General features: G+C 33.4%; 4 protein-coding genes and 1 pseudogene across 5 annotated transcripts; 4 read left to right on the plus strand and 1 right to left on the minus strand.

The window, feature by feature from the left end:
• Positions 1-6,204: 6,204 nt before the first annotated feature.
• Positions 6,205-20,576, plus strand: LOC128206867 (uncharacterized). 2 transcript variants are annotated; one of them, XM_052909567.1, is made up of 2 exons: positions 6,205-6,620; positions 19,737-20,576. In XM_052909567.1, exons 1-2 carry the CDS (start codon positions 6,239-6,241, stop codon positions 20,147-20,149), a joined length of 795 nt encoding a protein of 264 aa, XP_052765527.1. In that variant the 5' UTR covers positions 6,205-6,238; the 3' UTR covers positions 20,150-20,576. The 2 variants fall into 2 exon arrangements, with proteins under 2 accessions (XP_052765527.1, XP_052765528.1); XM_052909568.1 differs by lacking the exon at positions 6,205-6,620 and adding an exon at positions 16,744-17,137.
• A 5,842-nt stretch (positions 20,577-26,418) lies between these two features.
• Positions 26,419-31,717, plus strand: LOC128204364 (complement C1q-like protein 4). Its single transcript, XM_052905780.1, has 2 exons — positions 26,419-26,521; positions 31,302-31,717. Exons 1-2 carry the CDS (start codon positions 26,419-26,421, stop codon positions 31,715-31,717), a joined length of 519 nt encoding a protein of 172 aa, XP_052761740.1.
• Positions 31,718-44,838: 13,121 nt separating this feature from the next.
• LOC128204365 (heavy metal-binding protein HIP-like) lies at positions 44,839-50,842 on the plus strand. Its single transcript, XM_052905781.1, has 2 exons — positions 44,839-45,220; positions 50,427-50,842. The coding sequence occupies exons 1-2, from the start codon at positions 44,839-44,841 to the stop codon at positions 50,840-50,842; spliced, it is 798 nt and encodes a 265-aa protein (XP_052761741.1).
• A 3,904-nt stretch (positions 50,843-54,746) lies between these two features.
• On the minus strand, positions 54,747-55,799 carry LOC128204366 (uncharacterized; annotated as a pseudogene).
• An 8,308-nt stretch (positions 55,800-64,107) lies between these two features.
• Positions 64,108-65,843, plus strand: LOC128204367 (uncharacterized). Its single transcript, XM_052905783.1, has 2 exons — positions 64,108-64,489; positions 65,428-65,843. Exons 1-2 carry the CDS (start codon positions 64,108-64,110, stop codon positions 65,841-65,843), a joined length of 798 nt encoding a protein of 265 aa, XP_052761743.1.
• The last annotated feature ends 2,041 nt before the right edge of the window (positions 65,844-67,884 follow it).

Genomic DNA, 67,884 nt, shown 5'->3' on the forward strand with positions numbered 1-67,884 from the left:
GACTACGAAGACGCTTGCGACGATGGCGATGATGATGATGATGATGATAATGATGGTGATGGTGATGATGGTGGTGGTGGTGATGGTAGTGGTGTTGGTGTTGATGATGATGAAGATGATGATGATGATTATGACGATGATGATGATTATGATGATGGTTGTGGTGGTGGTGATGATGGTGGTGGTGGTGCTGGTGCTGGTGCTTCTGCTGCTGTTGTTGCTGCTGCTACTGCTGCTGCTGTTGCTGCTGCTGCTGCTGCTGCTGCTGCTGCTGCTGCTGATGATGATGATGATGATGATGATGATGATGATGATGATGATGATGATGATGATGATGATGATGATGATGATGATGATGATGATGATGATGATGACGATGGTGATGATGATGATGATTATGTTATTAGGACCACCAAGAATAGTTACGCCGGAACAAGCAGGATAAGGACTTTACAAATACATCGTCAATATAATATGGCAACACTTTCGAAAAATACATACATACTTTTTTTTCAAGCTCAAACACCCGTTGCACATTTAACGTTATGTTTTGGCACATGGTATGGTATGGTGATGCACAAACAGCGAAGAGTTATTGATACAACTCATCATTATTTGCATATATATATATTGTAAGTTAAATCTAACAAGCGTGTGGGTATTGTCACAGCCAAGATATTTATGTTTCATGTCAATACCTTGAACTAAATTGTACTAAGTAAGAGACACCGTGAAAGCAATCATTATTTACCTTACTCCACCACATTTACAATACAGAGTGATGAGCCTGGTTACACACATTAAAAACTAACCACCGACCACCTATGCACATGCGAATATCTTAAATATTTTCGAGTTAGAGCAAGCGATAAAGTTTTGCAAGACGACGTGGCTAAGTCTATGACAATGCTGTGACCTTTTAAAAAAACAACTTTTGTATTACCTTGCAAGCGCAGCACCGATCATCAACTCAGTTTAAGCATTGCAGTAAAATCATGACAAATGTTTAACATTTTTCTATCGTTTTTACAAACTTGTTTATATTAATGTTTAAGTTATAAACTTATACAAACCCATATTAATCGACTGAGAATTAATTCAAAATGAAAATGTGCAATTTTATACAACGCGTGTAACTTTTTTAAATACTTTTCAAGTTGTTTTTAAAGTATTTATTTATTTATTATTATGATGAGTTACAAAGAATGCTATTCAATTACATAAATCCAGTTACGCGTAGTCTTGTAGCGATAGAGAAAATGTCTTATCAAAACTACTGACCAACATTATTTATTTCATTAATTTGATACTTTTTCCAGTTGTTTTCCTGTCGACAGTTTGTCATTTTAAGGGTATTGTTCACGTTTGAAACTTCAGACTCGAAAATAAAATGTGAACATTTGAGAAAAATGATTTTGTAATAAAAACATCATAAAAAGTACACATTAGAGCTATGTTGTTAATGACATAAATATTATTTTTTGCAAGATTTCGAAGGAAATGACAAATTTTAGGCTTTTATATATATAATTATTTTGATATCGACAGCTTACAGTTCCTGTGTGTTCCCCATTAGAAGAAAAAATGTTATAAATCTCCACCAGAAGGCAAGCAGTTGTTGATACATCCAGCACTCGTTTACATGTAGCCTGGAAGTTATATGCACTTACCACGAATAGCTCCAAACAATCAACAAAATTGACATGCATTTAATGCTTCAACAAGAGCCGCCACTGTATGCCAATATTCCCTGCCGATTGTAGAATATTATCTCCCTTGCAGTGTATCTCCTTTGTTGTTTGACAGACGAAAGCAGTTGAAAATAGGCAATAGTTATCTTTATAGAGTGCTCCTCTCCTCATTAAGATGTATATGTAATTGAAATTTGAAATCATTACCTCGTATGGTAATTGTTTTTAGACGCGTGATGCTCGGACAAAAAACATAAGTATGAAAATTGAAAAGGGCAATAACTCAAACGGTATCGCAGGCTGAACGGTTACGCAGTACTGCACCCACTGAATCAGACCTACCTAATTATGACGTTTCATGTTTATACCTTTAAGACTTTGGGAGTATTGCCTTATAAAAATTAAGTATGAATATCAATTTGCTTTAAAATTATGCTTTACATCTTTATTAAAATAACATTAAAATTATCAAAGTGATAGTAATCCAATCTAGTACTTTTACACATGATTATATTTAGGTCCGCCTCTCTGTGTCATGCCGCCAATACAAAGGACCACAATGGAAATAAGGGCTTGCCCTTTTTTGTGTTATCCTTGGTGTTGGTGTGTATGTCATAGTTTTCTCGTATGTGATATAGTATTTAATAATGCTCATTATTTTATCCTATGTTATGTTGTTAACTATGTATATGCTTCCTATGCCGAAATAAATCTAATCTAATCTAATCTAGCTACAAATTAATTTTCTTGACCACTGTATATACATATTACAAGATAATTACCAACTGAATATGCTATTTTACATACTTTAAAATCCAAAATATGAAAGTTTACAGGCACATGTTTTGTTTTGACATGAGTATCTTTCCCAGGCTTGCAAGAAAGTAAATAAATACAGGACGTAATAGGATGGCAAACTTCTTTTTAATCTTTTATCTTACCGCGATATAGCAACAAAGGGATTATTTTGTTCAAAGTTTCTTCAACTTACCTACAGAAAAAACATGATGATTACAAATATCAATACATTAATGTGAAATCTGCCAAATTTTAATTTATAATTTTATCAAACTTAAAAAAATAATCTAAAAATATTTGTAATATATATATGAAACTATTTTTAATTTAAAACTGATCGTATGGTTATATTTTTCGAAAGAGTCAGATATACCACTACCTCTATTATCACTTCTACTACTACTGCTACCGCTACCGCTACCGCTACCACTACTACTACTACTACTACTACTACTACTACTACTACTACTACTACTACTACTACTACTACTACATGTACTACTACTACTACTACTACTACTACTACTACTACTACTACTACTACTACTACTACTACTACACTACTACTACTACTACTACTACTACTACTACTACTACTACTACTACTACTACTACTACTACTACTACACTACTACTTCTTCGGGCTCAGACCAATACTGCTAACCTCGGACAAATAACTCTGCCAATATGAAATCACCTAATTAAGAACATTATAACTACTACTACTACTACTACTACTACTACTACTACTACTACTACTACTACTACTACTACTACTACTACTACTTCTACTTCTAATACTATTATTACTACTACTACTACTACTACTGCTACCGCTACTGCTACCGCTACCGCTACCGCTGCCGCTGCCGCTGCCGCTGCCGCTGCCGCTGCCGCTGCCGCTGCCGCTACCGCTACCGCTACCGCTACTACTACTACTACTACTACTACTACTACTACTACTACTACTACTACTACTACTACTACTACTACTACTACTACTACTACTACTACTACTACTACTACTACTACTACTACTACTACTACTACTACACTACTACTACTACTACTACTACTACTACTACTACTACTACTACTACTACTACTACTACTACTACACTACTACTTCTTCGGGCTCAGACCAATACTGCTAACCTCGGACAAATAACTCTGCCAATATGAAATCACCTAATTAAGAACATTATAACTGCTCAATTGAGAAAATGGTTGTGTTACAGATATCGAATATTCCCTTAATCGCGCACTATATCGTTTCTTAAATACGTTATTGAATGTTTTCGGATGCGCGATGCACAATCTGTATTATCCAAATACAAGGTCATTAACTATAGTATTTGCAACGGCTGTCGTGTTAGGATTTTAAGACCTCTTAGAAATGTATGTTTTACGTTTGCAAAGATTTGTGTTCAAATATTTCATTTTATAATCTCGGCATTAATTCGATCAGTGATACGAAATCTGCAATGCATTGTTGGACGTGGTATTCAAATTAAATATTTTCAAAAGACATAGTTCAAGTTTATGACTGTTATGAGTTTAATTATATGTTGGATTTTCATTCACCATCCATGACATTTCGTAGTGTCGCTTAATTAATATATTCTTGTTTGATTTTCTAGATTTATAAACAAGTTAAAACGAGTTTAAGCAGCTTGAATGACATAATCAAGTCATATTATAAGATGAAAGGCTTCCTTCTCAACTATACCGTGATTATTTTATTGTGTGCTTATATATCACTTTTCTGGTTTTTAAGCATTGTTCCCAATGTAAATCTTTTGATTATGTTTAATTTTGTTTATCTCGAAAATGTTTTATTGAAATGCATATGGTTTAAACCAATAAAGATAGAAGCATGCCAATGTTAAGTTTATAAGTCAATAATACAATGACATCTACAGGAACAAGCCAAGTATCTTGAACGTCAACTATGAACCCTGTTTAGAGGCACAATGTCAAGGGCGACACGTACATACACCACGAACAGACCACACACTCATCGATATAGCTTAACCAAGACTATCACGAGACTAGTTTCTCTCTCTTTTTTAGAGTCGTCAGGCTTGTTTTCAAAATATTTTCACAGTTTTTGTTGGTTAAACCCAATGCGGAAACACTCATGGTGTATGTATGACAACGCTATCAGCCAATACATCCCAGAAGAAATATCTTCTTAGGTAAAAAACGGACATATCAGCTCTTTTAAACATCATAATTGCAACGTCAGACGTGTTCTGAATGTAGATCACGCATGTTGACGCTAAACAGAGGTGCTTTATCACTTTTTTATCATTTAATGGCATATCAACATTCTATTTGCTAGATATTTCATTCGGGATAAATGATAACCAGCCGCCCATCTGCAAATACCACATCGATCTGCGACAAGCCAAAATGGGTCGTATATTAAATACGACATAATTTTACCCACCAAATGACGTAATACTTTGATGTTAATTACAACATAACTGCTGTTTCCTTATATGATATGTGTACTAAAGGTAAAGGGTGTATGTTTAAAACATATAATTATTTTTTATTTTTAAAAATATCAAATAGGTTGCTCAAATTATAATATAAACGTATAGTATGAACTGAAACTGATTGCATTCAAGACATTACGATATTATTACCCATTTCTGCTTATCGCGGTTTCTATATATCTGTTTATACCAACATTGCAGACCTGCAACATGAAGTAATATTTTTATCTTGGATGGGGAATACTTATACAGTTTCTGGTATAAACTTTGCCACGCACATTGCAACTACCGTAATAATGCTTAAAGTAAATCTGAAATGGTAAGACGAAAGCCTGGTTTTAAAATTTACAGTTCACATCAGCATAAAACATCGTTTCGTTAATAACTTAAACCAACGATGCACTTGCGAAACCAAACATGGTTTAAAACTGATTCTACTTTTTTAAACAAAATATAAATCATCATATTCAATAACCACCTACATAATATAATTGGAGGCCATCGCCTTAGCTGTTTAGTTGATACAATACGAGTGCATGTTTAGAAACGTACGAATAAAGAGAGATTTTTAACTTTTCATCCAAAGCCTAGATTTTATGTTATCGTAAAAAATAAAAATAAATAACAAAGTGTTCATCATCCAGTTAACGAGTTATAATAAATCAATCCTTTTTAATGGTACTCGGTACTCATAAATCCGCTGGCAATACATATCGCAAAATGCGTTTGTCCTTAATCAACTCCAGTGTAATACGGCCTAATTCCAATCTGTTGACGTCACGTTTTAATAAGTGTCATTGTGAAATGTTCAAATGACGTCAGAAAACAAAACAGTGCGTCATTCAAATGACATTGATAATTAAATCATGTATCTTTAAATGACTAAAACCAGTACTGTATAAAATAAAACGGTTAATAGTATTGCGTTTTGATCCGCAATGTCGTTTCCGACTATAGTGGACTTTTGCAAATTTTGAATTCTAGTGCCTCGTGGAATAAGAATCTGCAAAATTCCACACCCTTCAAATACTACCACCCGAATCAATGCAAAGTTCTAATAACCCTTTGTATCTTTTCGTGTAATCACTTTACCTTGCAACATTTTGACTTCTATGAGGAAAATTTGAGAAAATACGGTATGCATTTAGTATCCTATAGCTGCACTTAAATATATTTAACGGTCATTTTCTCATTCGCGAACGTTCAGCAAACCTGTCAACTAACAGTAACATCTACTGAAAGAAAATGACTGCACTACTTCAGCTGTTGTTACTGGTCAGCGTGACCATGGCCTCCGAGCCATCGTGTCCAGCGTGCTCAAAATACGACTACGAAGAAAAAGTGCTAGAGAGGATGATTCGCATGGAGTTCGCTTTTGAGAATGTGTTAAAGGGAAACAGGGCTGTGAGCAAAACTGTTGAGGAAGATCTAACGCGGATCAAGGAAGAAAACGAACGTTTACACGCGACCGTTGATGTCCTGAAGGACCAACAGGAGCAAGCTGAACGAAGACTGGTTTCGCTCATGGAGGAAATTGAGATAAACCAGTCCAGCACACTGGAGAAGATAGTTTCCGATTCTAACACTACGTTAGAACAAACCATTGCCGCCTTCAATGATATAAAAGGTTTGTTCAGGTTTTAGCTTTTGTGCACTTTAAAAATGAAGTGGTGTGAGAACGTTTAAACTGAGAATGAAATAAGGTCGGATGAATACTCATGGAAATTATTTTATTCCGCTTTGATCATAACTATCCATTTAAACAGAAATGTTTCTTAGCTAACCTTATATCATTTTTCTTCACCCCATGTCGATTCATAAAAAAACATGGCTACAAGGGGCGCAGCTAGTTTTCACTTTCTGTCTATATGGGAAACTTCTCTTCAGAAATCAGTGGCACGTTTTAAAAAAAGAAAACACAAATGTTCCAAAATATTATTATTATTATTGATATTAATATTATTATTATTATTATTATTATTATTATTATTATGATGATTATTATTATTATTATTATTATCATTATTATTATTATTATTATTATTATTATTATTATTATTATTATTATTATTATTTTTATTTTTATAATTATTATTTTTATTTTTATAATTATTATTATTATTATTTTATTATTTTCATTTTTAAAAAAATAATAATGATAATTATAATAATAATCATAACTATTATTGTTATTATTATTATTATTATTATTATTATTATTATTATTTTAATTATTATTATTATTATTATTAGTAGTAATAGTAGTAGTAGTAGTAGTAGTAGTAGTAGTAGTAGTAGTAGTAGTAGTAGTAGTAGTAGTAGTAGTAGTAGTAGTAATATTATCGTTGTTATTATTTGAATTATTTTTAATCTTTTAATTTTTATTTTTATTAGTATTATTATTATTATACGGAAATATTATAGTTTTACTTGCGACATACGGACAGGCATCGTCCAGTTTTTTGTCTGATTATTAACTCTGCCCAATCTTATTCATTAATAAATAACTTCATATCATCTATTTATAACAAAAAATATTTTTATACAATTATTAGAGTATACCAATTAACACAGTTGTAGTAATTTAAAGTGTTGTTGTTATTGAGTGTTTATGAATGTCGCAAAAATGAGACCGTCACGTGACAGGAATGTATTTAACCTCAAACTATAAACGGTCGTAGCGCAAGGTAATGTGGGGATTGTTTCTATCTTAATGCCTTTCTGGAATTGCCGATTTAAATATGTTCGCTTTAGGCTAGAGACCACTCATTCACGTTGTTATTGCCTCCAATGTTAAAGGTATGATGTTTATTGGCGATATCTCCAATGACAGATTTAAAGGTAACCATCAAAACCATACATTTCCTGAGGAATTAGACTTCAACAATTTAAAAATCTAGATTTTATTATCGAAACATCATCTATCTAAAAACCTAGACCCTGGAATACCAACAGAAATACAAAATAAAGATATCGATGTGTAAGACCGTCCAAAGACGTTCGCTATATGTTTTCAATATATTAGCGTTTTATCAACATGACATTGGTATGATATCTGTCTTTAACAGTTTCAACTCTTTTGCAGGATGACATAGCAGGTTTATTTTATCAATAATACAGCAGGGTATTCTCGAAAGAAACCCTTAAATTTATTTGACATGAAACCTCAATATTAGGATTTACAAATCATTTTCGAATAAAAACCCTGTTTGATTTACAGTCCTTTTTTCAGATAAGGTGTTTTGTTCAGGTTTTTTATTATAGATGTTAAAATGCACGATTCTACACTCAATCAAACTATGATGTAGTTTGGACAAATGTGCCCCCATGCGCTTCCATTGTTCCACCTACCATTTAGAAATGACACCCGAGTTGGCGGGACTCTTTCCTTAAGGAAATGATCTCAAAATTGAAATGTACACATACGAACCCATAGCTTGCAACTTGGTAAGCTTTTAAATATATTATAGAAACAAATAAAGGCCTCTTTAGGATACTAGACACTCACTCTAAGCTTTTTTACGAATTCGTAAGTGGACAGATTTGGGCGATCGAGCGTGCTTCCATCTCTTTAACTTGACTTGTTAACTTTTGATAGTGTCAGACAATAATTAATTCCGTTTGAATTGTAAACAAAGTGGTTGTACCAAAGATGAAATATCATCAATAGTTCAAATCAAAGATACATTTTATTTGTTTTATTTTAAAAATATGACAGGGAATGAATATCTATTTTGCAGTAAATGAAAGTAACGCTATTGGTAATTGAATTATATAGATATAGTTATACTCAAATGAGTATATGTCATTAGCTTTTTAGTGTTTTTTCATAGAAGTAAGTTGACTCAATTTATACAAACTTAACACAAACAGTTTTCAACATTATATGGGGAGTGAGTTCTTATGATATAAACTGGTTTGATAATTATGACCTATCAACAAAATGAGAAGCGATATACTAATTAAACGCTATCAAACTAACGTCTTTAGATTGCCACGCTAATTTGTATCGTTTGATAAAACATAAAAAATCTCGCACTTCTATCAATTCGTTACAATAATGTCAAGTTTACGATAATAAAACCAACTTACTGAAACCCTTCTATTGATATTAATGAATATATAACCATTCATTTTTCAGACAAAATCGTTACTCCACTGGTGTTTTTTTCATGCCCGCTCTCCACTGACCAACACCCTGTCCACAGGTGAGATGATAGTGTACAAGACAGTGGAGATCAATCTTGGAAACGGCTACAGCTCCACAACGGGAAAGTTCACAGCTCCAGCACGGGGACTCTACTTGTTCCTCATGCACACATGTACGCCTCCAAATGCAAATGCTTATCTTCATATGATGAATGAAGGCTCAGTCGTCATGGGAAGTGCACGGTACAACGTTGGCCATTATACCTGTTCTAGCAGTCAGGTGTTTGTACAGCTTGATGCCGGGAAAACTGTCTGGGTACAATGTTCCTCTGGTTCAAAACTGTTTGAGAATTCTAATTATTGGACCTCTTTTGGTGGGGCTCTCATTCATAACTGACGTGCTTAGATCATTCTTCATAAAACGCCAAAAAGCAAAAAAAATACAATGAAAGTGGAAGTAAATTTTGTAGTGATAAATCAGTTTTAATATGATTATTACGTGAATTATTTTGTTATCATTAACCGTTAGTATTACTGGATATCGTCTGTGTAAAATGCCTTTATGCTTCATGTATGGCTTGTATGTCGCTTTTATTTTTAATAAATGTTTTCTTTATATGTTCCCAATTTTAATACAATGATGCTTTTTATTATGAAACTCTATGATCACACAGTTTTAAATCTTATTTAGAAATCATAGCTCTAACGACAAACTTTTGCTTCTTCTTTGATCTCCAAATTACTCATTCGACTGGCATTCAATGTTGGTCGTTTTGCAAATTGCAAAATCTTTTTAAGTATGCTATTTTCAAAAAGGCAATGACCATGGGTCGTATGCAATATAAAACGAAACCACTGATTTAGCTTTTTTAGTCGATTATGTATTGTTCAAATCCGTTTTTATAGGTGCTGAGAGTTATGGATTAATATTCCAACTGCTTCTACTACAACTAGAATAATGACTATTATTAGTTGTACTATTTCATTATTGTAGCTTTTTATTATTGCTTAATAGTTGACATATGCTTTATGATGGTCGTTGCAATGATGATCGTGATATTAATTATGCTGGTCGGCATTGTTGTTGTTGCTCCTGCTGCTGTTTATTCTGCTGCTGCTGCTGCTGCTGCTGATGATGATGATCCTTGCTTTAACTGGATTATAGTTCAACGTAGGTATACCAGCAAATATATTACCAACAATTCCAGAAACTTTCTAAACGCATCCTAAATATACATTTTCATTGACCATCACCCTAACTGGCCTAAACATTCCGTTATGTACGTCTCGCTACGCGTGTGTTGTAATTGACGATTGTAAGAAATTATCAGGGAAGCCGAGATATAATTAAGATTTACGAAAATAAAGCAAACCTTGGATACATATCTTCAATCTTTATACGAGTACTTATTGGTATTCCAGTAAGAATAAAACGGTTAGCAGAATTTCAATATGTCTTAACTAGTCCATAAAACATTTTAAACGCACCCTTTATATACATTATCCTATACACTTACCGCACTTGGCCTAAACATTCTGTTATGTACGTATCGCTTTGCTTTCGTTGTAACTGAAGATTGTGAAAAATGATAATAGCAGCCAATGTTGAATTAAGATAAAATAACATAAAGCATTTTTAGGACATATGTATTCAATATTTTTACTTATTGGTATTCTGGATTCCAGTTTATTATTAAACGGTAGGCGGAATCCGGTCTAAACATAAGCGGTATTCCGGATCACGGTAAAATAGAAAGAGAGGTATTCCGTATTCCAACTATGGAGGTTGATACCATCTTACACAACGTTATTAAATGTTGTTTATCTGAGAGGTCGTACCTCAACTTTGAAAATAGTTGTTTGAGCAGTCAATATGGCCAAACAATTTTGATCCCAACTATCAAAACAATCTACGAAAATCAAATGCCTGTATTTTAACTAAGATTTCAATATTACGCAGTTTTTTTTGAATACTTGAGGCTTAACTGGCTGGTGGTATGGAGTCGAAGCAGGAGGCATAGAGGCGTGCACATGGCGGCACGCTGGCCTGGCGGGCGAACTTGGTGACCTGGTGGATTAGAGGCCTAGAGGCGTGAAGTTTACGGCTGACGAATTTGCGGCTTGAAATTATTTCAGTAATATTTTGTTACATATACTGCAGTAGTAACATTAACATCTGCATTAAATAAAGTGTAAATAATGACATAACATTGTGACGTCTTCTTGCCGATCGCGTTTTGATAATTAACACATCTTCACCGATTTGAACTCCAATACTACAGACAATTCTTTTCGATTTTGGTTTTCATTGAACACAATACTAAGCACGGGGCTTTACCATGTACTCCAGGCACCCAGGTAGCATACAGTGGAAAATACCTTCCGCGAAATCGGCAAAAATAGTAAACTATTATAGTACGTTTGGCGATAGGCCGCCACCTTAAATGCTATATGACACAATGTGTCACTTTTTATTTATTCACAACATTTCTTTTGCACATAAAGACCCGTTCACAAACTTTATTATTAACAGGTGACTATTTCTACAAGAAGATAAATTAAAATATGTATAAGACCAAAACATTTGAATTAACATTTTTACGAAGAATATAATTATTTTGTGTTTACATTCGTGTAGGTATGATCAAAAAAGAAAAAGAAAGAAACAAAATAATAATGATTTTTTTAATTAATGTATGACTAGTGATCCAAAACAATATGTTATTTTTAATGTGTCTAAATTATATATCTTTTTTATATATCAGCGCCATTTCATTTTGTCGCTAAACGACATACCGTCATATATGAGGGTGAAAGACAATAAAGTCACTTGCTTCAAACGCTTGTTTTGTATCTACTGATGAAAGAATAATGCTGATATTGTAGAAAAAACAAACTTTAGCATATATGGTATAGTTTAGAGAACGTGGGCGCACGGCCAAAGCTATAAAACTGGATTATAAAGGAATGAACGCAAATGTACCATTAAAATGCGCTGGCAGGAATTATTGCAAAGAATACATTTTTAAGAAATAATTGGGTATTAGGTTTATGCTTTTATACCTCTACAATGGTCAAACAAATTATAAAAAACCTATAAAACAAGTTGGTATAACTAAGGGATAATATGTATGGCCAAGTGAACGACACACTAAAATAGACAGGACGAATGCACAGCGGAACAATATTTAGCTCGTATGCGAGTGTGTTAAAGTAAAGTGATTGGACGTATGACAAACCGACAAATATGCCGATTGACAGACGTATACATGTTACCGGATAGACGGACGAATGAACAACGGAACAGTATTTTACAAGTATACAAGTGTGTAAAAGTTTGGATGTACGCCCAAGTCACCCACTTACCGTCAAGAGAATGAACAGCGGAAAAGTATATCTCAGTATATCACAGTTTATCATCAGTGTGTAAAAGTCAAGCTTTTGGATGTATGACCAAAAAATTGACGGTCAGACAAATATACAGATGGGCAAACGGACGTATGAACAGCGGAACAGAATATAACACGTATATTAGTGTGTACAATCAGGCGATATAAAGTGCGGCAAAGTACTGACAGACTGACAAAAAACAGACGAATGGACAGACAAATTAACATCGGAACAACATTTCACTAGTCGCACTAACCTTTTTATAAGAAATGAAACGTTTTTGTGTTTTTATAACACACACGTTAAAGGAAGTATCAAACACAGATCATAAATATACTACCTTCATTTATTTGTTACAAACGTAAAATATATCGCTCTTATTTCTTAAATGATGACATGTTTACACAAAAAAAAATTCCCGAAAAATACAATTATACATTAAGTTTAAAAAAATCGCTACCCCACTAGTGTTATTCCACGTCCGCTCTACGCATACCAGCAGCCTGAAGTGACAGCGCTTACACGACAGTGGAGACCATCCAGGGCAATGGCAAAAGCTATACCAAGGCAAAATCCATCACTCCAGCACGTGGAGTATACATGTTTACACGAACACATGCAACAATACAAATAAATATACTTTTCTCCATATAGTGATATAAGGCTTAGTCCTCATTTCAAGCTATCAGGGTGTCAACGTCTATAATAACGTTTCTAGTTGTTAGGCCTTTGTACAGTTTGATGCCGTAATCCACTTCTGGGCACAATGCTCCACTGGGGATGCAGGCAGGATCCCGTCTGAAGATTCTTATCGTTAAACAAGTTTTGGTGGTGCTCTAATTCACAAATGATAAGTATGCTGTTGTGCAGCGTTGCGACTTCATAAAACTGTCCGCCTAACATAGAGATAGTTTATGGATTTCATAGAGTAAACGCCGTAGTGGCAAAATTGTCTTTTTAATTGAGCCAATTATAAATTGGGTTTCCATTGCTAACCATAGATAACACAGTTACAATTAATGGTTAAAGAACATCACTTATAAATGCTTATATAAAGGCCACATATTAATATAACCATTAATTTGTGTGTTACCATGAATTAGACTTAGAATTTTGCTTTCGACATTAACGCGTCTGACGTTACGTGGTGAAAAGAGAATGAAATAAAATAAAAAATACTGTTAAAAAATAAATATGTATAAAATGTTATTAACTCTGTAAATGAGGAGGATATCAAATTTAGGCCTACCATTCATGTCCTTGTATAACAAATTGTCTTTTGTGCAATAAAACTTCAATTAATTGGATTCGTTTTGATAATGCCAATGTTTTACTCTCGATAAGAATATATCTATGCATATTTATCATAAAAGCAATACTTTTGTTACTAATGTTATATTTGTTTAACATTATATCTGTTAGACTGTATATTTCACATAATATTAATTACTTTATAAATTATGTCTTAATTGAAGTTTGTTTTAAAAAGTGTACCCATTGTGATGTTAGTATATTCAAAAAGGTAAATTACATGTAAAGAGAGCATGCATTATCGTACTACGACCTAGATATCAAGATGAAGTGGGAAACGTTTTGCAAAACGGTGTCACATATTCTTCTTTTTGAATAGAATTTTTATAAAGTAACGTCTATATCGAAGGAATGAAAGAGCTAAAAATGCGCTTGTTTTGTTTGTTATATTAGTAATCCTTCTACGCTCGATTCTGGATGTAATTGAACGTGAATTTATATTATATTTATGCATCCATATATTCTATTTCTTGTAGGATTAAAGTGACACTCTTATTCAAATTCAAAACTTACACATGTAAAACAAACATTAGGTTTGACTGATGAAACTTAACTAACTAACTGAATAATGAATTTATGGAAAATATGAATTACTTATAACAATTTGTAACCGTGTTTTTAATAGCTGAAAACTCAAAAATATTAAATGATTGGTGACTGCGAAAAGATTTACTGCGATCTACTTAAGTCTCATCAGGTAGAAATACAGTGTTTTATGCATATTTCTTTCAAATTAAACTGGGTATCCATCAGAAGAACAATTGTTTTCGACATTCATTCATCCTTTTTGGAATATTAAAACAATAGTATTACTTGTTGTTAATCTAATTTGGGAGTAAGGGTGCATCTTTAAGTAAAACATACTATTAATGAAAGGAAATAGGCATTAGGGATATACTTTCAAGTTAGGACACAATTTACGGAACACTCAGTTTTAAACACCTTTTTACTGTATACTTCTTGCATTTTTCCGACAGGAGCCTGGAATTATTTTATGCCCTTCCTATTAAAATGAAAATGTTAAGATGAAAATTCATTCGCACGTCGGTGAAAAAGTGCCGACAGAGTTCCAGCATTATCATAGAATCTTTCCTCTTTCTAGAAACAGTATGAAACGTATAGCAACGAGCCACCGTGGAAAGTACCTTTGCAGTAAAACATTCTGCCCTCGGATTCGGGATACATTTGTGTTCCGCTCAGTCCCATGGAATATCCGTACTTCGTCTGTGTAGACAATAAAACTCATGAATGCATTTATTATATAAAACATTTCGTGTACAAACAATTAGTAGAAAATGTTGTTGTGATACGAAATAAATTGACAGAAACGTTGGAACACTAATTCAGTACATTACACTAAAAGGTTCTTACATAAAATATACGTGGATATCTTTTCAGTAACAATCAACAACACAGGAAATACTATAACAATGATCACTTAGATGCAACCGTCCACCCGTTTAACACGATCATTCTGTATAAATTATAGTGGGTAATGTGCAATATATTTTTCAACCTTTATGTCTATTAATACTTGTGAATGCAAGCTATGATTTGAACTTGATGTTTACTGCTATCAACATCATTTCCTATTCATGTTACATGTGAAATGTTTTGTTTTCATTATGTCTAAAATCTTAATTTGTTTAGATTTTACCTGTTCGAAATTTGACCTGCAACTTGCAAGACATTCATCATTTCCATATTTGAACAATACAATCTTTTCAACATCATTATATCCTACAGTGCAATATTATATTGTCAATATCATTATAACGTGTGATACCAAGGTTAAGTCTAAAAATTCAATTATACAATACAATTCAAGCTCAGAAGTAAACAAAATCCTGTTAAGAGGCACACGGTAAAGGACACCGAACGACAGACACTTACATACAAACACCACAAACAGACCACACACGCTTAATCAAGACTCCGTGATCAAAGGAAAATGACGAGACTTGCTCTATGTTTTAATTCGTGACTCTTTTACGTCAGGCTTTTTTCATCCAATTATTTTCACAGTTTTAGTTTGTTAAGCTAAATGCAGAAACTCTTATGGTTTTTAATTATTTTGATTTACTAAATGTCAAAGAAAATGCATTCTTTATTAAAAACTGACATATTAGCACAGAACTATAAATCTTCATAATTGCAACTCCAGACGAGTTTAAACTACGACGCTGCACACGTTCTTAACAAATTTAAAAACCGTTAAATTAAATGCTACATCCATCTTATTTTGTTGGATATTTTTTGCGGGAAAAACGGACAACTTTTCCAATGAAACTACCGTAATATCGCTTAAAAGAAATTCGGATATGGTAAGACTAAAGCCCGGTTTTTAAATTTCACATTCACATCAACACAAAACATTGCGTCGTTTATAACGTAAACCAACGTAACACTTGCGAAACCAAACATAATAATAACTGATCCTTAAAAAATATAAATCATAATGTAAAAACCCCCTTATGTTTGTGATATGATTGTCGGCCATTGTCTTAGCTGTTTAGTGGAAACAATACGAACCACGATGGCATGTTTTGAAAGGTACGATACGAGAGAGATTTTTAATTATCCATCCAAAGCCTAAATATAATGTAATCGTACAATTACAAATTAAATGTTTTTATGACCAAATTAACGAGATAATAAATAAATCCTTATTAATTGTACACGGTATCGTGCTTTATTAAATTCGCATCATAATTCCGCGCGCAATACATATCGCAAAATAATCTCTTAACCTTGCAGCATTTTGACTTCCATGTGGACTAAGGATAATTTGAGAAAATACGGTATTCATTAAGTATCCTACCTGTAAATATATTTAACGATTATTTTCTCATTCGCAAACATTCAGCTTACCTGTCAAGTAGCAATAACATCCACTGAATGCTCGTTACAGAATGACTGGACTTCTTCAGCTGTTGTTACTGGTCAGCCTTACCCTGGCCTCGGAGCCATCTTGTCCGGCATGCTCCAAATACGACTACGAGGAAAAGTTGCTCGAGAGAATGGTGCGCATGGAGTTCGCTTTTGAGAAAGTGTTAAATGAAAACAAGGCTGTGATCAAAACTGTGGAGCAAGACCTAACGCGGATCAAGGAAGAAAACACACGTTTACACGCGACCGTTGATGCCCTTAAGGATCAACAGGAGCAAGCTGAGCTTAAACTGGTTTCGTTCATGGAGGGAGTTGAGAGAAACCAGTCCAGTACACTGGAGAAGATAGTGTCCGATTCTAACACTACGTTAGAACAAACTATTTCCGCCTTCAATGATATAAAAGGTTAGTTCAGGTTTTGGCCTTTGGGCACTTTAAAAACTAAAGTGGTGTGAGTACGTTTAAACTAAGAATGCAATAAGTTCGGATGAATACTGATGAAAATAGTTTTATTCCGCGTTGATCATTACTATCCATTTTAACTGAAATGTTTCTTAGCTGACCTTATATCAATTCTTTTCAACTCATGTCGATCCATAAAAATTAATGTCCACAAGGGGCCGCAGCTAGTTTTCACTTTCTGTCTATATGGGAAACTAAAAATCATTATTATCATTATTATTATTATTATTTTATTATTATTATTATTATTATTATTATTATTTTTATTATTATTATTATTATTATTGTTATACAATTATCAGTTTTATAAATCAACTTCGAACTTCATGAAATAATTTACATTAACAATGAGTTATTGAGTGACAAATTATTTAACTTCAAATTAAATAGTGTTACAGCTCTGGCCTTCGTAGCTTTTTTATTAAATAAGTATTGTTCTTGTTTAAAAAGACGGGACGTATAATAATTTCTCCTGCGGCCTTCCGGCGGGCGGTGTCCAGTATGTCGTCTGATCAATACCCTTAGATTTTTTTATAAGAATCTGTCAAATCAGATGAGCGATATAGACCCTCTTGTCTTTTCTTACATTGACAAATTTTCATGTGATCGTTCGAAATACATATTGATAGGAATATTTGCATTTTTCCCCCATATTTTCCATGTATTAAATGGATTGTTTTTTAAAAATCAGAGTGTAAAGGGACCCGGATTAGTTTGATCAGTGTAAATATTTTAACATGTATGATAAGTTAAAAGTGGTCATGATTTTCTAAATATGAGAATATATAAATTACAGTGTGTGTATACCACGTGATAAATTACGTCATAAATGCTACGTCGAAAGGCAATATTTTGCTTTTTAAATGAAACGAATGGTAGTCTATGCCGCTTAAAGTAAAAGTCCGAAGGCGAGACTATGTAAGCGGCGTAGACTGCGCCATGTTTCATCTAATATGGTGAATAAATAGTCAAGTTAGTTTTATTTAAAGTCTTCATTCGAAGCAAAATGTTAGCATTTATGACGTTATTTATCCCGTGGTATACACACACTGAATTGTCACAGTTGTAGTAATTTCAAGCGTTACTGAGTGTTTAAGAATGGCGCAGAAATGAGACAGTCGTCTGACAGGAATCTGTTTCTACCAAACAATTCGTACCAAGATAGATATACCAATACAAATATGTTTGCTTAAGTTAAGCGACAAATTACTCACGCAGTTATAAACCCCATCATTAAAAATATAATGTATTTGGCTATTTCAATGATGACTGAGTAATGACCTACCATACCTAGCCTTACAAAATAGCCTTAAACAATTACCAAATGATTTCTAGAAAGAGAAAAAATGAAAAAGAATACATCTAAACGCCTTCACCAAAGAAAACCAAGAGCAATTCTTGTATCAGTTAGCATACAAACCGACTGGTTTGCCCTTGTCCTCACTACAGATATTGATATTCAGGACGGTCCAAATACTTTCCCACGGCTTTCTCAATATGTCAGCGTTTTATAAACAACATGACATTGGTATGACATCTGTCTTTACCATATCTTTCTTTTTTGCAACATAATATAGCAGGGTTTTTATTTTAATCAAGAATACAGCATGTCCATTGAGAAACCCTACAATTTATTCATTTTGAAACTACGAGTTTACTTTTACAGATCATAACCCTGTTTGATTGACAGTCATTTTTAGCTGTCTTTAATTCAGATAAGCTGTTTAGTGCAGTTTTTTCTTTAATTATCGATGTTAAAATCACGATCATCAATCTATGATTGTGATTGGACAAATATGACACCATGCGCTTCCACTGATCCATCTACCATTGAATGATAGGACCCGAATGGGAAGATTCTTCCCTTCAGGAAATAACGCTAAATGTAATTGTTGGCTGCAAATAGTATACATCACATATTAAAGTATTGTTGATACATACCAACCAATAACTGCTTGTTAAGCTTTTAAATATATTTTACAGATATGAGCGATAAAGTGTGCTTTCCACTCCCTAATGTGACTTGTTGACGTTTGAAAGTGTCAAACAATAATTAATTGTAAACAAAAAGGTTGTTACAATGATAAAACATCATCAAAAATTCAAATTAAAGATCGACTTAAGTGATTATTTAAAAATATGACAGGAAATGAAAATATATTTTGCCAACAATTTCAGTAAGGTTTTTGAAAATTTAATTATATAGAAATAATTAAGTTTAAATGAGTATATCGCATTAGCCATGTAGTACTTATCCATAAAAGTAAGTTATCTCAATTTAAGTTAAAAAAAATCATCATTATATGGAGTGTAAGTCCTTTTTGATATAAACTAGTTTTATATATCTTGTCTACAAAATGGAAAGCAACAAAAGAGTAATCAAACTAAAGTCTTTAATCGGCTACGCTTACTTCTATCGTTTGATAAATAATCTCGCACTTTTATCATTTCGTTACAATAATGCCAAGTTAACAATAAAACTACCCACTCATACAAAAACTATAATTGATATCAATACATATATTACAAATCCTTTTTTCAGACCAAATCGTTACTCCAATGGTTTACTTCCACGCCCGCTCTCCACAAACCAGCAGCCTGTCCACAGGTGAGGTGATAGTTTACAAGACAGTAGAGACCAACCAGGGCAACGGTTACAGCGCCACAACGGGCAAGTTCACCGCTCCAGCACGGGGACTCTACTTGTTCTTCATGCACACATGTACGCCTCCAAGCAAATATGCTTATCTCCAGATAGTGAAGGAAAGCTCAGTCCTCATTGCAAGTGAACACTATGACAAGGAACGGTATACCTGTTCTACTAGTCCGGCGTTTGTACAGCTTGATGCTAGTGAATCTGTCTGGGTACAATGCTCCAGTGGGGCCGCATACGTACAACTGTATGAGGATTCTCATCGTTGGACCAGTTATGGTGGTGCTCTCATTCACAACTGACGTGCTTAGGTCATTGTTCATAAAAAGCCAAAAGGCAGAAACTATACAATGAAAGTGGAAGTCAATTTTGCAGTGATTAATAAGTCATTTAAAAAGAAATCATTACGTGAATGATTTTTGTTATCAATTACCGTGAGTTAAACATTGTTAGATATCATCTGTGCACTTCGCCTGTATTCTATGTCATGTGTGTAAACTGAGAACACGTTAGCCGCGCAATTTTGCAAAACAGACTTAGCTGAACTTTCAGTCGAATTCAGAAGTTCTTTCGCTGCTTCGCTTGCTCTTCTTTTATATAATATATCAATAAAACATTATACCACAGGTGATCTTCATACAGCTTGGCTATTAATTCATTATTACATGTTAAGGTATGATTATGAGTACTTAATTATTCATGTTTCTACTGGATTAAAGTTAAATGTAATACACATCCAGGCAATATATGTTTTGTCTGGCTTAATAATTCCCGAAAGTTTTCTTGACACGTTTGCATCAAACCTGATCATAACGTGACAACATTATTGAATGTAAGTATCGTTACACGTGCGTTGAAGCTTTGGATTGTATGAAATGGCACACGATGCCATGATATGGATTCAATATCAGAATATAGAGCAAACATTTAGGTGTTTATATTTTAAAAAGTAGTAAATAATTTTCCGGACTCCAGTTTTAAAATTAGCAATATTCTGGACTCCAAGAGCGGATGAGGTGACACTTGCATGAGGTGACACCCGTATATTACATGACTCATAATCAATTTTCTAAGAGAGCATGGTTTAACATTGAAAAAAAGATGTTTGAACAATCATACTGAACAAGCACGTATTATCCCAGTACCAAAATACGATTTATTAAAAATGGTTTCCAATTGAATACGATTTTAGTTTTAATTCAATGTAACATAACTGTGTTATACACTGAGTTAGTTTTAGTCTTTTTCTTCGTGTTTAGTACGAGTAATTTAAATATACCGGCTTTCGAGGCCTAGTAGCCTAGAAGTGTAAAGTATGGCCTAGCGACCAGGCAGCCTATCGACTTGACGGCGTGAAATTTGCAGCCTTTCGGCCTGGCGGTGTGAACTTTGAGGTATGGTGGCTACCTGTCTGTTGGCGTGATACTACGGTACTGCCGGCATTAAGTTGGAGGCATGTCTGTCTAGCAGCAAAGCGGCTTGGTAGCTTAGCTGCCTATATAACCAAGGTGAAGACAGTAGACTTCTATCTTATTTCATACATTCAAGCAGTGACATTAATCAAATAAGCATTTGAAAAAAGACTAAGATCAATGATTGTAAATCACTAAACATATATTTGTAATACTTTGTATCATTATTTTTAGGCATATTGTTACAGAAATAAATAGCTAGTATTGATCCATACATTTCATCTCAATACCAGAAATGCGATCTTTTTCAAAGTATCAATTACAGAAATACAAGAAAGAAGTGATTTCTTATACAAAATTGCCGCGCCAGCTTTACTTAAGCGTAATTGACCATACTGGTCAACACTTGAATCAACATTAACAAAACATTCGTATCTCGGGTGAATACTTCTACAAAAGGCGCTTGATCTTCGTAACAGTCCATCTTCAATAATATGCGCAACATCTGACAACACATTCGCTATCTAACTTCAGTGACAATGGATATGCCGAGGACTTGATTCTTTTATGTTTTGTCATATATATATATATGTATTCAAAACTGAGAATAACTTTTAAATTACGTGTGCTGAATATACTAATTTTGTTAGTATAACGGTACTCCATGTATTTGACCCACTCGAAATAAAGGTTAATAACACTTTATTTCTGATATGGTTCCCTTATGAATCTACCGTCATGCCTATATTTGTTGTTTTTTAACCTTTGTCTACAATAAACCAATGCTGAGTTGTGTTGTAAATTTGTGGACATATCTATTTGGAAATATGTAGAAGTCGTATCACCACTATAAAATGTATTATTGTCTTAGCCGAAATAGACACTGATATTTTATTTCTCTAGACAAACTTGTTATACATTGTCAATCAATATTGACTAGAACCTCTGAATCATTGAATGTTAGGCTGTGTTTACATATTTATTGGTCAAATAGATTTTATTTATAAACAAATAGTTTTTGGGTAACATTCCAACTTCTTTACTTCAACTAGACGTACGCATATTGCTACAACAACTGCTTCTAGTTAAATACTACTGAATATTGTTTTTTATTTCACATATGCTTTATAATGGTGATGACACTGCTGATCGTGATAATTATAATGCTGTTCAGCAATGTTGTTATTGCTGTTGTTGGTACTGCTGCTGCTGATGATGATGGTGATGATATGAAAATGATGGTGGTGATGCTGCTGCTGCTGCTGCTACTTCTGCTGCTGAGTGTGATGATATGAGAATGAAGGTTGTGATGATACGGAAAAGCAAGCCACTGTAAATGACAGAATACAGTGACTTTCATTTACATCGTCAGTACGGCGTAAACATATCCTTAAACAGAACAGAAAATAACACGAATTATATGATGCCTGAAACGGAAAAAGGCTTTTATTTCCAGGCCCTTATGGTGTTGCTATTTTTTATAAGCAGCCTTTTGGATATGTATTTCCGCGCACTCCTGTGAAGCTTCAGTCATATTCCCGAGCATTTCTGCCTGCTCTGATCGCTCGTCATTTTCATAATGTATCAATCATACATTATTGCTTGTGTTGATATTATGTGAAATATTCTTGCTTGAACTGGATTATATATTTCAACGAAGGCATGCATTACCAGGAAATATAATAGTTCCAGAAAACCTTCTGAACGCATCCAAAATATGCATTATCCTTGACCATCACCGTAACAGGCCTTAAGATTATGCTATGTACGTCACGCTACGTGTGTGTTGTAACTGACGATACCAAGAAATTATCTGAGCACATCATAAATATGCATTAGCTTTGACCCTCACTGTAATAGGCATAAACATGCTATATACGTCACGCTACGCGTGGGTTGCAACTGACGATAACAAGAAATTCTCTGAGCACATCACAAATATGCATTAGCCTTGACCCTCACTGTAATAGGCATAAACAGTATGCTATGTACGTCTCGCTACGCATGTGTTGTCACTGACGATAACAAGAAATTCTCTGAGCACATCCTAAATATGCATTAGCCTTGACCCTCACCGTAATAGGCATAAACTGTATGCTATATACGTCACGCTACGCGTGTGTTGCAACTCACGATTGTACAAATAGTCTGAGAAACCAAATATATAAACAATATGTACGGAAATGAAGCAATAGTGGTTCATATTTATTTATTTTGTATATGTATTGGTATTCCGGATTCCAGTTCAAAATCAAATGGTTATCTGGATTCCTGTCTAAACATAAGCGTTATTCTTGATCACGGTAAAAATAAAAATAGAGCGGTATTCTGGATTCAGCTATGACGGTGGTGTACATCTAACACAGCGTTATACAACGCGATATATCTGACAGGGCGTATCTAAACTATGAAATTGTTTGAACAATCAAGTATGACCCCACTTAATGATCCCAACTAATATCAAAATAATGATATAGAAAAAACTGTTGTCTATCGATGTAAAAAGTTACATTATAATTTAACCACAACTCGGCATAATCGCTACGCAAATGACTGGTAATTAGTTTTTAGTTATTATTTTGTCATTTAGTGACAAGTCATAACGTTCAAGGCTCATTTTTCATCTTGATCATTGAATAATTTTAATGTACCTGATATGTGTGGCCTAGCGGCCTTCCAGCGCATGATTAGATTTGCTTAGCCTAGCCGCTTGGAGTAAGCGGACTAATATTTCATTTCATAAAATAGTGACTTTTGACGTCTCCTTGCCGATTGTCTTTTGTTTTTGAAAAATATATTCGGCCTTTTTGAACTCCAATACTGAAGAAAATGCATATGCGATTTAAATGGGTGCAGAGCATGAAATCAAGATACATTAGTATTCTACCTTTCTATAGTTTTTGTCAACGTTTTGATATTTTTTATAAATATCGAGCTAACGGCTAAGCGGCGTGAGCATAACGGCATGACAGCCACGCGGTCTTAAAGTACCGTGATCGCGAGTTGATAGGAGTGTCAAAGGAAAAAAAACACTATAGGGATAAACACAGTAACAGAAACGTTATATATTAACCCTGTTATTAGGCACAAGGTTAAGGTCGACACTGAACGGGAGACACAAACACCACATACAGACCATTCTAGCATCAACATAGCTATATCAAGACTATGAGGTCAAAGGACAATCATTCTGGTTTCTCGACCTTTTTTTTATAAAATTCGCCAAGCATAATGTCTAAATCACTATCACAGTTTTTGTTAGTTAAACACTATACAGACACTGTCTTGGTTTATGTAAGGCAACACTATCAGCCAATACATTCTAGAAGACAGATATCATTTAAAAAAAACAACGGACATATCTATAAAACATTATACTTGCAAGTCAGACAAAATTTGAAGGTATATCACACATGACACAAAACAGAGGTACTTAATGACTTTTATATCAGTTAATCACTTTTATATCAATTAAATGCCTGATCAACATTCTTTTTGCTAGACATTTCTTTCGGGGTAAATGATAACCAGCCGCCCATCTGCAAATGCCACATAGAACCGCGACAAGGAACAATGGCTCTTACAGTAAATACGAGTTAATTGTATCCACAAAATGACGTGATTCTTTGATATTACTGACAACATAACTGCTGTTTCATATATATAATGTAATAAAGATAACGGGTTAAAGGTTTTTTATTTTTTTATTTTCAAACATATCAACAAGGTTGCTAAAACAATAATATGAATTGAAACTGATTGAGGTAAGGACTATACAATAGTATGACTCCTTTCTGCTTGTCGCGGCTTCTATATATCTGGTAAGACCAAAATAATAGGCATTCGACTTAATCGATTTAGTATTCTTATCCTGGGTGGAGAACAGTTTCTTCTTAAAACTTTCCAGGCACATTGAAACTACCGTAATATTGCTTCAAGTAAATCTGAAAATGGTAAGACTTAAATCCGGTGTGAAAATTTACAGTTCACATCAGTATAACATACTGCGTCGTAAATAACTTAAACAAACGATGCACTTGCCCAACCAAACATGGCTAAAAACTGATTCCCAATGACATAATTTAAAAATATATATCAAACACTGACGCGATATGATTGCCGGCCATTGCCTTAGCTGGTTACTTAATAAAATACGAACCACGATTGCATGTTTTGAAAGGTACAAATAGAGAGATATTTATTGCTTTTCATCCAAAGCCCAGATATAATGAAATCGTACAAACTAAATTATAAAGTTTTAATGATCAAGTTAACAAGAGTAAAAATCAACCCTTATTATTGGTACCCGGTATCGTGCTTTAGAATTTACTCATCATAAATCCGCACGCAATATATATCGCAAAATACGGTTATCCTAATTCCACTCCAGTGCAATACGAAAGTATTCCAATCTGTTGACGTCACGTAATAACAAGTGTCATTGTGAAATGTTTAAATAACGTGATAAAAGAAAACAGTGCGCCATTTTAACGACATTTATTTTTCAATAATGCTTCTTTTGAATGACTTAAACAAGTAATGTATAAAGCAAAAGGTGATAAGTACAGCTTTTTTGTTTTGAAACGTTGTATTCGACTCTCGTCGACTTTTGCAGATTTTAAAATCTAGGAAGCGCTTCTTTGAATATAAATATGCAAAAATCCACTCCATTTAATCATTAGTTACTGCATCAAAATGCAGTTTTAATTACCATTTGTATCGTTTCGTGTTGTCTCTTAACCGTGCAGCATTTTGACTTCTATGAAGACTGAGAATAATTTGAGAAAATACGGTATTCATTTAGTATCCTATAGCTGCTCTTAAATATATTTAACGATTATTTTCTCATTCGCGAACATTCAGCGAACTTGTCAACTAACAGCAACACCCACTGAATGCTCGTTACAGAATGACTGTAATACTTCAGTTATTGTTACTGGTCAGCGTGACCATGGCTTCCGAGCCATCGTGTCCAGCATGCTCCAAATACGACTACGAGGAAAAGGTGCTCGAGAGAATGATCCGTATGGAGTTCGCTTTTGAGAAAGTATTAAAGGACAACAAGGCAGTGAGCGAAACTGTTGAGGAGGACCTAACGCGGGTCAGTTGATGCCCTTAAGGATCAACAGGAGCAAGCAGAACGCAGACTGGTTTCGCTCATGGAGGAAGATGAGAGAAACCAGTCCAGCACACTGGAGAAGATAGTTTCCGATTTTAACACTACATTAGAACAAACTATTGCCGCCTTCAATGATATGAAAGGTTAGTTCAGGTTTTAGCTTTTATGGACTTTAAAAATGAAGTGGTGTGAGAACGTTTAAACGAAGAATGAAATAAGTTCGGATGAATACTCATGAAAATTATTTCATTTCGCTTTGATCATAACTATCCATTTTAAGAGAAATATTCCTGAGCTGACCTTATATCAATTAACTGTCGTAGCGCAAGGTTATGTGGGAATCGTTGCTATCTTAATGCCAGTCTGGAAAAACCGATTTAAATATGTTCGCTTTAGGCTAGAAACCACTCACTCACGTTGTAATTTCCCAATGTTAATGGTATGATGTGTTTTGGCTATATCTCCAATGACAGATTCATTAGAAACAATCAAAACGATACATTGCCTTAAACAATTTCAAAATGGTATCTAGATATCGACAAATCATTTCATCTAAAAACCTGCACCATAGAATACCAAGAAAGATTCTTGTAACCATGAGCATAAAACCGGTTGGTGTGTCCTGCTCTAAAATATAGATATATGTGTGTAAGACTTTCCCACTGTTCTCTCAATATATCAGCGTTTAATAAACAACATGACATTGATATGATATGTCTTAACCATATCTCACTATTTTGTAGCATGACATAGCAGTTTTTTTATCAAGAAAACAGCATGGTTGTCCATCAAGAAACCCTACAATTTGTTTATTATGAAACCTCATTGTTTACATTTACAGATCATTACCCTGTTTGATTGAAAATCCATTTGCCTGCCTTTAATTCATATAATCTGTTTTTCTTCTTTTATTATCGATGTTAAAAACACGATCATCTGCCCTAAATTAATCTATGATGTAGTTTGGACTAATTTGACCCCACGCGAATGGGAAGATTCTTCCTTCAGGAAATTATCGCAAAATCGAAATGTACATAATTGTTAGCCGCACATTTTATACATTATATTTTAAAGTATAATGGTATTGTGACGAACCAATAAAATACAGCTTGTAAAGCTTTTAAATATATTTCTGAAACTTATGCAAGACCGTTAAAGATACTAGCCACTCACTATAAGCAATATTTTACGTATTTTTAATTTCGAGTTAATTTCTGAAAACTGGTATACGAATAGAATAGCATATGCCCAGTAATGGTCTGCATTTACCTTTTCAATATTGGGAACAGTTTTGAAACTACAAGTCTTAAAAATATACCACTGACGTCAATTTTGAGACATCTGTCATTTTTTGCGTTCCCGTTACAATAACCGATATTTTCACCAATTCTTCGCTCACCGCTATGAAATTTCAACCTAACGTTCGTCTTGTGGTAACGTTCAACGACATATATTTTTCTTTCTTATTATTTTCGTTTTTTTAATTTTCAATTCACTGAAAAACGTCAAATTTCACGGGAAAAACGGCGTCGTGTTTCGCTGAAAAAAGTGCGCCTTTCGTTTAATTTTTGATTTTTTTTTAATACATGTATTCATTTTTTATTACAAATCGCTGAATATCAAGAAAAGTGTAACTTACCGACTTTGTTTTGGCGCAATTTCAAATAATATTACCCCTGTATCTGTTTCTTATTCAATACGTATTGTATTAAAGCGTTTACCATGACGTTAATCGAACTCATTGTTTTTGTTAATTTAATGGTAAGATAATAAATTTTAGAGTGTCTTGTTTAGTATTAAACTCTGATAAGTTGTATGTAAGGGATATTTGTAAGGCGCTAAATAACCAACTTTATACACCGACAGATGTATTAAATCCGGCGGCAATTTAATGAGAGGCTTTCTAAATGATTTAGCAATCTCATTTGCCGAATAAGAATAATTTGATTATACACATCAACAATGTTTCAAGTCATGGGACTATGCTGATTAGTGCTTTGTTTTTTTATATATTCATATACAGTAATAACACCACAACAAATAGTTCAACTACTTTATCAGTTACCATTTTTTTCGATAGAAATCAGCATAGATCTGCAGTTAAAAGGCTCTAGACTAAGCAAAAGCATAGTAAATTCAGCGTGTGACATTCACTTTAATCACAAAACATAACATACAAACAAAAAACAGACATTCGACAAAAATCTACATCGTAATAAGCACAAATGGATCCATGCAGTAGATGTGGTGCAACCGCCAACCCCCCCCCCCCCTCCCCCTTAGCAACATCCAAGTTTATTTCTTTTTGTCATTATCGGAGCAAAATGTAATAAAATACGCGATAATAGAGGTCTGTGATTTGGATCTTAGTTTGATGTAACCAATCGGTTATCGTTGTATAAAAAACATACAATTAATAAATTCAATTTAGTAAGGTGTAACTATAATATGATTTACTAAGTTTGGTATTGAATAAAACCATTGATAAACTTTAAACGAGGGCTATTTGTTACACAACGTTTTGGGGATTCAGTTGTTAACGTTTAAAATTGATAGGTCATTCTTCGAACAGAAAAAATGACTCATGGGGTCAATATATAACGGGGTCGAAACTGAATGTTACACCGGCGTTAATGTAAAACACACTAAAGTATTAAAGTGACACTCTTATTCAAAATCAATACATACACATGTTTAACAAACATCAATTTTGATTGATTAACCCTTACTACTTACTAATTAATAAATTTATGCAAAATATTATTTACTGATAACAAGATTGTAACCTTGTATTTTATTGTAGAAAGCGAGAAAATATTAAAATGATTGGTGAATGCTAAATGATTTACTGTAATCTACTATCGTCTCATAAGGTTGAAATACCGTGTTTTATGCACATTTCTTTCAAATTAAACTCGGTATCCTTAATAAGAACCACTGTTTTCGATATTGTGTTTAACCTTTAAGGAATATTAAAACAATATTATTAATTGCGGTAAATCGTATTTGGGAGCAAGAGTGCATCTTTAAGCATTGCGTATTGTGTTTTATACTTGCGTTTTACACTGATTATAAATGATCACATTGGATCGATTCTATAATCTCATCTTATAAAGGGTTGTTATAGTTCACACACACGCACTCACATGCACGCCCGAATACCCCCCTCATGCACGCATCCCAAACACACACACACGTACGCACGCATGCACACACGCAGCACACACACACAGTACGATAAAATATATGTTCCAAATAGTTAAAATGATGATATTAAAGTTAATTTTATAAGTGCAGTAAAATGCTGTTTTATTTTGATAATCAACGCATTGTTTGTTGTAACGCATAACTGATATTCTGTTTTCCTGACCTTATCACGCACTCAAAGTCTCTTGTGCGTACAAGCAATTTTATGAAACAACTTTAAGCGGTGCATTCAATGTCCATGATACAGAAGCCAACATAGCAACCTTATCTCGCACTCAAAGTCTCTGCCGTGCGTTCAATGCGTGTGCGCGCGTGCATACATACCTGCATGTGAGAGCGTACATGAGCGTGCGCCCGTGTGTATGTGTGTGTGTGTGTGTGTGTATGTGTATGCGTGTGCGCTTACATGCATGCGTGTGCACGCGTGTTTGAATGTGTGATGGTGAGTGGGGTGCGTTTTAACGCGTGCGTGCCTTAATTGTACCTGGGTGTTTGTGCGTGAGTTTGTACGTGAGCTATAACCACCCTTAACACAATGAGCTTATAGAAACAATTGAATCTGTTCATTTAGGATCAGTGCTATACTGATTTGACAATGTTTAATATTCGGAATTCAACAGAAGAAAACAATGTTAAATTATAAATTTAACAAAAAAAAACAACAATAAATGTAATAATTATTTGTCAGTGGTTTATACAAAACTCTTATGAACATAAATAATATTTTGATTAACGTCGTGTTAAACATTTTAATACAATACGTATTGAATTAAAAAACAGGTATATGGGTTAGATTATTTGATACTGAGCAAAAACGAAGTCGGTAAGGTACACTTTTCTTGATATCAGGCGATTGGTAATAAAAAAATGAATACATGTATTAAAAACAATCAAAATTTAAACGAACAGTTTTTTTTTAATTTAAAAAAGGCGCACTTTTTTCAGCAAAACATGACGCCTTTTTTTCTCGCGAAAAATGACGTTTTAGACGAATTTAAAATAAAAAAAACGTTATATAAGAGAAATACAAATATGTCCGTGAACATTTTCACAAAAAGCACTTGATGTTGACATTTCATAGCGGTAAATAAAGAATTGATGAAAACATCGGTTATTGTTGCTGGATCGCAAAAAAGACAGACATCTCAAAATTGACGTCAGTGGTATATTTTGGAGACTCGTAGTTTCAAAACTGTTCCGAATATTGAAAAAGTAAAAACAGTCCCTAACTTGGCATATGCTCTTCTATTCGTAAACCAGTTTACAGAAATTAACTCGAAAATTCGCTCAGGGTCGCATTCCACCTTAAGTTATTATTTTTAAAAAAATGATAGGGAATGAAAATCTATTTTGCTGACAATTTAAGTAATGTTTTGAAAAATTGAATTGTATAAATACAATTATATCAGAATAAGTTTATCGCATTAGCTGTTTAGTTTTATCATAAAAGTAAGAAAAATTGAAAAAAAATGTTTTCAACATTATATCGAGTGTGAGTCTTGTTAAATATGAACTGATTTTATATATCTTATCTACAAAATGAAAGGCAAAATAAGAGTTATCAAACTAAAGTCTTCATTTTGCTACGCCTACTTCTATCCTCTGATAAATAACTAGCACTTTTATCATTTCGTAACAATAATGCCAAGTAAAACTATCCACTCTCACAAACAAACTATAATTGATATCTATAAATATATCACAATCGTTTTTCAGACCAAATCGCTACTCCACTGGTGTACTTTAACGCTCACTTTCCACAGACCACCAGCCTGTCTACAGGTAAGGTGATAGTGGACAAGACAGTGGAGAACAACCACGGAAACGGCTACAGCGCCACCACGGGCAAGTATACCGCTCCAGAACGGGGTCTCTACTTGTTCTTCATGCACACTTGTACATCATCAACTAAATATTCTTATCTCCAGATAGTGAAGGACGGGTCAGTCCTCATTAGAAGTGTACAGTATGAGAAGGAATCTCTTTCCTGTTCTAATAGTCAGGTGTTTGTTCAGCTTGATGTAGGCGAAACTGTCTGGGTACAATGTTCCAGTGGGAGCTCAAGCAGACAACTGAATGAGAATAGTTCGTACCGTTGGACCAGTTTTGGTGGTGCTCTCATTCACAACTGAAGAGCTTATTTCATTGCACATAACAAGCTAAAGGGCAGAAAAATACTATCATTACGCGAGTTACTTTTGTTATAATTTACCGTCAATGCTTCAACAAGAGCCGCCACTGTATGCCAATATTTCCTGCCGATTGTAGTATAGTATCTCCCTTGCAGTGTATCTTCTTTGTTGTTTGACAGACGAAAGCAGTTGAAAATAGATAATAGTTATATTTTAAGAGTGCTCCTCTCCTCATTAAGATGTATATGTAATTGAATATGAAATTTGAAATCATTACCCCCTATGGTAATTGTTTTTTGACGTGATGCTCGGACAAAAAACATAAGTATGAAAATTGAAAAGGGCAATAACTCTAACGGTATCGCAGGCTGAACGGTTACTCAGTACTCCACCCACTAAATCAGACCTACCTTATTATGACGTTTCATGTTTATACCTTTAAGACTTTGGGAGTATTGCCTTATAAAAATTAAGTATGAATATCAATTTGCTTTAAAATTATGCTTTACATCTTTATTAAACTAACATGAAAATTCCAATCTAGCTCCAAATTAATTTTCTTGACCATTGTATATACATATTACAAGACAAATACCAACTGAATATGCTATTTTACAACATTAAAATCCAAAATATGAAAGTTTACAGGCACACATTTTGTTTTGACCTGAGTATCTTTCCCATGCTTGCACGAAAGTAAAAAAATACAGGACGTAATAGGATGGCAAACTTCTTTTTAATCTTTTATCTTACCGCGATACAGCAACAAAGGGATTATTTTGTTCAAAGTTTCTTCAACTTACCTACAGAAAAACATGATGATTACAAATATCTATACATTGATGTGAAATCTAGTTATAATTTTTCAAACTTTAGAAAACTATCTGGTAAGGTGAAACTTCTTCTGGTTCGTTTCCCGCCTGTAGACCAATAGGACATTGGTTCGAGTCCTATTTAAGGCGTAACATTTTTTATAAAAAAAAATTCTAAAAGTATTTATAATATATATATAAAACTATTTTTAATTTAAAACTGATCGCATGGTTATATTTTTCAAAAGAGTCAGATAAACCACTACCTCTACTACTACTACTACTACTACTACTACTACTACTACTACTACTACTACTACTACTACTACTACTACTACTACTACTACTACTACTACTACTACTACTACTACTACAACAACAACAACAACAACAACAACTACTACTACTACTACTACTACTACTACTACTACTACTACTACTACTACTACTACTACTACTACTACTACTACTACTACTACTACTACTACTACTACTACTACTACTACTACTACTACTACTACTACTACTACTACTACTACTACAACAACAACCACAACAACAACAACAACTACTACTACTACTACTACTACTACTACTACTACTACTACTACTACTACTACTACTACTACTACTACTACTACTACTACTACTACTACTACTACTACTATTACTACTATTACTACTACTACTACTACTACTACTACTACTACTACTACTACTACTACTACTTCTTCTACTACTACATATTCTACTACTACTACTACTACTACTACTACTACTACTACTACTACTACTACTACTACTACTACTACTACTACTACTACTACTATTACTACTACTAATACTATTACTACTACTACTACTACTACTACTACTACTACTACTACTACTACCACTACTACTACTACTACTTCTACTACTACTACTACTACTACTACTACTACTACTACTACTACTACTACTACTACTTCTACTACTTCTACTACTACTTTTAGTAGTAGTACTACCACTTCTACAACGACTTCTACTACTACTACAACTACTACTACTACTACTACTACTACTACTACTACTACTACTACTACTACTACTACTACTTCAACTACTACTACTACTACAACTACCTCTACTACTACTACTACTACTACTACTACTACTACTACTACTACTACTACTACTACTACTACTACTACTACTACTACTACTACTACTACTACTACTACTACTACTTCTAGTAGTAGTACTACTACTTCTACTACTACTACTACTACTTTTACTACTACTACACTACTTCTTCGGGCTCAGGCCAATACTGCTAGCCTTGGACAAATAACTCGGCCAATATGAAATCACATAATTAAGAAGTGCAGTCAATTGAGAAAAGGGTTGTGTTACAGATATCGAATATTCTCTTAATCGCACACTATATCGTTTCTAGAATACGTTATTGAATGTTTTCGTATGCGCGATGCACAATCTGTATTACCCAAATACAAGGTCATTAACTCTAGTATTGCACCGGCTTTCGTGTTAGGATTTTAAGACCTCGTAGAAATGTATGTTTTATACGATTTGCAAAGATTTGTGTTCAAATATTTCATTTTATAATTTCGATGTCGGCATTAATTTGATCAGTGATACGAAATCTGCAAAGCATTATTTGACTTGGTATTCAAATTAAATATTTCCAGAAGACATAGTTAAAGTTTATGACTGTTATGAGTTTAATTATATGTTGGAATTTCATACACCACCCATGATATTTCGTAGTGTCGCTTGATAAATATTTAATTGTTTGATTTTCTAGATTTATAAACAAGTTAAAACGAGTTTAAGCAGCTTGGAAGAATGACATAATCAAGAAATATTATACGATTCAAGGCTTCCTTCTCAACTATACGTGATTATTTTATTATATGCTTATGTATCACTTTTCTAATTTTTGCGCATTGTTCCCAATGTAAATCTTTTGATTATGTTTAACTTGTTTTATTAAAATGCATATGGTTTAAACCAATAAAGATAAAAGCATACCAATGTTAAGTTTATAAGGTCAATAATACAATGACATCTACAGGAACAAGCCAAGTATCTAGAACGTCAACTATGAACCCTGTTTAGAGGCACAAGGTCAAGGGCGACACTGACCGAGAGACACAAACGTACATAAACAACAAACAGGCAACACACTCATCAATATAGCTTTACCATGACTATTACGAGACTAGTTTCTTTCTCTTTTTTAGAGTCGTCAGGCTTGTTTTCAAAATATTTTCACAGTTTTTATTGGTTAAACCCAATGCGGAAACACTCATGGTTTATGTATGAAAAAGTTATCAGCCAATACATCCCAGAAGAAATATCTTCTTAGGTAAAAAATCGGACATATCAGCTCTTTTAAACATCATAATTGCAACGTTAGACGTGTTTTGAATGTAAATCACACATGTTGACGCTAAACAGAGGTGCTTTATCACTTTTGTAGCATTAAATGGCAGATTAACATTATATTTGATAGATATTTCATTCGGGATAAATGATAACTAGCCGCCCATCTGCAAATGCCACATCGAACCGGGACAAGCAAAAATGGGTCGTATATTAAATACGACGTAATTTCACCCACAAAATGACGTAATACTTTGTTGTTAATGACAAAATGACTGCTGTTTCCTTATATGATATGTGTAATAAAGGTAAAGGGTGTATCTTTAAAACATATAATTATTTTTTTATTTTAAAGTTATCAAATAGGTTGCTCAAACTATAATATATACATATAGTATGAACTAAAACTGATGGAATTCAAGACAATACGATATTATGACCCATTTCTGCTTGCCGCAGCTTCTATATATCTGTTTATACCAACATTGCAGGCCTGCAACATGCAGTAATCTTTTTATCTTGGATGGGGAATACTTATACAGTTTCTGGTATAAACTTTTCCACGCACATTGCAACTACCGTAATATTGCTTAAAGTAAATCTGAAATTTTATGACGAAAGCCCGGTTTTAAAATTTACAGTTCACATTAGCATAAAACACCCCGTCGTTAATAACTTAAACCAACGATGAACTTGCGAAACCAAATATGGTTTAAAACTGATTCTACTTTTTTTAACAAAATATCAATCATAAAGTTCAATAACCACCTACATAATATAATTGTCTGCTATCGCCTAAGCTGTTTAGTTGATATAATGCGAACCACGAGTGCATGTTTAGAAATGTACGGGTAAAATCTTAAGCCTAGATTTCATGTAATCGTAAAAAATAAAAAATAAATAACAATGTGTTGATGATCCAGTTAACAAGATTATAAATCAATCCTTTTAAATGGTACTTGGTTCTCATAAATCCGCGGGCAATACATATCGCAAAATACGGTTGTCCTTAATCAACTCCAGTGTAATACGGCCGTATTCCAATCTGTTGACGTCGCGTTTTAACAAGTGTCATTGTGAAATGTTAAAATGACGTCAGAAAAGAAAACGGCGCGTCATTGAAATGACATTTATAATTAAATCATGTATCTTTAAATTACTAAAACCAGTACTGTATAAAATAAAACGGTTAATAGTATTGCGTTTTGATCCGCAATGTCGTTTCCGACTCTCGTGGACTTTTGCAGATTTTGAATTCTAGTGCCTCGTGGAATAAGAATCTGCAAAATTCCACTCCATTCAAATACTACCACCCGAATCAAAACATAGTTCTAATAACCCTTTGTATCTTTTCGTGTAATCGCTTTACCTTGCAGCATTTTGACTTCTATGAGGAAAATTTGAGAAACTACGGTATGCATTATTATCCTATAGCTGCACTTAAATATATTTAACGGTCATTTTCTCATTCGCGAACATTCAGCAAACCTGTCAACTAACAGTAACATCTATTGAAAGAAAATGACTGGACTACTTCAGCTGTTGTTACTGGTCAGCGTGACCGTGGCCTCCGAGTCATCGTGTCCAGCATGCTCAAAATACGACTACGAAGAAAAGGTGCTCGAGAGGATGATTCGCATGGAGTTCGCTTTTGAGAAAGTGTTAAAAGAAAACAAGGCCGTGAGCAAAACTGTTGAGGAAGATCTAACACGGATCAAGGAAGAAACGTTTACACGCGACCGTTGATGTCCTTAAAGAACAACAGGAGCAAGCAAATGAAGACTGGTTTCGCTCATGGAGGAAATTGAGAGAAACCAGTCCAGCACACTGGAGAAGATAGTTTCCGATTCTAACACTACGTTAGAACAAACCATTGCCGCCTTCAATGATATAAAAGGTTAGTTCAGGTTTTAGTTTTTGTGCACTTTAAAAATGAAGTGTTGTGAGAACTTTCAAACTGAGAATGAAATAAGTTCGGATGAATACTCATGAAAATTACTTCATTCCGCTTTGATAATAACTATCCATTTTAACAGAAATGTTTCTTAGCTGACCTTATATCAATTTCCTGCACCCCATGTCGATTCATAAAAAAATGGCCACAAGGGGCGCAGCTAGTTTTCACTTTCTGTCTATACGGGAAACTTGTCTTCAGAAATCATTGGCACGTTTTAAACAAAAACCAACACACATGTTCCAAAATATTATTATCATCATCATTATTATTATTATTATTATTATTATTATTATTATTATTATTATTATTATTAAAATAATTATTATTTTATTATTTTCATTTTTATAATAATAATAATCATAATAATTGTAATAATACTAATAATAAGTATTATTATCTTATTATTATGATTATTATTATGATTATTATAATTATTATTATTATTGTTATTATTTATTTATTTTATAATTTATATAATTATTATTATTATTATTATTATTATTATTATTATTATTATTATTATTATTATACGGAAATATTTTAGTTTTACTTGCGACATACGGATGAGCATCGTTCAGTTCTTTTTCTGATTATTAACTCTGCCCAATCTTATTCATTAATAAATAACTTCATATCATCAATTTATAAAATAAAAAGTTTTTATATAATATAAGAAGATACCAATTAACACAGTTGTAGTAATTTAAAGTGTTGTAATTGAGTGTTTATGAATGTCGCAAAAATGAGACCTTCATGTGACAGAAATGTATTTAACCTCAAACTATAAACTGTCGTAGCGCAAGGTAATGTGGGAATTGTTTCTATCTTAATGCCTTTCTGGAATTGCCGATTTAAATATGTTCGCTTTAGGCTAGAGACCACTCATTCACGTTGTTATTGCATCCAATGTTAAAGGTATAATGTTTATTGGCTATTTCTCCAATGACAGATTTAAAGGTAACCATCAAAACCATACATTTCCTGAGGAATCAGTCACTCTAAGCTTTTTTTACGAATTCGTAAGTGGACAGATTTGGGCGATCGAGCGTGCTTCCATCTCTTTAACTTGACTTGTTAACTTTTGATAGTGTCAGACTAATTAAACGCTATCAAACTAACGTCTTTAGATTGCCACGATAATTTGTATCGTTTGATAAAACATAAAAAATCTCGCACTTCTATCAATTCGTTACAATAATGTCAAGTTTACGATAATAAAACCAACTTACTGAAACCCTTCAATTGATATTAATGAATATATAACAATTCATTTTTCAGACAAATCGTTACTCCACTGGTGTTTTTTCATGCCCGCTCTCCACTGACCAACACCCTGTCCACAGGTGAGATGATAGTGTACAGTGGAGACCAATCTTGGAAACGGCTACAGCTCCACAACGGGAAAGTTCACCGCTCCAGCACGGGGACTCTACTTGTTCCTCATGCACACATGTACGCCTCCAAATGCAAATGCTTATCTTCATATGATGAATGAAGGCTCAGTCGTCACGGGAAGTGCACGGTACAAAGTGGGCCATTATACCTGTTCTAGCAGTCAGGCGTTTGTACAGCTTGATGCCGGGAAAACTGTCTGGGTACAGTGTTCCTCTGGTTCAAAACTGTTTGAGGATTCTAATTTTTGGACCTCTTTTGGTGGGGCTCTCATTCATAACTGACGTGCTTAGATCATTCTTCATAAAACGCCAAAAAGCAAAAAAAAATACAATGAAAGTGGAAGTATATTTTGTAGTGATAAATCAGTTTTAATATGATTATTACGTGAATTATTTTGTTATCATTAACCGTTAGTATTACTGGATATCGTCTGTGTAAAATGCCTTTATGCTTCATGTATGGCTTTTATTTTTAATAAATGTTTTCTTTATATGTTCCCAATTTTAATACAATGATGCTTTTTATTATGAAACTCTATGATCACACAGTTTTAAATCTTATTTAGGAATCATAGCTCTAGCGACAAACTTTTGCTTCTTCTTTGATCTCCAAATTACTCATTCGACTGGCATTCAATGTTGGTCGTTTTGCAAATTGCAAAATCTTTTTAAGTATGCTATTTTCAAAAAGGCAATGACCATGGGTCGTATGCAATATAAAACGAAACCACTGATTTAACTGTTTTAGTCGATTATGTATTGTTCAAATCCGTTTTTATAGGTGCTGAGAGTTATGGATTAATATTTCAACTGATTCTACTACAACTAGAATAATGACTATTATTAGTTGTACTATTTCATTATTGTAGCTTTTTATTATTGCTTAATAGTTGACATATGCTTTATGATGGTCGTTGCAATGATGATCGTGATATTAATTATGCTGGTCGGCATTGTTGTTGTTGCTCCTGCTGCTGTTTATTCTGCTGCTGCTGCTGCTGCTGCTGCTGATGATGATGATCCTTGCTTTAACTGGATTATAGTTCAACGTAGGTATACCAGCAAATATATTACCAACAATTCCAGAAACTTTCTAAACGCTTCCTAAATATACATTTTCATTGACCATCACCCTAACTGGCCTAAACATTCCGTTATGTACGTCTCGCTACGCGTGTGTTGTAATTGACGATTGTAAGAAATTATCAGGGAAGCCGAGATATAATTAAGATATACGATAATAAAGCAAACCTTGGATACATATCTTCAATCTTTATACGAGTACTTATTGGTATTCCAGTATGAATAAAACGGTTAGCATAATATCAATATGCCTTAACTAGTCCATAAAACATTTTAAACGCACCCTTTATATACATTATCCTATACACTTACCGCACTTGGCCTAAACATTCTGTTATGTACGTATCGCTTTGCTTTCGTTGTAACTGAAGATTGTGAAAAATGATAATAGCAGCCAATGTTGAATTAAGATAAAATAACATAAAGCACTTTTAGGACATATGTATTCAATATTTTTACTTATTGGTATTCTGGATTCCAGTTTATTATTAAACGGTAGGCGGAATCCGGTCTAAACATAAGCGGTATTCCGGATCACGGTAAAATAGAAAGAGAGGTATTCCGTATTCCAACTATGGAGATTGATACCATCTTACACAACGTTATTAAATGTTGTTTATCTGAGAGGTCGTACCTCAACTTTGAAAACAGTTGTTTGAGCAGTCAATATGGCCAAACAATTTTGATTCCAACTATCAAAACAATCTACGAAAATCAAAAGCCTGTATTTTAACTAAGATTTCAATATTACGCAGTTTTTTGTGAATACTTGAGGCTTAACTGGCTGGTGGTATGGAGTCGAAGCAGGAGGCATAGAGGCGTGCACATGGCGGCACGCTGGCCTGGCGGGCGAACTTGGTGACCTGGTGGATTAGAGGCCTAGAGGCGTGAAGTTTACGGCTGACGAATTTGCGGCTTGAAATTATTTCAGTAATATTTTGTTACTTATACTGCAGTATTAACATTAACATCTGCATTAAATAAAGTGTAAATAATGACATAACATTGTGACGTCTTCTTGCCGATCGCGTTTTGATAATTAACACATCTTCACCGATTTGAACTCCAATACTACAGACAATTCTTTTCGATTTTGGTTTTCATTGAACACAATACTAAGCACGGGGCTTTACCATGTACTCCAGGCACCCAGGTAGCATACAGTGGAAAATACCTTCCGCGAAATCGGCAAAAATAGTAAACTATTATAGTACGTTTGGCGATAGGCCGCCACCTTAAATGCTATATGACACAATGTGTCACTTTTTATTTATTCACAACATTTCTTTTGCACATAAAGACCCGTTCACAAACTTTATTATGAACAGGTGACTATTTCTACAAGAAGATAAATTAAAATATGTATAAGACCAAACATTTGAATTAACATTTTTACGAAGAATATAATTATTTTGTGTTTACATTCGTGTAGGTATGATCAAAAAAGAAAAAGAAAGAAACAAAACAATAATGATTTTTTTAATTAATGTATGACTAGTGATCCAAAACAATATGTTATTTTTAATGTGTCTAAATTATATATCTTTTTTATATATCAGCGCCATTTCATTTTGTCGCTAAACGACATACCGTCATATATAAGAGGGTGAAAGACACTAAAGTCAAACTTCAAACGCTTGTTTTGTATCTACTGATGAAAGAATAATGCTGATATTGTAGAAAAAACAAACATTAGCAGATATGGTATAGTTTAGAGAACGTGGGCGCACTTCCAAAGCTTTAAAACTGGATTTTAAAGGAATGAACGCAAATGTACCGTTAGAATGCGCTGTCAGGAATTATTGCAAAGAATACATTTTTAAGAAATAATTGGGTATTAGGTTTATGCTTTTATACCTCTACAATGGCCAAACAAATTATAAAAAACCTATAAAACAAGTTGGTATAACTAAGGGATAATATGTATGGCCAAGTAAACGACAAACTAAAATATAACAGACAGGACGAATGCACAGCGGACCAATATTTAGCTCGTATGCGAGTGTGTAAAAGTAAAGTGATTGGACGTATGACAAACCGACAAATATGCCGATTGACAGACGTATACATGCTACCGGATAGACGGACGAATGAACAACGGAACAGTATTTTACAAGTATAAAAGTGTGTAAAAGTTTGGATGTACGCCCAAGTCACCCACTTACCGTCAAGTGAATGAACAGCGGAAAAGTATATCTCAGTATATCACAGTTTATCATCAGTGTGTAAAAGTCAAGCTTTTGGATGTATGACCAAAAACTTGACGGTCAGACAAATATACAGATTGGCAAACGGACGTATGAACAGCGGAACAGAATATAACACGTATATTAGTGTGTACAATCAGGCGATATAAAGTGCGGCAAAGTACTGACAGATTGACAAAAAACAGACGAATGGACAGACAAATTAACATCGGAACAACATTTCACTAGTCGCACTAACCTTTTTATAAGAAATCAAACGTTTTTGTGTTTTTATAACACACACGTTACAGGAAGTATCAAACACAGATCATAAATATACTACCTTCATTTATTTGTTACAAACGTAAAATATATCGCTCTTAGTTCTTAAATGATGACATGTTTACACACAAAAAAAACATTCCCGAAAAATACAATTATACATTATGTTTAAAAAAATCGCTACCACACTAGTGTTATTCCACGTTCGCTCTATGCATACCAGCAGCCTGGAGTGATAGCGCTTACACGACAGTGGAGACCATCCAGGGCAATGGCAAAAGCTATACCAAGGCAAAATCCATCACTCCAGCACGTGGAGTATATATGTTTACACGAACACATGCAACAATACAAATAAATATACACTTCTTCTTATAATGATATAAGGCTTAGTCCTCATTTCAAGTTATCAAGGTGTCAACGTCTATAATAACATTTCTAGTTGTTAGGCCTTTGTACAATTTTATACCGTAGTCAACTTCTGGGCACAATGCTTCACTGGGGATGCAGGCAGGAACCCGTCTTAACATTCATATCGTTGAACAAGTTTTGGTGCGGGTCTCATTCACAACTGATATGCTGTTGTGCAGCGTTGCGACTACATAAAACTGTCCACCTAACATAGAGATAGTTTATGGATTTCATAGAGTAAACACCGTAGTGGCAAATGTCTTTTTAATTAAGCCAATTATAAACTGGGTTTCCATTGCTAACCATAGATGAAACAGTTACAATTAATGGTTTAGGAACATCAGTTATAAATACTTATATAAAGGTCACATATGAATATAGCCATTATGTGTGTGTTACCATGAATTAGGCTTAAAATTTTGCTTTCGACATTAAGGTGTTTGACGTTACGTGGGGGAATAAAATGCAAAAATATTGTATTCTCACAAGAGAATGAACTAAAATAAAAATAAATATGTATAACATGTTATTAACTCTGTAATGACATTGATGGTTTGTTTTTATTATGTCTAATATCGTAGTTTGTTTAGATCTTAAATGTGACGACTGCAAGCGAAATTTTACATGCATTTTGTAATACCATAGTTTCAATTTTTGAACAATACTATCTTTTCAACGTCATTATATCCTACAGTGCTATAGTGTTATAATTACAATGCCATAATGAAGTGTGATACCAAGGTTTAGTTTACAAAGTCAATTTTACAATCAATTCTTAAGGGACAAGCTCAGAAGGAAAACAAAAATCCATTTAGAGGCACACGCTTAAGGTTCTTACGACACCGAACGAAAGACACAAACACCACAAACATACCACAAACAGAACATACACGCTTAATGAAGACTCCGTGGTCAAAGGAAAATGACGATACTTGGTCGATGCTCTATATTTTTAATTCATGTTTTTTTTACGTGAGGCTTTTTCATCAAATTATTTGAAAGTTTAGGTAGTTAAGCTAAATGAAGAAACCCTAATGATTTTCAAGTACTTTTGATTTACCTAAGTGTCAAAGAAAAAGCATTTTATGATAAAACTGGCATATTAGCATGGAAATATAAATCTTCGTAATTGCAACGCCAGACGAGTTTAAAGTGTTGACGCCTCATAGGTACTTAACTAATTTAAAAAACTTTTAAATGGCACATCCATCTTCTTTTGCAGGATATTTCGGGCGGGATTACCCATCAGCAAATGCTACATAGAACCGCGACGTGCGAATTTGTATCTTATAGTAAAAACGACGTAATTTCACCAAAGAAATGACGTCCTACTTTGATGTAACTGACAACACAACTGCTGTTTCCACATATATATATATGTGATGAAAAGGTGTATGATTTTGTTAATCAAAGTTTATGTCTAATATAAACCATATGAAATAGGTTTCCAAATTTTATAAAGTATTAATCGAAACTGATTGCATTACAGACTTTATGATATACGACCCCCTTCTGTTTGTCACGGCTGCTACATATCTGGAAATGTCAGAATTGTAGGCTTTCAACATAAAATTATATTTTTATCTTGGGTGTGGATTTCTTATACAGCATATGTAAGAAACTTTTCCAAGCACTACCGTAATATTGCTTAAATTAATCGGATATGATTAGATACAAGTCCCCTTAACGATTTCACAGTTCACATCACAATAAAACTTTGCGTCGTTTGTAACTTGAACCAACGATACACCTGCGAAAACAAGCATTATTATAAACTGATTCTTAAAAAATGAATTAAAACAAAATATCAATCATAATGTTCAATAAACACCTACGTGATATGATTGTCAGCCATTGACGTAGCTGTTTATTTGATACAATATGAACCATGATTGCATGTTAAGAAAAGTACGAATACAGAGAGATTGTTTAACTGTTCAGCCAAAGGTTCGATTTTATGTAATCGTTAAAAAAACTTAATTTTTTTTGATGACCTAGTTAACGCGATAATAAATCAATCCTTATGTTTGGTACCCGGTATCGTGCTTAAGAATTTATCCATCATAAATCCGCTCGCAATACATATCGCAAAATATGGTTGTCCTAATTCAACTCCGGTGTAATACAGCCGCATCTGTTGACATCATGTTATAGTATGTGCCATTGTGAAGTATTAAAATGACGTCAGAAATCAAATCAGCGAGTAATTCAAATGACATTATTATTAAAAACATGTATCTTTTAAATGACTAGAATCAGTAATGTTTAAATTAAAACGGATATTAGTATTTCATTTTGATCCGGCATGTCGTATTTGACTCCCGTTGACTTTTGCAGATTTTGAATTCTAGTGCCTCGTGGATTAGGAATCTGCAAAAATCCACTCAATTCAGCTACTTCCGCCAGCATCAATACGCAGCCCTAATAACCATTTGTATCTGTTCGTGTCTTCTCCTAACCATGCAGCATTTTGACTTCTACAAGTTGAGAAAATACGGTATTCATTTAGTATTCGATAGCTGCACTTGAATATATTTAACGATTATTTACTCATTCGCAAACATTCAGCTAACCTGTATAGTAACATTCAGTGAATGCTCATTTGAGAATGACTGGACTACTTCAGTTGTTGTTACTGGTCAGCATGACCGTGGCCTCCGAGCCATCGTGTTCAGCATGCTCCAAATACGATTACGAGGAAAAGGTGCTCGAGAGAATGATTCGCATGGAGTTCGCTTTTGAGAAAGTGTTAAAGGAAAACAAGGCAATTAGCAAAACTGTTGAGCAAGACCTAACTCGGATCAAGGAAGAAAACGAACGTTTACACGCGACCGTTGATGCCTTTAAGGACCAACAGGAGCAAGCAGAACGCAGACTGGTTTCGCTTATGGAGGAAGTTGAGAGAAACCAGTCCAGCACACTGGAGAAGATAGTGTCCAATTCTAACACTCTGCTAGAACAAACCATTGCCGCCTTCAATGATATTAAAGGTTAGTTCAGGTTTAAGCTTTTGTGCACTTAAAAAATTAAGTGGCGTGAGTGGTGTGGTGTGAGAACGTTCAAACTGAGAATGAAATAAATTCGGATGAATACTCATGAAAATTTCTTCATTCTGCTTTGATCATAACTATCCATTTAAACAGAAATCTTTCTTAGCTGACCGTATATCAATTTCCTGCACCCCATGTCGATTCATAATAAACATGGCGCATTTAGTTTTCACTTTCTGTCTTTATATGGGAAACTTCTCTTCAGAAATTATTGGCACGTTTTCAAAAAAACAACAACACATGTTCTCAAATTATTATTATTATTATTATTATTATTATTATTATTGTTGTTATTTTAACTATTATCAATTTTATAGTTTTTGTTATTATTATTATTATTATTATTATTATTATTATTATTATTATTATTATTATTATTATTATTATTATTATCATACGGAAATATTTTTAAAGTTTTAAAGTTTTACTTGCGGCATACAGACGGGCATCGTCCAGTATGTTGTCTGATTACTAACTCTGCCCAATCTTATTCATAAATAAATTACTTCATGTCATCTATTTATAACATTATTATATTTTTGAATATTAGAAGATACCAATTAACACAGTTGTAGTATTATAAGTGTTGTTATTGAGTGTTTATGAATGGCGCAAAAATAAGACCGTTATGTGACAGGAATCTTTTTAAGCTTTTTATATAAACTGTCGTAGCGCAAGGTAATGTGGGAATTGTTGCTATCATAATGCCAGTCTGGAATTACCGATTTAAAGATGTTCGCATTAGGCCAGAAACAACTCACACACGTTTTAATTACCCAATGTTAATGGTATGATGTTTATTGGCTATTTCTCCAATGACAGATTCATTAGTAACAATCAAAACCATACATTGCCTTTAACAATTTCACATTTTTTATCGAAAAATCATTTCATCTGAAAACCTACACCATAGAATACCAAGAAAGATTCTTGTAACCATGAGCATAAAACCGGCTGGTGTGTCCCGCTCTTAAATGTAGATATATATGTATGTAAGACTTTCCCACTGTTTTCTCAATATATCAGCGTTAAAAAAAACATGACATTGGTATGATATCTGTCTTAACCATATCTCACTATTTTGTAGCATGACATAGCAGGGTTTTTTTTCAAGAAAACAGCATGGTTTTCCATCAAGAAACCCTACAATTTGGTTATTATGAAACATCATTGTTTACATTTACAGATCATTACCCTGTTTGATTGACAATCCATTTAATTCATATAATCTGTTTAGTGCAGTGTTTTTCTTCTTTTATTATCGATGTTAAAAACACGATCATCTTCCCTAAATTATTCTATGATGCAGTTTGGACAAATTTGACCCCATGCGCTTCCATCGAGTGGAAAGATTCTTTTCTTCAGGAAATTATCGCAAAATCGAAATGTACATTGTTAGCTGCACATTTTATGCATTACATATTAAAGTATTATGGTATTGTGACGAACCAATAAATTACAGCTTGTAAAGGTTTTAATTATATTTATGAAACTTATGCAAGACCCCTAAAGATACTAGCCACTCACTATAAGCAATATTTTACGTATTTTTAATTTCGAGTTAATTTCTGAAAACTGATATACGAATAGAAGAGCATATGCCCAGTAAGGGACTGCTTTTACCTTTTCAATATTCGGAACAGTTTTGAAACTTCAAGTCTTCAAAATATACCACTGACGTCAATTTTGAGACATCTGTCATTTTTTTGCGTTCCCGTTACAATAACCGAAATTTTCATCATCATTCTTAGTTCACCGCAATGAAATTTCAACCTAAAGTTCGTCTTGTGGTAACGTTCAAAGACATATATTTTTCTTTCTTATTATTTACGTTTTTTTAATTTTCAATTCAATTGAAACGTCAAATTTCGCGGGAAAAACGGAGGCGTGTTTCGCTGAAAAAAGTGCGCCTTTCGTTTAATTTTTGATTTTTTTAAATACATGTGTTCATTTTTTATTACAAATCGCTGAATATCAAGAAAAGTGTACCTTACCGACTTTGTTTGTGCGCAATTTCAAATAATATTACCCCCATATCTGTTTCTTATTCAATACGTATTGTATTAAAACGTTTACCATGACGTTAATCGAACTCATTGTTTTGTAAATTTAATGGTAAGATTATAAATTTTAGAGTGTCTTGTTTAGTATAAAACTCTGATAAGTTGTATGTAAGGGATATTTGTTATTGTTGTTGTACAAAATATCTATTTTGACACAAGACGGCGCTAAATAACCAACTTTATACATCGACGAATGACTTAAATCTGGCGGCAATTTAATGAGAGGCTTTCTAAATGATTTAGCAATCTCATTTGCTGAATAAGAATAATTTGATTATACACATCAACAATATTTCAAGTCATGGGACTATGCTGATTAGTGCTTTGTTTTTTTATATATTCATATACAGTAATAACTCCACAACAAATAGTTCAACTACTTTTTCAGTTACCATTTTATTTCGATAAATATCAGCATAGATCTGCAGTTAAAAGGCTCTAGACTAAGCAAAAGCATAGTAAATTCAGCGTGTGACATGCATTTCATTCACAAAACATAACATACAAACAAAAAACAGATAATCGACAGAAATCAACATCGTAATAAGCACAAATGGATCCAGGCAGTAGATGTGGTGCAACCGCCACCCCTCCCCCTTAAAAACATCCAAGTTTATTTCTTTTTGTCATTATCGGAGCAAAATGTAATAAAAAACGCGATAATAGAGGTCAGTGATTTGGTTCTTAGTTTGATGTAACCAATTGGTTATCGTTGTATAAAAAAAACATGCAATTAATAAATTCAATTTAGTAAGGTGTGACCATAATATGATGACTAAGTTTGGTATTGAATAAAACCCTTGATACACTTTCAACGAGGGCTATTTATTACACAACATTTTGGGGATTCAGTTGTTAACGTTTAAATCTGATCGGTCATTCTTCGAACAGAAAATAATGACTCATGCGGTCAATATATAACGGGTCGAAAATGAATGTTACACCGGCGTTAATGTAAAACACACTATATTATTAAAGTGACACTCTTATTCAAAATCAATACATACACATGTTTAACAAACATCAATTTTGACTGATTAACCCTTACTACTTACTAAATAATAAATTTATGCAAACTATTATTTACTGATAACCCTTGTATTTTATTGTAGAAAGCGAGAAAATATTAAAATGATTGGTGGATGCTAAATGATTTACTGTAATCTACTATCGTCTCATAACGTTGAAATACCGTGTTTTATGCACATTTCTTTCAAATTAAACTCAGTATCCTTTATAACAACCATTATTTTCGATATGTGTTTATCCTTTAAGGAATATTAAAACAATTTTATTAATTGCGGTAAATCGTATTTGGGAGCAAGAGTGCATCTTAAAGCATTGCGTATTGTGTTTTATACTTGCGTTTTACACGCACACAGCACACACACACAGTACGATAAAATATATGTTCCAAATAGCTAAAATGATGATCTTAAAGTTAATTTTATAAGTGCAGTAAAATGCTGTTTTATTTTGATAGTCAATGCATTGTTTGTTGTAACGCATAACTGATATTCTGTTTTCCTGACCTCATCACGCACTCAAAGTCTTTTGTGCGTACAAGCAATTTTATGAAACAACTTTAAGCGATGCATTCAATGTCCATGATACAGAAGCCAACATAGCAACCTTATCTCGCACTCAAAGTCTCTACCGTGCGTACAATGCGTGTGCACGCGTGCATACATGCCTGCGTGTGAGAGCGTGCATGAGCGTGTGAGCGTGCGCCCGTGTGTATGTGTGTGTGTGTGTATGTGTATGCGTGTGCGCTTACATGCTTGCGTGTGCACGCGTGCTTGGGTGTGTGATGGTGAGTTGGGTGCGTTTTTACGCGTGCGTCCCTTAATTTTACCTGCGTGTTTGTGCGTGTGTTTGTACGTGAGCTTTAACCACCCTTAACAAAATGAGCTTATAGAAACAGTTGAATCTGTTCATTTATGATCAGTGCTATAATGATTTGACAATGCTTACTATTCGGACTTCAACAGAAGAAAACAATGTTAAATTATAAATTTAACACAAAAAAAACAATAACTGTAATATATTATTTATCAGTGGTTTATACAAAACTCTTATGAACATAAATAATATTTCGATTAACGTCGTGTTAAACGTTTTAATACAATACTTATTGAATAAAAAACAGGTATATGGGTTAGATTATTTGATACTGCGCAAAAATGAAGTCGGTAAGGTACACTGTTCTTGATATCAGGCGATTGGTAATAAAATGAATACATGTATTTTAAACAATCAAAATTTAAGCGAACAGTTTTTTTCAAAAATTAAAAAAGGCGCACTTTCAGCAAAACATGACGCCTTTTTTCTCGCGAAAAATGACGTTTTAGACGAATTTAAAATAAAAAAAAACGTAATATAAGAAAAATACAAATATGTCCGTGAACATTTTCACAAAAAGCACTTGATGTTGACATTTCATAGCGGTGAATAAAGAATTGATGAAAACATCGGTAATTGTAGCTGGATCGCAAAAAAGACAGACATCTCAAAATTGACGTCAGTGGTATATTTTGGAGACTCGTAGTTTCAAAACTGTTCCGAATATTGAAAAAGTAAAAACAGTCCCTAACTTGGCATATGCTCTTCTATTCGTAAACCAGTTTACAGAAATTAACTCGAAAATTCGCTCAGGGTCGCATTCCACCTTAAGCTATTATTTTAAAAAAAAATGATAGAGAATGAAAATCTATTTTGCTGACAATTTAAGTAATGTTTTGAAAAATTGAATTGTATAAATACAATTATATCAGAATAAGTTTATCGCATTAGCTGTTAAGTTTTATCATAAAAGTAAGAAAAATTGAAAAAAATAATGTTTTCAACATTATATGGAGTGTGAGTCTTGTTAAATATGAACTGATTTTATATATCTTATCTACAAAATGAAAGGCAACATAAGAGTTATCAAACTAAAGTCTTCATTTTGCTACGCCTATTTCTATCGTATGATAAATAATCTAGCACTTTTATCATTTCGTAACAATAATGCCAAGTAAAACTATCCACTCTCACAAAAAACTATAATTGATATCTATGAATACATCACAATCATTTTTCAGACCAAATCGCTACTCCACTGGTGTTCTTCAACGCTCACTTTCCACAGACCACCAGCCTGTCTACAGGTGAGGTGATTGTGTACAAGACAGTGGAGACCAACCAGGGAAGCGGCTACAGCGCCACCACGGGCAAGTTCACCGCTCCAGAACGGGGTCTCTACTTGTTCTTCATGCACACTTGTACATCATCAAATTACTATTCTTATCTCCAGATAGTGAAGGACGGGTCAGTACTCATTAGTAGTGTACAGTATGAGAAGGACGCTTCTACCTGTTCTAGTAGTCAGGTGTTTGTTCTGCTTGATGTAGGCGAAACTGTCTGGGTACAGTGCTCCAATGGGAACTGGGACATGCAACTGCATGAGAATCATTCGTACCGTTGGACCAGTTTTGGTGGTGCTCTCATTCACAACTGAAGAGCTTATTTCATTGCACATAACAAGCCAAAAGGCAGAAAAATATTATCATTAGGCGAGTTACTTTTGTTATAATATACCGTTTGTTAAACAAAATTAAATATCGTCTGTGTACACCTCATGTATGCTATGTCAAGCATTTACAACTGAGATAACATATGTTAAAATTAAATTATGGTTTGCATTATAACATCGAAAGCTGTATTCGCATGTTGAATGTTTTGCCGACTCAAAATAAAACATTATGCTTTATTGTTTATCATCAATCCGTTGTTTTAAAGCCTTTTTCCAGAATAACCCAGTTATTTTGTGGGTGTGTATACAAGTATTTGGTAACATTTATTGATATACATACACAATTGACTCATAAATCAGTGTTAAATATAGAAGTCGTATTGTACCTTGTTTTGAAACTTTATATTGTATATTCTCATTAGCAAAACATCTTGGAATCAAATCTTATGGCCAAATTCATGAAATCATACATTTCATGACAAACGTTTACATCTTCTCTGATCTCCAAACTACTTATTTGACTGACAACCAATGTTAGTCGTTGTGAAACGTCCAACATTTTATGTATGTTATTTTCAAAACGACAATGACCACTGGCCGACGAATCCACTGATTCAGCGGTTCTAGTCAGTATATTTGCATTGTTCAAATCCGTTTTCCAGAGATTATAAAAGTAATATTCCAATTACTTTTGCTACAACAATTATAATGACTAATACTACAACAACAGTTACTAGTTGTACTAGTTCTATACTGTAGCTTTTACTAATCTATGTTAATTTCAAAAGACAATTACCACTCGCCGTATGCAATAAAATACGAAACCACTGCTTCAGTGGGACTTGTCAGCATATATCTATCGTTTAATAAGGTTTTTTTGTATACTGATATTTAAATAGTAATATTCAAACGACTTTTACTACAACTGACATGCTTACGTCATTGTACATTAAAAGCCAAAAGGCAGAAATTATACAATAAAGGTGGGAGTATATTTCGCAGTGATAAATGAGTTATTTTAAAAATGAAATATCATCATTAAGTGAATTATTTTTGATATCATTTTCCGTTAGTTAAACATTGTTTTAGATATCGTCTGTATACTGAGTTCACTTTTGAAATGAAATTACTTTTGTATTATAAGAAAGCTATATGTTTTTGTTATCCTGTGCGTTTTTTCGCCTCAAAATGAAACTTTATTTCTTGATTAATCAGTAATGTATATATGGTTTACCATTTATCCGTTGTTTTGAATTCATTTTTTGAGAATAAACCAATGCCAGTTATTTTGTGGTTGTGTATACATGTATTTAGTTACTGTTATTGATATGCATGCAAAATGTACTTCAGTGTTAAATATAGAAATCGTATCGTACCTTTGGTTTTGAAACTTTAAATTGTATATTCTAATGGCTTGACAAAAATAAACAAATACTTTTCGAGTTACTTCAACTAGGAAAAAGACTCTTTGCTACAAGAACAGTTATGCAATATCAATACTTTAGCTGTTGAGTATTACTTTATAGTTTACATATGCTTTATGATGATTATGACAATAATAATCGTGAAAGTAGTATGCTGGTCTGCTGTGTTGTAGATGTTCTTGATGATGGTGATGTTGATGATAAAATGATGATAGTGGTTTGTAGTGGTGGTGATGGTGATGGAGTCGATGACAAAGATGACGATGATTATGTTGTGGTTGTTGTTGTTGTTGTTGTTGATGTTGTTGTTGTTGATGATGATGATGATGATGATGATGATGTGTCGTGCCAACATGAGAGAGTTGTTGCATAGTTTTATGTCGAAAGGTTTGCTTTACCCTTTATACCTTTATTCATTAAAACGGGAGCACGACTACAAACAGTTAATAGCTTTTCTAACTCCACAATAATTACAATACAGAGTGATTATCCTTGTTACAAAAGTGAATAACTAACACCGGGCACCTTTGCTCATCGGAATATCAAAAATATTTTCGAGTAAGGGCCAGCGTTAACGTTTTGCAAATCGACGTTGCCAAATCTATGACAATACCATGATCTTTTTAAAAAAAGGCTAGTTTATATACTTGCAGGATCGATTCTTAACTCAGTCTTAGCAGTGCAGAAAAATCATATTCTTATGTGAAAAACTATAGAAACAAGCTCAGTAACCAATTTTTTTAAACATGAACCCCGTTTAATGGCACAGGGCAAACGCAAAAGACACAGACCACAAAAGCAAAAAAAATCAAATCAGAAACATGGAACTACAGCACAAAACATCACAAACAGTACAGTGCATATATACTATATAAATAAACTAGGTATGTTTATTAATGATTGTTGCCGCCTTGGAACGGTCAGTAAAATGTAAGTCTACTGAGGGTTTATACTTATTTTTTAAACGTAATTCTTTCGTTTTAACAAACATGTTTATAACAATATAAAACTATACAAACGTGCATTATCAGACTGAGAATTATTTCACAATGAAAATGTACAATTTTATACAATGCGGGTAACAAACTTAATACTTTACAAGTTGAATTAAAAGTATTTATTCAATTGATTTCTTTTTCACAATGTGTAACACAAAATGTTATTCAATAACACAAATTCAGTTACTCGTAGGTTTGTCATCAACGTACATATTAGAGCTATGTTTTAATGATTATTGAAAATATGACAGAACTAGATTTTTGCAAGGTATAGAAGGAAATGACCTATCTGAAGCTTTGATATACAAAATCCGGATTGAAATGATATCTAACAGTTCCTGTTTATTCCTTCTGCATCGGAAAGAAGTATACTTCAGTTGAAACAAGGTTATAAAAGAATTGCCAAAATAAAATTTGTCAGTGAATCATCATAACGAACAACTTGTGAAATGCTTGTTTCATAATTTATTCCTGAAAATATATGTATTGAATATGTATACAATTAAACAAAGAACATCATAGAAATGCATTCATTTTTTGAACAAAAGCAGTCAAAGACGACTATATCCCCCGCCGAATGAATATCTCTTTTGTAGTTTGGCCGAGGATAACAATCGAATAAAGGGCAGTAACTCAATAAAATGCTGCAGCCCGAGGAATCGGTTTAATGTAGTGCACTTGTATATGAAATTTGAAATCGATATGGTTTTATGGTCCCTGTAGACTGCTACTCTCAAAAAATATGTCTGATTATGAAGTTTTATGCCTTTATCACAAAGACTTTGGTTGTAGTTCTCCAGACCAAAAACAATGAATATGAATAAACCCTGGTCGTGCTTTCATTCACAACTGATATGAGGTCGTGCAACGTTGCTACTACACAAACATGTCCAGCTAACATCGAGATAGTTTCTGGATTCCATTGAAAAATTGTCCTAGTGGCATTTTTCTTTTTAATTAAGACAATTATAAACTGGGCATTGATGTTTGATATCTTGCCTCATGTACTGTTCCTTTAAGGCCTCCTCACACATAGGCAAATCCATCAAACGCAGCCTCGCGAATTGGGTGATTTTGTCTATTCTGACGAATTTCGACCGAAACTTTGTTACATAATATGAAATGAAACGAAAGGTAAACGTAGGGGAACTATATATTGCGATTTATTTATGAAGTGTGACGAACGGTTACTGTTATTCGCTAAAATGCGTTGGATCGCGCGAACAATCTTTGTTCTTTCCTTTAGCGATTAAGAACGCAAACATGTGAACCAAAGCGCAACTTTGCGCATGCTTCCGAAGCCGTCCAAAGCTTTTCGGATGCGTATTCCGAATCCGGCCGTTACCGGACGCTGTACAAGACTGGCGAAAACCAGGTGGGGTCAATTTGCCTTCTTACTTTCTTCGACTCGACACCACGTCGTCTTGCTGTTTGACTGCTGTTTGTTTTATTTCCACTTTATTACACTTAATTTGAACCTCTAATTTGGCACCCTCCTGTCTTGCATGGCACACTTCCCTTTGAAGAGTTGAACCAATGCTTCATAGTATTTCTCACAATCTTCACAGTTTTGCTTGCTGTGTTGTAGCCCCTAATATCGACAGTCCTGATATTCTCCAAGTTACGATCACTCCTCCATTCCATAGGAACCAGGTCGCCTCTTCTGTCCTCTTTATTTTGCATAGTGCGGTACCTCATCCTCATCAAGTTGTGGAGAAAGCAGCATGTCTTGACAATCAGCCTAACTGACTGTGGTTCATCTTTAAGAGGAGTATCTGAAATGACCGACGACAAATATTGCAATACGTAAGAAATAACGTAAAAAAATTCTCTATGAATGAAATTCCACTCGAACTGCGATAGGTTGGATTACTTCAGTTGATTCGACTTTAAGCTTATCGAACACATTATTTATGGACCAAACATAAAGATTTTTGTTGTGTAAGCATTTCGACTGTTTGTTTGGCAAACAAGGGATAATTACCTGGAATCGGTTGGCCAAAATGCCAAAGGCGTTTTCTGATAGTCTCCTTGCCTCTGTCCATAGGGTTTCTGCATGTGCTCACTGAGGCTAAAGGCGTCACCCCCACCCACCCAGCCCCAACCCACCAAGAGAAAGGGCATGTCGACGGTGTCATTGGGAAAGGGCTGTGGGTCAGAAAATTTAATGGAACCATCCTGCACCCTATCCAGGAATTATGATGCATTATGGATCCTGGCATTTACACTTAAACCATGCTCTGGCTCCATACCTCCCCCTGAAGCGGATTCTGATGCACAAGTGGATGTTATGTTGTTGTTGGAAGACTTTTTGGCGGGCCATAACAGCCATATACTGCCAGCATCAGGCGTTGTATATCTTCAATTTTGACAAAGGAATAACTAATAATCTTAATATTTTTACTCCTCCTTTTATATATAAAATTTAAGAAATACACAAAACTGTTGAGATACTCAAAACTACTCAAGAAATTTAGATGCGTAATGGTTCGCGTGGATTCGTATGTCGTTGTTACCCATCGTAATGATTCGTATGCAAGCGTCTGACGTTCGTTTTCTGAACGTCAACCAATCGTTACAACTCGCTTTAAATTGTCATGAAATTTCGCATTCAGTTAGCTACAATATGTTATTATTCGCTACATTTCATACAAGTTCGCAATCTATCGCAAAGATTCGTCATGGGATCGTCCTCGATCGCTTGATATGCAAATTAGCTAATGGTGACCTGATAACATGCGAACTCTTACGCCAGTTGACGAACGCTATGCGAAGACATTCCGATTGGTTAACGTATTGAAACGAATTTGAACGAATATTAGACGAAACTTTTATTCGCCACAAATTTTTCAACATGCTTAAAATTTTCCGACGAACAATACTAAACGCATCCATACGAACACCATCAACGATGTACAACGTACATATACAAATTGGAACGAATTTAACTCAAGTCCTATTCGCCAGTACACGTAAGTTGACGTCGGGGTGTTTTCGCCTATGTGTGAGGAGGTTTTTACCAACGTTGTTTAAATTAACCCTAGAGGACACAGTGACAGTCAATGGGTTGAAAACAACACTTATAAATACTTATATAACGGCCATATATGACTATAACCATTAATATGTGTGACACCATGAATTAGATTTAAAATTTTGCTTTCAACATTAAGGTATATGACGTTACGTGGGGGATAAAGGAAGACATATTGTATGCTAACAAGAATGTGAAATAGAATAATAATACTATTAAAAATATATATATTAAGTGTTATTAACTCCGTAAAAAGAAGGATATCAAATTCAGGCAAACCATTCATGTCCTTGTACAACATATAGTCTTACAGTATTATAAAGCAATACATGTTCAATAAAATGTTTTTGTTTAAATAATGCAAATGCTATTTTTCTTAAAAATGAATCCATGCATATTCATCATAAAGCAATACTTTTGTTACTATTTTTTTCTCTAATAATTTGGATTAATTCAACTATATGTTTGCATTTTACATATCATAGTAAATCATTACATAATACAAATCTTACAAGCATGATACACGAAAGCAGTTAATTTATGTACCAGTAATAATTTAAATACAATGAATGTACATATAAACCAAGAATGACTGAAAAAAGGGAAGAAGAAGAAAAAAAGGTCATAGAACATTCATGTAATAATTGTTTATATGATACATTGTATATTCTTTTGTACGAACAACTTGAAATCTGAAAAAATGTAGTTACAAGAACTAATTTCTTACAATTGCCCGATCATTTTTAAAATTATCTGAAATATTTGTATTTTCAAAAATGTTCATTGCTAACGGAAGGCTATTTCTGAAACCAATTACTGTTGGAACACACTTTTTTCTTTTACACAGAAAATAAATTTCTCATGTTCTTATCAAAGTATAACAAATTTGAAATTATTATTTCCAGAACCTAACAATACAAACTTACTGTTAAGGACAATACTTGAGTCATTTATATTCAACTTATTAATTTTTGTGCTGTTATTCTATGTTTCTTGTTTGTGATTTCATGTTCTATGTCTTTGGCGTTTACCCAGTGCCATTAAACCGGGTTTATGTTTAAAAATTTTGCTACTGAGCTTGTTTCTGTAGCTTTTTGCATAAATATTATGTATCTTATCCTGCAATACCAGCTGTATTTCATTGCAATCCTAAAAGAGATGTAAAAGAGTTTCTTCATGGCATTCACAAAAGGAGCAAATATCATTTTCAACCAGCTTCATTTTATATAATAATGAATTTGTTGGTAATATTCTATGAAGAACTCTTAATTGTAACCATTGAATATAAGAATCTTTTGTACACTTAAATACACAACTGTAGACATTTTTCCAATTAATACAGACATTTTCATATTGTAATAACCATTTGTGTTGACTTGTTGGAATTTCATTATTATTCACAAAGATTTTATATAGAATTCGGTTTACATTTGCTTGTGTCAAAATTGGGTTTATAAAAGTGTTCATACATGGGTTACTACATTCTAAAAAGTTAAAGTCATTAAGCACAAATTTAGAATGCCTTATATATCCCTTTATCGCAGAAAATAATCCATTTTTGTGTATGAAATTGACATTCGTATCAATTATTGCTTGGATTTCCATAAGGCTATACAGATTTCCATTGGCATTAAAAACATCTTTCACACAACGTTATCCCTTATTGAATAGGGTATGAATAAAAACATAATTTCCATTACCAAACTTGTGGTTATAAAATAATGGCATATGAATAAATTGATTAACATTGTCTATACAAAACTTATCTATGTATAACATATATGCATAAACAAAATTTTTCCAGAATGTGTTTGACATCTTTTGACAAATAATTTCACAAATTTTCTTTCCACAATTCAACATTATTTTACATCAAATAATACAGACATTAATTTGAAACATTAACTATTTCCATTTACAGTTTACCGTCTTTCGGTATACATACAATTGTTCCCAATTTGATATTTCTAGAAAATGAATTAGACAAAAAAGCATAATTAATCGCTTTTAAAATAAACTTTTCAATATCTTGCCAAAACATTTTATAAAAATTTACTGTAAAACTATCACAACTAGGAATTTTATCATTTTACATTTGTTTGCCAGTATCTGAAATCTCTTCATATGTTAAAAGTCCCTCTAAAGAGTGTGACTGCTGATTGTTAAGTACATTATAGTTGCAATTATTAAGTTCAGTTTGTATATCAAAGTCACATGGTAAATTTTCCTTATAGAGATTATTATAAAAATTATAGGCTTCTTTCAAAATTTCCTCTTGTTCCAAAATATAAGAACCATCTTCGTTTTCAATAAATGGTATATGCTTATCAGCAATCGTTCTTTCTTCTAAATTGCAAAAATAAGTTGTAGCTTTTTCTCCACTTTCTATCCAATTTGCCCTATACCTTATGACAAATCCTTTTAGTTTATTGTTTCTTAATTCACTTAGCTCTGTCTCTAAAATAAGTAATTGATCTTTATTAGTATCTGAAAGATTGTTTTGTTAAAATAATTCATTTGAGATAAAAGTGAGTTATTAAATTTCCAAAGGCCCTTGCCATGCTTAGCTTTTGCAAAACATAATTCTAATACAATAATTGAATGATCAGATTTATTGAAAATATCTGTAACAGACTTTCTAACATAATTCACCATATTATCTGTGATAAAAAAATCCAGTCTACCCTGCTGACATGTGTTCAATCTCCTCTATGTACAATTTCTATTTATCACCATTTAATTCTCTATATGGATCTAACAAGCCTCTATCTGACATGATGTTTAACAATCTCTTTCTAGCTCTAACATTGTTATTTATAGATTTATAATTCTTGTAGTCCAACTCAAGATTTAACACTTAATTATAATCTCCACAAATTATATACTTATCGACATTATTAAATGTATCTATTTTATCAAAAATCATATTAAAGAAATTTGGACAGCCATTGTTTGGGGAATATATATTAGCTAACAAGAACACCATATTATTGTACAATAATTCAATCATAACAATATTTCCACTATTATTTTTTACTACATAACAAATTTTCACATTCAAATTTTTCCTAATGAAAATAGCAATTCATCTAGCATTAGATTTACCATTACTTAAAAAACATTCTCCATTCAATTCTGAATAAATTGTTGTCTCCTTCTCATTTGTAAAATGTGTTTCCTGGATACAGGCTATATCAACCTTTTTTTCTTTGAGTAAATTTAGTATATTAAGGCGTTTTTTTGTATTGTTAAGCCCGCGGCAATTATTAAAATACACTATTAAATTAGACATCAGTACATGTTGTGTCTACATACCCATTCAGACATCTATAATAAGTGTAACTAAATTTTATTACAATGAACTCAATAAACATTTTTTCTGTAAAAAACATTCATACATTGCATGTTCACATATACAACAAATAGGAACATAAACAAAAAGGCTATTAATATATGTAAATTTGAAAACTCAAGTTTTCACTTACTACATGAAACTATTAGTATACTATTTACATAAACATAACTGAATAACTTTAATGACTTTAAATAAAGTCCAAAGTTAAAGGTCATTATGTATGACAAAAACTTATCAACACCTGTTAATAGCAGAAAATAACATTTCATATATTGAATGAAGGATCAGGTATTTAACAATATGGCAATCAATGACTGATCACATTGCAGCATTTACCTGTTGGGGTTGGGTTGTAAGTGCAAAAATACGTTAGTTTTTATCAAAGGTTAAAAGTATATATATATATATATCTAACAAAATATTTCTTACTTACGATATATGACATTTAATCTATCATCTTGAAAGTAGTTTTTTACACCAGGGTCTGATAAGAGAGAACCAAAAAGCAACATTAAAGTACTAATGTTTGCATAACAGATATCTTAAATACTTTAAACCTGAAGCTTCCCCGGCAGTCCTAGCATGGAAAGTATATCGATGAAAGTATATGCCTTTAAACAACAAGCAAAAGGCATCAGACCAAAAAATGATTTTGAAACAAAACTAGAAAAAAAGACATTTTCAGTTATTACCAGGTCAGTAGTGTAATTATGAAAAAAGGATCAGCTCAGATATAGCATCACTTTTGGCCCCGCTTCATTCTAAAATCAGCAATTTTCTCACTTATATCATCATAAATATCAAATTTAACACGAACTTGTTCGCGGGTCCATAAACTGATCCATTGAAAAACCAGCCAGTCTCTATTTGGTCGTGGTCATAAAGTCTGTTTATCAGGATGGTGTTGAGGCGTGTTACGTCATTTTTACACGGTTACTATTGTTATTATTTTTGTTAAAACATTATATCTATTTGACTCTATATTTCACATAATATTAATTACTTCATAAGTCTTAATAAATGTTTGTTTATAGAAGTGTTAACGTTTAAAACTGCGTAATTGTTTGAAGAAAAAATAAAATAAATGTGTTTATATCATGTAAAGAGAGCATGCTTTATCGTTTTAAGACCTTGATATTCGGATGTAGGAGGGGGGGGGGGGGACTTTATGTAAAACTTTGTCACATATTCCTCTTTTCGATTTGAACTTCTGTTTCATAAATGTAGCAACTATAAAAACTATTCCAACGAGTTTACGTCGCAATTATTTATAAGGAAATGTCTATACTGAAGGGATGAAACTGCGCTTTAATTCTTTGTTATATTAGTAATCCTTTCACGCTCGATTTCAAAAGTAACTGAAAGAGAATTAATGTTATGTTTATGCATCCATCCATTGTGTTTGGTCAGTTTCTTGTAGGACTAAGTAAATCTAACTATTTGTATAGAAAATAGGCACTGGGGATATGATGTCAAGTGAGGACACACTATATAATATAGGTTTAATCTCAATTTTAAGCATTTCTTTACTGCATAATTGTTGAATTTCACCAATAGGAGCGTCGAATTAGTTTATGCCTTTCCAATTAAAATGAACAATGTTTAGATGAAAATTCATTCGCTAGTCGGTGAAAAATTGCAATTTGAGTTCCAGCATTATCACAGAACCTTTCCTCTTTCTCGAAACTGTATGTAACATATAGCATAAAGGTACCTAAATAAAACATACGTGGATATGTTTTCAGTAACAATCAGGAACAACACTTAGTGGAGGAAAGACTTTGACAATGATCCCATAGATGCAGCCGTCTACCCGTTAAACACGATTATTCTGTATGAATTATAGCGGGTAATGTGCAATATATTTGTTCAGCGTATTTTTATTCTATCTAATATAACTTTTAATGCAAGGAATAATTTGGTCTTGATACTTTATACCATTTATATAATTTCCTTATTCTGTTTGATATTAAAGTGTTTATTTTCATTATGTCTAATATCGTAGTTTGTTTAGATTTTAAATGTGACGACTGCAAGCGAAATTTGACACACAGTTTGTGTTACATTCATAATTTCCATTTTTGAACAATACTATATTTTCAAAGTCATTATATCCCACAGTGCAATATCATATTTACCATTATTTGCCATTTTAAAGTGTGATACCAAGGTTTAGTTTACAAAGTCAATTATACAATCAAAACTTAAGGGACAAGCTCAGAAGGAAAACAAAAACCTGTTTAGAGGCACAGGGTAAAGGCTCTTACGACACCGAACGAAATACACAAACATACAAACGGACCACACAAGCTTAATGAAGACTCCGTGATCAAAGGAAAATGGCTAGTTTTGGTCGGGTGCTTTATATTGTTTAATTCGTGACTTTTTACGTCAGGCTTTTATCATAAAATTATTTCAGTTTTAGATTATTAAGCTCAATGTCTTATGTTTTTCAAGCACTTTTGATTTACCTAAATATCAAAGCAAATGCATTCTATCAAAACTTGCATATCAGCACGGAACTATAAATCTGTATAATTACAACAGGAGACGAGTTTTAAGTGCTGACGCTGCACACGTCCTTAACTAATTTATTAGCAGTTAATTGCCTCATCCATCTTCATTTGCTGGATATTTGGTGCGGGATAACCCAGTTGCAAATGCCACATAGAACCGCGACGTGCAAACAAGTATCTTATAGTAAAAACGACGTAATTTCACCCACGAAATGACGCCCTACTTTGGTGCTACTGACAACATAACTGCTTTTTCCTTATATACTATGTGCATTAAACGTTAAGGGTATGTAAAACATATCTTATAGTTTGCCATTAAATATAAGTATGAACTGAAACTGATTGAATTAAAGACTTTACGCTATTACAATGTATTTCTGCTTGTCGCGGCTACAATATATCTGGTTAGATCAAAATACGAGATCTTCCACATGAACTTACATTTTCATCTTGGGTGGTAAATACTTATTCAACTTTTGGTATAAACTTTTCCAAGCACATTGAAACTACCGTAATATTGCTTAAAGTAAATTTGAAATTGTTAGAGTAAAGCCCGGTTTTAGATTTTATAGTTTACATCAACATAAAACAATGCGTCGTTAATAACTTAAACTTAAAACAACGATGCACTTGCGAAACCAAACATGGTTAAAAACTGATTCTCAAAACATAAAATAAAACAAAATATCAATCATAATGTTCAAAAAACCACATACGTGAAATGATTGTCGGTCATTAACCTAGCTGTTTAGTGGACACAATACGAACCACGATTGCGTGTTTGGAAAGGTTTGGAAATAATGAGATATTTTTAACTTTTTAATCAAAAGCCCCGAAATATAATTATCTTGAAAAATAATAATGACTTAAAGTTGTGCTGGTCCAGTTAACGACATAATTATTTAAGTCTTATCAATGGTACCCGGTATAGTGCTTTATTATATATCATAAATCTGCAACCAATACAAATCGTAAAGAAATATCCTAATTTCACTCCAAAGGTATACGGCCGTATTCAAATCTGTTGACGTCACGTTAATGTCGTTATAACAAGCGTCATTGTTAAATAATAAAATGACGTCATAAAACAAGAAAACTACGTCATTCAAATGACAATTATTATCAAAAAACAAAAATAACAAACAAGAAACATGGAAGAACAGCACAAAACTCCACAAACAGCACAGTGCATACCTATTATATAAATATAAAAAACTAGGTATGTTTTGGATTGTTAGGTACCGCCTTGAGACGGTCAGTAAAATGTTAATTTACTTGGGGTTTAAACCAGTTTACGTGCACAAACCTCACTCTTATCCCAACATTCCTAAACAAAGAAAAAACGTAAAAGATAAATCTTATCAAAGTATGCACTTACTTGAGGAAACATAATAATAAAACAAATAATAATAAATTTATAGGTAAACACCAAGGACTTCAATAATTAGAGATCCGAACTCTATCTGCAGGAATACAATTAAATTACAATTTTATACAATTAAATAAAGGAATACAATTAAATCATGTGTTATTTTAATGATTTAACGAGTAATGTATGAAATGAAAGGATTATTAGTACTTTGTTTTGTTCCGAATGTTGTTTTTAGCCTTCATGGATATATGCTGATTTCAAATTCATTATTGTAGCGCCTCGTGGAATACAAAAATTGAGATCAGCAAAAAACCACTCCATTCAACTACTACCACCAGCATCAAAACGCTGTTCTCATTACCAATTGTATCGTTCCGTGTGAGCTCTTAACCTTGCAGCATTTTGACTTCTATGTGGACTGATGATGATTTGAGAAAATACGGTATTCATTCAGTATCTTATAACTGCTCTTAAATATATTTAGAGATTATTTTCTCATTCGCAAACATTCAGCAAACCTGTCAACTAACAGTAACATCTACTGAAAGAAAATGACTGGACTACTTCAGCTGTTGTTACTGGTCAGCGTGGCCATGGCTTCCGAGCCATCGTGTCCAGCATGTTCCAAATACGACTACGAAGAAAAGATGCTTGAGAGAATGATCCGCATGGAATTCGTATTTGAGAAAGTGTTAAAGGAAAACAAGGCTTTAAGCAAAACTGTTGAGCAAGACTTAATGCTTATCAATGAGGAAAGCGAACGTTTGCACGTGACCGTTGATTCCCTAAAGGATCAACAGGAGCAAGCTGAACGCAGACTGGATTCGCTCATGGAGGGAATTGAGAGAAACCAGTCCAGCACACTGGAAAAGATAGTTTCCGATTCAAACTCTACGTTAGAACACACTGTTGCCACCATCAATGATATGAGAGGTAAGTTCAGGTTATAGCTTTTGCGCAATTTAAAAAATGAAATGGCTGACTTAATATAAGGAATACTGTTTACAATATTTGCTTGTCTTTAATTTAGATAAGTTGTTTTGTGCATTGTTTATTATTGACGTTACAAGAAACGATTCTTCACTTAATCAAACTATGATGCAGTTTGGACAAATGTACCTTCCATTGTTCCATCTACCATTGAGTAATAACACTCGTTTTTTCCCTTCAGGAAATTATCGCAGTACGAAATGTACATTGTTTTCTGCACATAAAAAAACATTATATCTATATTAAAGTATTAAGAGTACATACGAACTAATAACTTACAGCTTGTAAAGCTTTAAAATATATTTCTGAAACTTATGTAGGACACTATAAGGTATAAGCCGTGCACTCTAAGCATTATTTTACGTATTTTTAATTGGACATATATGAGCATTCGAATGTGCTTTCCTCTCTTTAACATGACTTGTTAACATTCAGTAGTGGTGTCAGACAATAATTAATTTCGTGTGAATTGTAAACAACATGGTTTGTCAACGATGAAACATCATCAAAAAATCATATTTTAAAGATCGTGATGATTTAAAATTTGACAGGAAAGACTATTTTGCCGAACATTTTAGTAACTTTATTTAAACTTGAATTATATGTATATAGATATAATTATAATAAAACGAGTATATCGCATAAGCTGTTTAGTGCTTACTCTAATATAAATTGGTTTTATATTTCTTATCTACAATATGAAACACATCACTTGTTTTATCAAACAAAAGTCTTGAATCTGCTATGCTTACTTCTCTCGTTTGACAAATAATCTCGCACTTTTATCATTTCGTTACAATAATGCCAAGTTAACAATAAAACTACCCACTCACACAAAAACTATAAGTGATATCTGTTAATATATGACAAATCATTTTCAGACCAAATCGCTATTCCATTGGAGTACTTCCACGACCGCTCTCCACAGACCAGTAGCCTGTCCACAGGTGAGGTGATCGTATACAAGACAGTGATGACACACCAGGGAAACGGCTACAGCGCCACCACGGGCAAGTTTACCGCTCCAGCACGGGGGCTCTACTCGTTCTTTATGCACACATGTACGCGGTCAAATAAATATGCTGCTCTCCAGATAGTGAAGGAAGGCTCAGTCCTCATTACAAGTGTACGGTATGAAAAGGACCAATCCGCCTGTTCTAGTAGTCAGGTTTTTGTACACATTGATGCCGGGGAAACTGTCTGGGTACAATGCTCCAGTGGGGGCTCGAACATACAACTGTATGAGGGTCATCCTCATTATTGGACCAGTTTTGGTGGTGCTCTCATCCACAACTGACGTACTTAGGCCATTGTTCATAACAAGCCAAAAGGCAGAAATTATACAATAAAGGTGGGAGCCAATAGGCAGCGATAAAATACTTGTTTAAAAAAGAAAATATTATCATTACGTGAACTATTTTTGTTATCATTTACCTTTAGTTAAACATTTTAGATATCGTCTGTGTCCACCGCCTGTATGATATGTCAAGTATATAAAACTGAGAAACACGAATGTTAAAATGAAAATATTTTTGTATTTTAACTTAGAAAGCTGTATGTTGACATGTTGTATGTTTTTCTGCCTTAAAATAAAACGTTATTTCTTATTTAATCAGTAATGCATCGTTTACCAGCAATCCGCTGTGTTGAGACCGCTTTGTCCTAATAAAACTAGTGTCAGCTGCCTTGTGAGTTTGTATATATATATATATATATTTGGTAACACTCATTGATATACATACGTTATATAAATCAGTGTTAAATATTAAAGTCTGATTGTATCCTTTGTGTTGAAACTTTTAATTGTATATCCTAATGGCTTGACAGAAATAAACAAATGTTTCGTGAGATATGCGCGCGATTACCTCATCAAATCGCTATACATTGACAAGGCAATGCATATATCATGATTGTTTCTACCTCAGTATCAAAATATCTTGGAAGTTAAACTCTATATCAAATGTCATAGTAATATTTAGAAATCCTAGCTATTCTGATTGACGTTTACATCTTCTCAGATCTCCAAATTACTTTATCGACTGGCATTAATCATTGCATGGTCGTTGTGGAACGTGCACTATTTTATACATGCTATTTTTAGAAACACAGAGACCACGGAGCGAATGCAATACAATTCGTAACCTCAGATTCAGCGGTACTTATCAGAATATATGTATTGTTAAAATACGTTTCTTATCTACTGATATTTACAGAGTAATATTCAAACGACTTTTATTACAACTGGAATAATGACTTTTGCTACAAAAACTTTTAATAGTTATGCACTTTCAATACTGTAGCATTTGAGTATTCCTTAATAATTCACATATACTTTATGATGATCATGACAATGATAATCATGAAAGTAGATTTTTATCTAAGTAGCAGGGAATATCCCAAAAGTGGGGTGGGGGTCTGGATATCCTACCCCAGTTAGGGCCAAGAGGGCAACGCCCCTTGTGGGATGAAGCTTAAGCCTTTTTAAACCATAGATTTCTAGTCTGCTGGTGAATGTTTATATTCATTCAGAAAACATTAATCATGTACAATTATTAAGTTTGTAACTAGGAACCTTGACATAAATGTACTTAAATATGATATTGAATAAGTCGGTGCTAAAATATCCTAGGAACTTATGTTTTCCTGTTACACAATTCGACTTTGTAAATAAAATTGACTTGACTTGACTTGAATCTTAGTACTAGCCCCCCCCCTCCCCCTCCCCCACCTGAGAGGGCTAACTTATGAACCTAATTACTGTCCAATTCAGATTCAGGATAATATTATAACATTTCAGACCACATGCCTAGCCATTTGCTAGCAATTCCCTCCCAATAATACATTAATTTTTTGTCGACCAGTGATACTTTCAGCCGCTGAATCACTCTGAACCTCTGAAAATTAAACATTTTACTGTATTTTATGTTGTTCTAGATATTTAACCTGTACCTAACTTACTCTGTGTTTTCTTTAATAACCAATATCTGGACACAATATATTGTGACGTTTAAAGCGTACAAAGTTTCACCCAACGTACATGTAAAGTTCATCAAAATAATGGATTATTTTGAGCAGTGAAATCACCGCAAGCTTGTTCCATTTTGTTTACAGCCGGGTAACTCGCGTATACAAAAAATGACTGTAGTGTAAATGGTAATAGGACTAACAGTTGAGCAGACTCGCTTTTTGGGCCTGGAAAAAATATATTTTTTTTCACCTTCCATTGCTCCGCAAATCATGAACTTCAAAACACCCACAGAGGTGGGTGCGACTAATGAGGTAATATATCGAGCTCATGTCGCATTGTATTTGATACGCTGGGAAACCCAAACTTAGTA

This window comes from Mya arenaria, chromosome 10 (genome assembly GCF_026914265.1).
Source record: "Mya arenaria isolate MELC-2E11 chromosome 10, ASM2691426v1".
Taxonomy (NCBI): domain Eukaryota; kingdom Metazoa; phylum Mollusca; class Bivalvia; order Myida; family Myidae; genus Mya; species Mya arenaria.

Coding starts and splice junctions, on each gene's coding strand:
- LOC128206867 (XM_052909567.1), top strand. CDS start 6,239: ATGACTGCACTACTTCAGCTGTTGTTACTGGTCAGCGTGACCATGGCC. Junction 6,621..19,736: donor CGCCTTCAATGATATAAAAG/GTTTGTTCAGGT, acceptor TCCTTTTTTCAG/ACCAAATCGTTACTCCAATG.
- LOC128204364 (XM_052905780.1), top strand. CDS start 26,419: ATGGAGGAAGATGAGAGAAACCAGTCCAGCACACTGGAGAAGATAGTT. Junction 26,522..31,301: donor CGCCTTCAATGATATGAAAG/GTTAGTTCAGGT, acceptor ATCGTTTTTCAG/ACCAAATCGCTACTCCACTG.
- LOC128204365 (XM_052905781.1), top strand. CDS start 44,839: ATGACTGGACTACTTCAGTTGTTGTTACTGGTCAGCATGACCGTGGCC. Junction 45,221..50,426: donor CGCCTTCAATGATATTAAAG/GTTAGTTCAGGT, acceptor ATCATTTTTCAG/ACCAAATCGCTACTCCACTG.
- LOC128204367 (XM_052905783.1), top strand. CDS start 64,108: ATGACTGGACTACTTCAGCTGTTGTTACTGGTCAGCGTGGCCATGGCT. Junction 64,490..65,427: donor CACCATCAATGATATGAGAG/GTAAGTTCAGGT, acceptor AATCATTTTCAG/ACCAAATCGCTATTCCATTG.